Genomic DNA, 72,089 nt, shown 5'->3' on the forward strand with positions numbered 1-72,089 from the left:
TGGGGGCATAGAAAACTATTGAACTGTTAAACTAGGGTTTTAGTGCAAGGTTAGTGATCTAGTCCTAGACTTCAATGGGGATAAACTTGTTTGTTTAGTTTATTAATTTTTAACTATTTTTCTTTTGACTTTAAATTAATAACAATTCAAAAATCAAAGTAGGCACATAAATTAATACACTCATTATGATTGTAAAGCATATAAAAATATGTCAAGTAATTACACGATGAACGCGTATCTAATTTACCAAACTCTAGAAAACTCTTAAGACAAACAACGCCGAACTCTTTACTTTAGACCCTTATACCCCTCATTCTTTTATTATTATTTTTTTTAAATTTGAAAAAAAAGGATGTGTTATTCACACTTCATTGAATTTTTTATATAAAATATATTATGTAATTGCCCGTAAAAAATAAAGTATAAAAGTGTTTTTTAGAGACAATTGGGGGGTGTGAGTGTTTTTAAATAGAGCAATGGCAGCTATGAAGTTAACGATCGCATCATTGATAAGATGAGATTGAGACAATTTTCGAGATTGTGAAAATTTAAATATTTTTAATATATATTTTTTCAATTCAACTGTTAATGAGGAAGCTCAACGCTCATCTCTGGTGTCATAAAAGGGCTCCATTTTTTTTTTTTAAGGTAAAAATAAAAGGGCTCCATTTGATAACCTTACTTTTTCAAATAATGTTCGTGTCACAAGTGTAAGAATACTTTTATGCTAATAAAAATTTAACTTTTATCTTATCATTGAATAAATATAAGTGTAAGAATACTTTTATGCTAATAAAAATTTGACTTTTATCTTATCAATGAATAAATAACGGAGCAAAAATTATGAATGTTCAATAATGAATAAGTAACATCTTAAATCCACAAAATTAAGAAGAAAAAAATACAAAATTAAGAAAAAAAATAAAAAAATAGAGATCCTCTGCAGTACATGCATTTATAATGAAAAAATCATAATATAATAAAAAAAACTAATAGCAAAGGAAAACCTAATTTAATGATCAATAATGCAATATTGACATTCACAATGCCTTTTGATTTAGTGAGTTGGGAGTTCATTCTTAACACCCTTCCCTACTACAATTCCCTCCCCCTTTCAACATATGGGTCATATCTTGCCTTACCACCACCACCACCACCACCACCACCACCTCTTCCACCATAATAGTGGTTGGTGAATTTCATGGTCATTTTAGAGGAGTGAAGTGCTTGAGACAAGGGGATTCACTATCCATTTTTCTCTCTGTAGTAGTGATGGAAGTCTCCTTTTCCGTCACTCACAAGCTCACATCATCTAATCCTTCGTTTAAACATAATTGGAGATATAAAGAGAGGTCAATCACCCCCCTCGCATTTGCGGATGACCTCCTACTATTGTCTCACGGTAGTCTCAACTTTGTTTTGATGGCGGTCGCCTGAGTCTCAGTCAATAGGAAGGCTCCTAAAAATATTCTTTCCTTATTGTACTAGACTTTTTAAAATATTTATTTCCTTTATTAGTTAGGCCCTAAAATTATAATTTCAATTTCTAAACATTTTTATTTCCTTACATTATTAGATAGTCAAGCTAATAAGAAAACCCCTAAAATTATTATTTTCTTGCTTTATTAGACTTCTTAAAAATTTTATTTCCTTCTATTATTAAGCCCCTAAAATTATTATTTTATCTTTCTACATTCCTAACATCTTTCTTTCCTTATATTATTAATTCCAACTAACTGTAACTATTTCCATACTATAAGGCCCTAAAATTATGGAAAAAAAATCCTCTCCAGTTACGGTCTCACTGGATTGGGTAAAAAAGCTAATTTGGCAGTCATATTTACCATACTTCTAATATATATATATACAATATACATAGGGCTACAACTCGGACAGGTTTTAAAAGAAAATAAATAATAAATTACTAAAAAGATTGATACATAAGATGAATACAAGAAGAGATAAGAAGAAATGCGCTCCCCTCCTATTTATTTGATGCCTTCTTCTACAAAGAAACTCATAATACCAACCCCATTCGTAATTCCATCAATTATCCGTCTATCGAAAAAATGAATTAATTTAGCCAATCCTCTTATGGGTGGGTTTGAGATATTACTTAAGCCCACTAACATTATCTTCAACCTTAACTACTCAATCTAATCCCAACCCATCCTTTTACTTTTAAGTTCGGGCTTGCAACTCGGTCTTAGATTCCTGATAAAAATTTCGGGTTATTTCGGGTTACTCATATGACTAATTCTTGCACCAAAAATTTAGTATGATCTTGAATTAATTTTAGATTAAATTACTCTTAAACAAAAAAAAAAGTTTATAGATTTTTAATAAATTACAAACAAATTTTTAGAAAATTAATTCTCTTAAATGTTAACATACAATAAGTTAAAATTTAACAAAAAAAGTTGAAAAGAAAAAAAGTAATGATAGTTTAAATACTATATATAATGTATTTAAAAGTAAAAATATATATGAAAATAATATTAGAATTCGGATTCGGGTTAGCTAGGTTGATAGCACTTCAACCCAAGCCCAACCATAATTAAATTTGGGTTGAGATTTTTCAACCCAAGCCCAACCCTAATTGTAAAAATGATTACCCAAATCCGTGAAAAATTGGACTGGGCTCGGGTTAGTTTTGGGTTACCCAACCCAAGTTGCACCCCTAAATATACATCATACGTAATGTCTATTATTTAATGAATGGTCCTACTTGATTGAAATTTGAACATCCTCAAAAGAAAGAAAGAATGAAAATCCTAAAAAAGAATAAGAACCCAGAAAACACCCAAAACAGAGAAAAGATGTATATATATATATTTAGAGAGAGAGAGAGAGAGAGAGAGAGATAGAAATATACATATACATATATTATACATATATAATATATTTGCTAATTTTGTTTTGATTGCCTTGATTTCCTTAGCACATGTTTGTGTATATATATAAGGGGAGAGAGGTGGAAAAGTGAAAAAAAATACAAAAAAAAAAGGAATAAAAAATTGGAAGAATATGGAATCATATTAGCAAGGAAAAAAAAGAAAAAAAAACCTAAGTCATTTTTTTTTTTTTGGGTTCAATCTTTTTCTTTAGAATTTAAGGTTAGAGAAGTAAGATTTAGTTTGTGTTGTAATAATTAAAGTTGTTTAATTCGACTGAATCCTACGCAATTAGGGTTCCAAATTTTCGATTTAGAGAAGACGTATAGAGTAGCATTCCTACATATGGTAAAACAAAAGTAATTTTTTTCTTGACTTGCTTATTTGGCGCTGACTTGGTGATGAAAATGTTATGTTGGGGAGGTGGCGTTAAACCAAAATTTCGATTTAGAGAAGACGTATAGAGTAGTATTCCTACATATGGTAAAACAAAAGTAATTTTTTTCTTGACTTGCTTATTTGGCGCTGACTTGGTGATGACAAGGTTATTGGTAAGCTATTGCCTCACCAACTAGCTAATCAGACGCGAGCCCCTCCTCGGGCGGATTCCTCCTTTTGCTCCTCAGCCTACGGGGTATTAGCAGCCGTTTCCAGCTGTTGTTCCCCTCCCACCGCAAGGAGGGGGATGCCGAAGGCAGGGCTAGTGACTGGAGTGAAGTCGTAACAAGGTAGCCGTACCGGAAGGTGCGACTGGATCACCTCCTTTTCAGGGAGAGCTAATGCTTGTTGGGTATTTTGGTTTGACACTGCTTCACACCCCAAAAGAAGGGAGCTACGTCTGAGTCAATGTTGGGGAAGTGGCATTAATCACCACCGTTAAATGCTCACCAGACGTCTGAGAGAGAATTTTTTTCCTAAATTTATTATTTCCTTATTGTACATTATTATTGTTATTATTATTATTATTATTTACAATATATATCGGGTTAACAATATATTATAGACTTCTTTATTTTATTATATTATACTCCTCGTAGCTAAAGAATTTGATTAATTTTAAAATTTTCATTTAACTTTCTATCAAAATTCACAATTCTATCCTAATCTAATTTTTTTTTCCTCCTCTCCTTCTTCCACATTTATATTGAATATACATATAAGGAGATTAGGTTATATTTTGGCTATGTCATTTACCCAGTTTTTGGTTTCGCTCAAGTGATCATGATCGCACAAATAATGCAGTAAGAACCTTCCACCATGACTCACTCTATTTTCAGCAGCCTACTCACTCTATTTTCAGTCATTATATTTCATTTCCCAGCTTTACTCTCTTCCCTCTCCCTTGGATCAGCTGGACAGTACTGTTTGGATGCCTAGTCCTACAGGTATCTTCTCATTTTCCCACACCGTAGCTTACTTTTCACCTCCTTCACCAATTTTCAATTGGAACAAGCTTATTTGGTTTAAGCATCATATTCCAAAGCACAGTTGTATTGCTTGGTTAGCAGTTAGAGGTAGACTTTTTACACTTGACTCCAAACCAATGCTCCACAAGCATTATGTTAATAGGTGCTACCTATGTCATACGGAGTGTGAATCTATGGATCACTTGTTCTTCAAATGTTGTTTCAGCTCACAGATATGGAGGTTCATACAAGAGGTTGTAGGATTTTACATTCTTCCTTGTGGTTGGACTGACTTGATTCAGTGGTGTTCAATTCATTGGACTGCTCCAGAAAACCTATCACATAAGCTCTTACTGTCAGCAGCCATCTATTTCATTTCGATTGAGAGAAATGGAAGAGCCTTCAGGAATGTCTCTTATTCACCTCGCCACATTATTGCTCAAATCAAGACACGCATCAGATCAAGACTTGCAGCAATCAAGCTTACAAGAAGTGCTGATTTGAAGCTTATCTCAACTGAGAGTGATCTTCTTGACTTGTTTATACAGGCCTGTTCCATTTCAAGTATTCAATCTTGGCTAGTCTCGTAGGGCATTGCTTTCCAGTTTAGTGTTGGGTTAGCCTGTTGCTTCAGTGCTGCAGATGTGCATTTTGGATTTTTCATCTGTTTGTTTTGTTTTCTTGGCTGCCTTGATGTGCAGTGTATTGTTGTCTTCCCTCTATCGGGCTCCTTGTACTTTCTCTTTTCTTATATACAAGCTTACCATTAACCCAAAAAAAAAAAAAAAAAACGAAAAACCTTCCACCATGAAAAAACAAAAAAAAATAAAATTCACTTACATGGCTAAGACATCACACTTAAATGCTTTTCATAGACCTGGTTCGTAAATTGTTCTAAATTGAATCCATATTATCTCTTTTGAATTAAGAGAAAATAAAATACAATTTCATGGAAGCAAATACAATTTCCCTGACATGCATACCCCTAAATTATAGCAACAACCTCCTAAATTACCATTCTGGCAGCTTTAATTGATTGATGATGATTAAAGAAAGAAAGTGAAAAATTTGGGAATATTTATTGAATGATGATTGAAAGTCCCTTTCTAAAAATTAAACCCTAAATGGGTAGCTTTAATTGATTGATGATGTCCCATGAAAGTGAGAAGAAGAAGAGTGGAGAGAGAAGAGGGTGTGGGTTTGGGAAGCGATGAAAAAAAGAAATAATAGAGAAAGGGTGAAGAAGAAGAATAGGGGAGAGAGGAAAACGAGAGTTGGGAATCGATGAAAGAGAGAGAAAAGAGAAAGGGTGATTATCCAATTAAAACGGGTCGATCCAACTTTCTTTCTTCTTTTTTTATTTTTATTTTTATTTTTATTTTTATTGTTTTAATGATTTTGTTATTAAAGCTGATGCATGTGTTATTTTGTTATTGAAATACCTAAGGGGTGAGTAGGGTGAAGCTACTCACCGGTGACTATCTAAGCATTGTCCTATAACTAATAGTCAAACTAAAACAATTAACTAATAATTGTGAAAATTATTTTTTAAATAAATTTAAAATAACACAATAGTGAAAAAAAAAATATTATCCTCTTAGAGTTGTGTTACTCTATTCTCAAATAGTTTCATTTAAATAATATTATTAATATATTAAGAGATCACTTTTATTATTTTTGCTGCCTAAAGTCTCAAATTATATTGAGCTGTCCTTGAAGCTAAATTATATTGAGCTGTCCTTGAAGCTAAAGTACCGTATTTTTCAACGTAATTGATGTTCCCATTTAACAATTTTAAACTAATCACTTAGGATGCTACAGAGGTAGATTATAAAAGCATTACATTCAAATGGATCTCTGAACCATCTTTTCTTTCAATCTCAATTCATAGCTCCTATTTGGTCTTATATCCAATTTCAATGGTTTCCATATATCACTTTCTTTTTGGAATGATCTTATCACTGGCCACTAAATGGCTTACCCTACTTGTGGGCCTGTAATATATTACAAAATACATACGGAGTACTTTGCTTCAAATTTCGATAAAAGTGTCCAACTTCAGTCCTCATCACTTCAAAAAAAAATCGTCTTCGAGTTGGGTTGTGAATAAAGTGACTAGCATGAACAAGAGATTATTCATTCTGCAATGTAAAAGTATAAGTGAGTAAGAGTACTCATAATGCTTTAATCTTACTTACCCTATTCAGTTCTCACGCCAGCTTTAGTTGAGTCTATAATGCATCCCGCGAAAACATCCAAAAGCTTAACGAGTTAATTTCTTGGTATTTTTACTGAAGTCATATATCTTGTGCCTGACAGGTAAGTCACTGGATTTAACTACATCATCCAGTGAAACTCTGATTTTTGCTGCAAATCCTTTAAATCCTCCAAGAAATTCGAAAAAGAAAGTGGCTTCGTACAACAACAAATGCAAGCTCGCCTAGATGAATTCTATAGCCCGCTTCTCGAGCCTCCTGCGACACAGCTTGTATTCACCTCGGCCAGTAGCATCAATAAACTTGAATGTCACCCTTTGAAAATATAGTCACTTATAATTAATTGTTCATGATGTTTGAACTCTTCCATACAATCTTGGACATGAAATTTAGAAATCAACTAATCCATATTGCTTGCTTTTTTTTTTTTTTTTTTATATCCTTAACTTCATCATCTTCAACTAAAAGAGGGAAAGCAACAATAAAACTTGGCTGCCGATCTTCCACATTAAAATTGGTGTCTACTTCTAAAAAATTATTATTATCCTCAATACTATTTTCTTTACTGTAAAATTCCTCCATATACTTGTTGTCAGAACAACTCTCTTTCCTTTAATTCTGATATTGGGGTACAACATCTTCATCTGGCGGAAGGAATCTCTCTTTTAGCGGACGCTTAATTTTCAACCAAGATTGTTCTGGCGCCTTCTTATGTAGTGCACCAGAAACCCGCAACTACTGTTCCCACCATGCAGAAACTACTTTCTTCAGTTTGTATGTCACCGGATTCACCTTAGTGTCTTCTTGAATCCTAATACGAGCCCTTGAAGCCATGACATCAAAGGCTTGGAATTTGTTGGAGGAGTTAAAGGACTGGCAGCAAAAATCAATGTCTCGCTGGATGAAGGAATTAAATCCAGTGACTTACCGGTCAGGCAAAAGATACATGACTTCAGTATATATATATATATATATGCTAAGAAACCTTCTAGAAGTTTTTGTATGTTTTTGTGGGATACACTGCAGGACTTGACTACAGCTGGCGTGAGAACTGAATGGGGGGTAAGTTGATGGAGCTTGGAATTGGTGCTAAGTATACATAAGCAAGTTCAAATCATTATAACTGTTATTCACTTGTTACAAGATTTGAATTGAATTGGTCCAACCTACTTGTACTTTTACATTGCAGAGTGAATAATCTCTTATTGATATTCATATACGGTAAATCATTTTATTCATAGTCCAACTCGAGGATGAGCTTTTTTTTTTTTTTTTGAAGTGGAGGGGATGATATATGATATATAGCTTTATAGACCTTTTCCTGGTTACAATTTCGGCCTACCGAGTTTGGGCATCCTTTTGTGGACCACTTGGCCGGGTCCACTCTCAACCATTTCTAGACTCATCTCCTGACTCATTTGAGATTAATTGAATCCGAAAGATGTTTTGTTGTGATGACCGTCGATCCTTTTTTATATTTAGCTTTTGCAATTTGGGACTTGGATTAGAGTTTGATTTTTTTTGATTTCTCATGAACCGTATCCTTAGAATTTGGGACACCACAATGTGATTTTTGCCCAATTACAGTTCGATGGACTTGGGGAGACCTATTCTTAATTGAAAACGACCTAATAAGAAAAACCCAACCGTCAAGTATCGTTTAAGGCCGTAAAATAATTTTATTTTTATTTTTTATTATTTATTTATTTACGTAAGGAGATTGTCAAATACTTAAAAATTTTGGTTGGACATGGAAATAAAGTCGAATTGTTTTAATTTTTGGTATTTAGTAGTTCTTAGTAATTAAGTTTAATATTCTATTTGTTTTTATAAATTTTAGAGTTTGAGCCGTTTTTTTATAATAGATTTTTTTTTATGTTGTTAGTTTCCTTATAATGTTAGGGTTTATTTATTATAAATATATGTACTGAGACTAAACTAATTCAATTATCAATAAATAATGATAGATTTCTCTGCAATTTTCTCTTAACTCTGGATTTAAATATGTTTTTATTTTATTTTATTTTTTATTATTAGATGTTCATAGCTTCTATTCTGGCACGAAATTCAAAAAATTTCTTTTTATTTTGACATTATCTAAATTCGACCCCAAGAATATTCTTGAGTTGTTATTGTAAAGGGTGCATGCTCACTAGCTTAGTGAGAGCATCATCCCGATAGCATTTAAAAAATATTCATAAAAAATATTTTTTGGAAAAATAAATATGTTTAAAAAAAGAAAGGAGAGCTATACAGTAATCATTAGGCATACCCATGGGCTTACAAAAAAAGAAAAAGAAAAAAAGACTTGGAGTCCGAAGGCTTTGTTTGGTTAGGTGAAAACAGTTAGAAAAGAAATGAAAGAGAAAAATTTTAATTTTTTTTAGAATTTGGATATATAGAAAGAGAAAACTAATGAAAAATTTAGTTTCCCTTATTGAGTATTTTCCCTCAAAAATTTTCTCCCAAAAAACAAGCGAAAATTTTATTTTCACGTGAAAGAAGCGCCTATTTATTTGCAGTTCCTATTTTACCTAGTAATTTACTCGTGCAAATTTTTCCCAAAGCAACTTCTATCGTGAAGTAAACTTCTATTATGAGGTAATACATGCGTGAAAAAGCAAAGGTTAATAGAAGCAAGTTCGCAAGGCAAATTATACAATTATATATACAAAATATCAATGAGAATTTGGGTAAAATTGCTCAAAATAGATCCTGCTTTTAAATAGAATTTTTTTTTTTTTTTTAATCCTATGTTCTATGTTGCAATTCTAGCCATTCATAATTCGGTATATATATATATATATATATATATATATATATATATATATATATATTATATGATGAAATATTTGATTTTTCTCCCAAACAATAGTATTGACTCTTCATTTCTAATTTATTATTATTATTTAATTTGTTTATCTTAAACTAATAATTAGTTTTACCGAAGGAAATATTATGAAGCCTTATTCTAAATATAAATAATAAAAATGAATATAAACAATTATTTTTGAATTTAATAATTCATCATTTTACTTCATAAGGGTAGTTTTGGTATGCATAATCACTTTCATGCTATTCACACTAACAAACTAATATTTTTCTTTAATTTTCTTTAATAAATTTTCATACTACCCAAATACATGTTAGAAAATCTCTTTTCTTTTCATTCACTTCACTTTTCATTCATTTTCTATTTCTTTTCTTTTTTAGCTTATATCCATCTAACCAAACGAAACCGACGGTAAAACATAAAAAGCAAGATACTAGTCCCATACTGTTACTGTTACGTCCAAGGTCTTAACACAAACCAACTAATGTATATGAAACTCAAACACGGCTAGTCATTCATCAACAGAAAAACAAAACTAAGTTTGGTTGAAGGAGAAAAAGAGATTATACTCTAAGTGATCAAAGAAAGATTTTGGCAAGTTCCAAGTATTCGAAATGAATTCGACAAAGGGACATTTGGGTCTTCAGTTTTGTTTCGATAACCAACATTTAGTTCTTCTCACAAAGAAGAGTCGGAATTGGATGGTATCAATGATGGAGTTCAAGACTTTCGAAGGAAGAGATACTATGTTTTTAAAGTGTATCCACTTACCCTTTTAAACTATTGCACTCATCAAACAATCAACAAGGAGAAAGCTCGAGGGCTACAAAGCAATGACTTTAAAGCGACAACACCCTGATCAGATCATTACACCTTTCACCTTCCCGGCCTCTACTCTAGCTCCTTTCGAGCATGACAGAAGATTTTTATTCTACAGCCTATTTGATCGAGAAATAAGCCATGTGAAAGTTTTAATACCTAAGTGTTTGTGTCTGAAGGGACTAGAGGCTCTCATTTCTGCTATTATACACCAACATAAATCACTTGCCAACTCCTCGAGCTACAATGAATATCCCTTTCATTACACCCATTTATGATCACACCCCACACTGGGGTGGATTTTAGCGGCGATATCACTTGTTTAAGACAATCTTGTGCTAGGCTAGTGAAAGTTTTGATGACTAAACAATCAAAATTAAGATGAAGCTCCTACTAAATGTGATAAACAAAACTTACAAGAGTAAGTTTTCAAATCAAAATTTTGCTATTTTTGGATTTTTGTTTCCAATTGGAAGATGCTCAAATTAGGAAAGCATGCCAATTGTTAGATTCAAATAAAAGCCACATTTATTTTGTAATGCATTCCATATAAACATTGAGTAAGGGCATTTGTGAAAATATTAATTAAGAATGGTATGCTAATCAAAATTCTTATATAACACAATTATCCCCACTCACATAAAACAGTTGGATATATCCGACTTTTGAACTACTTATATCATTATTCATTTTATAATATTTTGAATTTCAATTCATAATATTATTAATTTGATAGGAAAACTAAACTTAAGACCTTGTGTATATTGGAAGATAACATTAAGGATATGTTACACACCCATATCTATGGTAACAAGTATAATTTTAGGTGTGAGAAACTTAGTTTTTGTGTAGGCAAATTTTGTATCAAAACATATTTTTTTGAGTTTGAATTTTATATTTTTACTTCGAGTCTCGATTTTAGAAGTTGAACTGACAAGTGATAACACAAGCTCAGTGCATATTAATTGGATTGTAACATCACTTAGAAGAGGTAAGTGAGTATGTGAGTGCATATAACGACCCACTCTACCACATAGTATGATATTGTCCACTTTGGACCTGAGCTTGCACGATTTTGCTATTGGATTTTTCCCAAAAGGTCTCATATCAATTGGGCATAACACAACTACATATAAGCGCTTCACCTTTCCCTTACCCAGGCGATTGGGATTATACACCCATAACTCGCCCAGTGTGGTAGTCTGCCAGTGCCTTTTGCACCCGTCCATAAGTTCGTCACAATCACCCCCCTTGGGGCCCAACGTCCCCGTTGGCCATACTTTCGGCTAGTCAGGTTCTGATACTATTTGTAATGACCCACTCCATCACATGGTATAATATTGTCCACTTTGGGTTTAGACCCGCGATATTTTGCTCTTGGATTTTATCCCAAAAGGCCTCATACCAATTGGAGATAACACCACCACATATAAGTACTTCACCCCTTCCTTATCCAGGCAATATGGGATTGTACACCCGTAGCTCGCCCAGTGTGGCAGTCTGCCAGTGCCTCTTGCATACACCCATAGCACACCCACCCATAAAGTCGTCACAAATGGACGAGCTACAGGTACACAATCCCACATCGCCTGGGTAAAGAAAATATGAAGTGTTTATATGTGGTGGTATTATCTTCAATTGGTATGAGGTCTTTGGGGTAAAATCCAAGAGTAAAATCGTGCGGGCTCAGGCTTAAAGCAGATAATATCATATCATGTAGTGGAGTGGGTTGTTCCAAATGGTATCAGAGCTTGACCCAGCTAGAAGTATGGCCAACGAGGATGTTGGGCCTCGAAAAGAGGGTGATTGTGGCGATCTTGTCGGTGGGTGTGTGTGAGCGTGTGCAGGTGACTCCAGTAGGCTACCACACTGGGTGAGCTATAGGTGAACAATCCCACATCGCCTGGGTGTGGATGGGGCAAGTGCATATGTATATTTAATATCCTTTTATGACATAACGTGTTTTAAAGTCGTTCGGGGAGTCAAAAGAGGATAATATTATGCCTGACTAGGGTAAGGAGTCAAAAACGAACAATATTATACCTGACTAGGGTGACGGTTGTTACAGCACACTTGTTTTTTATTTTATTTTATTTTATTATTTTTTAAATTGAATGTTGTCAAGAATCAAACATGAATTTAGCAGACCTTAAAAAAAAAAAAATTAAATACCAACATGGGTTTTGTGTTGAGTCAATTTCTGACATGTTTGTAGTATTTTGACAATATCTTAGTTCATACTTAGAGTTTTGAGATGATCTTTATATGGTCAAAAATTAGATTCAATAAGCTTTTCAACACAATATTTGCTAAGTTTTGAGTTTGTTTGACCCCTAAAAAAAAGTCCAAAAGTTGAGTCTTTTGTAGAGTTACGAGAATTTTCCAACCAGTTGGTATTTTTTCAACCTATCCAACTACTCTCGGTAGTGATTGGTTATCTTTCCAACTGATCCAATTACTCTCGATAGTTTGCACTTGCAGATTCCAACCAATTGCACTTTTCGTGGATGGTTTGGGATACCATGTTTTTGGTTAGGATTCAGCTCTTTTTTGACCAAACTATTAGGAACGCCCGATAAGATTTTGATAATGATTGTCCTACTTCTATTTATTTAGACTCTTATTTTATCCCGCACAACACATGTTAGAGAGACACAAATTCTTTTTGCATTGACACAACTTTCGAGTGAGTTTTTGAGAGAAAAATCCTTCTTAATTTATTTTTCTAAATATATATATATACTGTTTGAAAGAACACACTTATACACGAGAAGGTGAATCAATTCCCATGAGGGGATAGATTGTTCACAGGCATTCGTGTTCTTCCAACAATCCATCTGCGAGAATTGAGGAGTAAGACTAAAGTTCGCAGTAACGGCACGTTGAGTCACAAGAGTCAACCCGGATGTTTAGTTACTACTTCTTGGTAGCGTGGAGCAGAGGTAGATCCAGGATTGCAAAGTGGGGGGCTAAAGATAAGAAAATTTGAAGATAAATACAATAAAAGTTGTGAAAAATTAGACAATTTTCTTGTAGAAGTGAGATATGGTAAGGATACACTGTACGTGTTCAACATGGTCTTAGTTACATGTCCAAATAACTAGATCATGAAATGGATTATTTTTTACCTAAGATTCGATCCGAGAAGACCTAGAGACCTAATTTACCAAATTTAGATCTTAAATTAAAATCAGGTATAAGAACATGTTTGTTATCCACCATCAAAGTATCCATTGGGATTCGTTTTCTGGGTAAAAATAAAATTAAAAATTATCCAATTGATTCTTTAACATCCATTAAACTATTAACTGATAAAGGTGCTCAGATTTTGAAATAAGACTGCCCATGTCCTAGGTAATATAGGTTTATGGCCTAATTTGAATGAAAAGTTGGATATTTCCTTACTTTCTAACAGTTGTAAACCTCTTGAATTATGATTTCTAATGAACATAATTTATGCTCTTGCTTAAAGGGGGAAAAATTCAAAGATATATACAGGAATAGTTTGAGGAAGAAGGATAGTAGTAGCATATAGCCCAGATTAATACAGGAACATTTGGGCGGATATGAAGAGGAAGAGTATTACTACAAATTAATTACATTTAGACTATGCTTATAGGAACAGTAGTACTATTTTTAGTTTATTTTTAATTGAACCTGGTTAGCCCATTAATAATTCCACCCCTGGCGTGGAATGGGTGGGAGACTGAGGCAACGTTCGTGGAATGAGTGTGAGACTGAGACAAAGTTTGTATAATAGTGCTTTGAGACAGTGGATTGATCTCCCATAGACACTAGTCTTTGTATTATTTTTTTTTCCTCTTTGAGATTTTTACACATAAAAAATCGAAGTGGATGCTCTAACTTTATTTATTTACTTTAATGCATTATATTTATTGCTTTTTGTTTGGTGGTGGTTGTTATTTTTTTTTTATTATTATTTTTTAGATTTTATAAAATTAAACTAGTCTAGAATTGAATCAGAAGAATAAGGTAAGTACACCTATTCACCCTCTCTAGGATGAGATCAAATCGATCTATCATTAAGCACAAGGTAAACCTCCTCATGCATCATCAAGCATGTGTTTATGTCAAGTGAATCGGCTCATTTACAAGAACTTACCTTAATTTCCTAAAATCATATTTGGTGATGAAAATAGGATCATTCTAAATCATCATCATTCTTATCTTTGTTTTTTATTTTATGAAACGAGACCATTCATATGAATTCTTCTTTTTCATTCTTTTATATTATATACTGCGTCTTCTTTTAAATTAATTGAAGTCTTTGAAAAATTGTTTTTAATTACTTACTTCCAGATAAACTTTGGTATGCCTTTCTGTCCCTTACCTTCCTAGAGGAACATCTCTGAGTCCAAAATATTCCCTTGCAAATCGCTTACTACTGATAAAGGTTCTTAATTGGATTCTTCTTCTTCTTTAATATTAGCATGCTTGTCCTTCTATATAAAACTAATACGCATCTTCCTAATCCAGGTGAATCTGTTTTGAGGAATATATAAAATATATTGCACATCTTCTGCCACTTGCAATATATACATGGATGTACGAAATTGAATCTTTCATTTCCTAGCTGGCCATTTTGTCATAATTTGCATCATACGCTCTTAAAACCCAAGAATGTTTGGAAATTTTGTCATGGATCTATTTACTTTTAATTCGTTATATGTATAAGTAAATACTTTGGAAGTGGCCGGGAGAAGTCTAAAGCAAATTTACGACATTTTATAGTACTTTTTTGGATTAATTCTCAAGTACAGCTTCAAGGCAAAGCAAATAAAATCTTATTTCAACTTGATTCTATAGAAGTTTAACAAGTATAGATTTTTCGATCCTCAAATAGGCACAATGCATTGCGGCAATTATTCTTTGCATGGGAAAATGCATGGGAACTAACTGTACAATTGAGAGACCATTCTATCTTGTAGGTATATATGCAAGTAATACATATCACACATCATATATATACACAATGTCAACCAAACCCTATATAGTGTTATTGTGTATAGATCAAACATGAAGTTAACTAAAGATATATCCATTTAATAATACTTTGAACATATATGAAACTGTGAAACAATATCCATTTAAAAAGCTAGATTGATGTCTCAACTTTCAATATCAAAGACAATATACATTTAGATTAATGCATGATTAAAAGACCTCAATGTTCTCAGACTTTCAAGGAGTTGTACCATGGGTCACAACATAAAATGTATACAGTTGTAATAAAAATAAAGGGGTATATATTAAAACTTAGGTTATTCAACTATAAAGCTATATATTTTTGAAGTAACTAAAATATAATTACCAAAAACATATAAATAATTGGATTATAGGTAAATATCAATTGACATAGAATACAAACATGCTATGTATAGCTTTAACTTCAATCCATCACATATGAGAGAGATCTAGCTAGAGAGAGAGAGAGTAAGAGATGATTGGGAATTTATAACTATATATATATCTGACCTGGTGCTTGCAAAATCATAGAGCTTGCTTGTGCTGGAAAAGATTATTAGTCCAACCTCAGCATCACAAAGGATCGATAACTCCTTAGCCTTCTTAAGCAACCCGTTTCTTCTCTTTGAGAAAGTGACTTGCCTGCTCGTCGAATTATCGATCTTACGGATCACAATCTTTCCTCTACCCATCTCAGGATTCTTCTTCCACGTACACTGCAACCTAGCTAGGGTTTACTAATTTCCTCAGCTAGATCGGCCAACAAAGATCACAAAATAAGCTCAATGAATTAAACAAACAAGATCATATATATACACACATGTTTCTTTTGTACCCTAAGTAATGATCATATACATGAATTATACAAATAGTAGAACATATACATAATTAATCAGCTAAAAATAGAAAGTTTGTGTGTACTCTAAAAAGATCAAACATGAAGTAAATTTCAAGCTTGTAAATAACAAAAATGAAAAAAAAAGACAATAACAGATCGAAGAGAGAGAAGTAAAGGAAGCTTACTTATTTTAGAGAGAGAGAGAGAGAGAGGGGGGGAAAGAGAGAGAGGTTTCTTCTGAGGAAAACTTTTGAAGCATCTGATTGGTATATATTGAAAGCCGAAAGTGGTTTTAGGGGAAATGATACCTCTGTCTATAGAAAACATGGAGTGTTATGTGCAACCAAAGCCACTTTAGAGGTTTATTTAAGAGAGAAATGTTATCCATACTCGCGAGAGTAGGGAGGGAGTTAGATAAACGCTACTCATTGGAGAGAATTTTCAAAGCAAATCAAGCCAAGGGCTATTGACTGATGTGAGAATCATTACGGACACGTTGCAACCTCATAAGGAGAGTGTGGAAAGTTCGTACACGAGCAATTTGGGGTCAAGGCTTTCCTCGGACTCTCAAAATGTCACAGTGGGTGGTGAGTGAACGTAGATAACAATATTTTTGGGAAGTGGATCCCCTCCTGTTTGGCGGGGTTCATGTCTAACTTTCCGCATGCCAAACGATGTCGTTTTTATGTATAGCCCGGAGTTCAACACGGGCTTGTGATAAGGCTTTTTGTGGCTGACTTTGGACGGATGTTGTGCATCGGTGGAGTTTTGGTGCACATACTATTTGTGGTCTGATTCCATCTAAACTCTTTAAATAAAAAAGATATAAAATGGACTCGTAATAATATGATTTTGTTATATTCTTTAAAAAAAATTTGTATTTGTTATTTGCAGAGAACAATAAAAAACAGGCTTATATAACCTTGTTGTTTGTTATTTTTGTTTGATGTCCATTTTGGATGATGATAGATTATGATCATATTGGTTCTGTAATAAGCCATCATTTACCCCTACAAAAAGACAAATAAATATATTTGGAAAGATATATTGTAAATCTTTGCTTGATCATTACACCGCTATACCTTGAGGATATTAAGAAATGAAAACCTAACTATAATCTTAATTCTTTCATGGATATCCAATCCAATCATCAACTAGTTCCCCATTATTCTTCATTTCTCGTAGTTGCAGATGCTCTTTTAAACGTTTTTTTGCATAGGAAATAAAAGTAATAATTTAATTAAGTTATCAATATGGAGCAGCCATGTCATTGTACAAATGAAAATAATAATTTAATTAAATTATCAATATACATAGAGCAGCTAAGTCCTCCTATACATGTGTCGTGATCATTTTTTTTAATATGTTAAATGGTTTTCAAATTTTTGATTGAACCAAATCACTGTGTAAGTATATAGCATAATATAATATTTAATAAAGCACAAAGTCCAAAAACTCCTTTTATCCTTTTCCACTAAATTTTCCTTGATTATTTTTATTTCAAAAAACCCTCTCAATTATCAGAGGGGCTAACAGATTCATAAGTACGTTAACTAAGGATACTAAGGATGCAAAATGACTAAAATATTCCTTATACCTATGTAGTATCCCATTAAATTTCCTGTGCTGTATCTTCCCAAAAAAAAAAAAAAATCCTGTTGCTGTCAAAGTATATAAACACACAAAATAACATAAAAGCACCAGAAGTCCATCACCATAATCACAATAGAAATTTTTTGTACCTTCAAACAAATAAACAAACAAATAAAATAAAAATGGTTGTTGGTAAAAGAAAAACCCATCATAATAAAATATTTGATCTAATACTAACACCTTCCAGCTGCTAAGTTTCAAGTTGATAGTCTCCAAGCTTTTGCAACAAATCAGAAACACCCAACACAATTTAGTACATGAAAAAAAAGAGAAGTAAAAGCACAACTTAGTACACAAAAATCAAAACCCATTACGAGGAAGGCCAATTGGTGGTGTTTGAAGCAATTAAGTATAACAAAACAACAGTTCTAATACAATGCATTTAACAAGCTTATATAGATTCATATTGAATACAAAATTAAAAAATAGTTATATGGGTGTGATATATCCACATTGGTTTGTTTTTACAATAATGTATGGCTGAAAGATGCTTATCACAAAGCATCTTCAAATATCAGTCTACAATATTAGATTTGGGATTCAAAAATTAATTTAAACATCAATATAAACATAAAATAAAATAAAAAAAGAGTTTTATATCTCTCTCCCGAAAATAACTACCGATGAGTAAATAGGTATTCATTCGCAAAAGGATAATTACTGCTATTTGCCTGATGATGAAATGAAGGAATAACAAAAAAATAACTCACAAAAAAATTAGAAAATTACGTTAGACTCAGTTAGTGATTATTATTATTATTTTTTCTTGGGGTCCTATATAGGAGAAAAATCAATTCATTATTGTGAATTCTAGCATCTCCGTTGAATCTTCGCAAAGTAGATGATGGTAATTCACAAATTTTGCCTAAGGGATACTTTAGTAATTTTATATTCTTAGTTAACAATGTTTATAAATCTGTTACTCCCTCTCATAGTTGACAGAGTGTTTTGGAATAAAAATAGTCCAAGGGGTTTGGTGAAAAAGGGTAAAAGTCCGATGGGGTTTTTTGAACTTTGTTCATTTAAAGAATATGAGAAAATCCTAGTTATTGACACGTGGAGAAAATACATAGACCTCTTCCATTCTTGGAAGGGCTAACTTTGGGGAGGTGATAGGAAGGAGAAATACCGAAAAAGTGTCCTCGTAGCCAAATATTGGTCAACAAAAAAAGGCAATGAGTGGTGACCCTACGACATTGGTGGGTGATAAAAAATTTACTATAACTAAAATCATGATGTCACAACCCAGTGTACAACTTTAATGAATTGGGTTCCTCTCCGACAAACACAATGCCACAATCATGTGCACCGATAAGAATGGAGTGCAGTGGATTTTTGTTAGAGATATTTTTTGTTCTACGTCAAGTCAGGATGATGAAGGTTTTGTACTTACAAGGGTGAGTATGTAATATTATTTAATATTTTAAATGTTTGAATCAAATGATAAATACTTACAATATAGAAATTATTATTATTATTATTTTTTAAAATTTTTAAATGGTATGTTAGTACTCCACCACTTAGCAACACTGTCTTTAGCATGCTTTTACCGAGCTAAGCCAAATAGTATATTAACTTTGTCCCAAAATAAATGTCTATTTTGAAATATTTAAACTTATAAATTATAAATTAAAATTTCTCAAAAGAGGCATTTTTTTTTAGACAGAAGAAATGCAATTATACATTTATAACCATAAACATATAATCAGATATATTATCATTTTTCATCATTTGTCTCGAAAATTAGTGGAGAAATTACCATTATATTCTCAATATATATATATATATATATATTTCTTTTGCATCTAATTCTCTTGTGCCTTTTGAATCGACTGAACTCTTTTTCATATAATATTATTTGGTAAGTTGCACTTTGAAACTCCTTTGTTACTTTCTCGTTACGATTTAAAAGAAATATTAGGATGTAATTATCATTATTATTTTTTCCCCATCTTTTAGTTATCCAAATGATGCCTTAGGAACATTAAATTTGGTTTTACAGAGTGTATGTATGATGTGCTTGACGACCGAAGCTACACATGCGCAAAAGTAATAATGTGATTAGAGTATCAGAGATTTGTCGGCGAACCAAACTGTTAAACGGGTACAATCCACGTGGCCTTGGTTTCCCCTACTGCAATGACATTTGATGTTGGCTTTAATTTAATTATAGTCCTAGGATTAAGGATACCTATAAAGTTTGGCTACAAATTAATTAATATATCTTTCATGCCTCCAACCAACAACTTTGGCCAAGTGTCAGCGATCAAGATCCACATTTAGCAATTGACCCAAAAGAAAAGTGATCATGCCAATATTATATCTTACCTCGTATTCCCAACTTTAGAAATGTATGCCCATTTGCTGAAACATTTTTTTTTAATTAGTTCTTGCATATGAGAGATTCCAAAGGTAACCCAACCAAGGGGCTCTAGCTTACCTTTTAATCAAAAAAAAAAAAAAAAAAAAAAAAAAAAAAAAAAAAAAAAATGGCCAAGGGGCTCTCCCTCTTGGGAGTCGATAGGTTCCCAAACCAAAGCACCCTGTGATAGTTTTTTTTTTTTTTTTTTTTTTTAATTATATATATATATATATATATATATATATATAACTAAGGAATGACAACTGAGCTTGTTTGGAATGGAGTTGTCTAAACCCTGTTCCGTCACGTTAAAAAATCATTCATACCAATTCTGCTCCTATTTCAGAACGAATTTGTAATTCGAATACAATCTCTGTCTCCACGGAACAGACGGAATACCGACTCTACCCCACTTCCTTTATTTAATTTAGTACAATAAATTAAATTATGATAAATAAATGGAGATGGGTGACTTGTTAATAAAATCAATAGTGAAATTTACAATAGAAAATAAAAATCAATACCTTATACAAAAATATAAAACAATGAACAAATAAACGATTACAACATAAAAATGAAAAATAAAAATAAAAAAACACACGCACACATATAATGGGCTCTGGGTGGGGCGGGTTAAACACTAAATCCATCCCCACCCCAAGCCCGAGGTGAAATTTAATTTTTATTATCATATCTATCCCTACTCCATTTAGGGGCCTATCAAATTCATCCTATTAGAAGCGGGGTGGGGTGGACCTCGTTGGGATTGAGGAAATTGCTACCCATATATATTTATTTAAGTCTTTACAAAATTGAGTCATAAAAAGTAAAAAATAAACTAAGTTATACTTCATATTGTTGTGTAAGTTGGGATCCTCTCAGGGTGGCACACGTGATGTACCACTACATCCAATGAATCAACTCACAAGCGTAAAGGTTAGGAGCCGTTGAATGTGACACAACACATTCAGTTCTATAATAAATAAATAAATAAAAACCTTTGTACGGTTCTTAAATATGAATATTTGATGTCATGACTAATAGATGATGATGTTATACTGAGATAGAATCGATTTCCCTCCTATATAAGGAATCTTGTGCACTCATTCTAGGTATTAGTATAATACACTTGCATCACAAAATGCAACACTCACGCGACAACTTTAAAAAAAATTATGCAACACTACATTGAAGATACATCCATGCATCATATTACATTGTTGAAATATTATAATACCAATAAATTAAGAATTTAACACATTTATATAATTGTTGTATTTATTACATTAGGCCCGGACAAAAATGAAACAAAAGAGAATCCTGGTCTGTCAAGATAAGTGCTTCATAATCCTGGTTCTAGCATTATATATTCTCTCACTGGCTGTGCTATAATACATGATATAAATGACCTAAGTAATTCTTACGTCACCTTACTCATTTTAATATGTTATATCCAGTGCTATCAAATTGGAGGTTGGGACTGAGACAGGTTTGGAGGGTAACAATATATTATTTCGGAAAAGTTAACAATATAAATTAAAAGGCTTATGGTGTACTTTTAGTTTGTGTTCACACATGAGAGTCGTTATTTAAATCAAAGGGTTAATGTTGATAATTATAATTAAAAGTATTATGAGGTACTTTTAGTTTGTGTTCACACATGCGACTCGTTATTTAAATCAAAGGGTCACTGTTGATATTCGAGATTGAATTGTTAATTGCTTATTCAGACGAGGATTATCATCAGAGTATTATTATATAGAATTTGCAAGCTGTAAAGGCTTATGGTTAGCTCTATATATTCTATTGGATCTGAACAGTATTGTTTAGTGCATATCGAACAAAGCTTGTTTCAATTTTTAAAACCTGACCCTACAAACTGTCATAATTTTTGAATTGTTGAAGTTATAATATATTCTTACCATGTATTGTTAGAATATATTCTATAATATATCATTGTCGTATATTGTATTACCTTATATGATAGGTGGATAGAAACTCTGTATATTGATCTTTGAGATGTATACCAGAGGAGTTTATATAGGAGGGATTGTATGTGATGAACAACTAAATCTATCATAAATCTATGATAACTATATATAATGTAAACCCTATATGTATATGGTAACTATATATATAGTAATCCTATACAAGTTAAACTAATATATGGTAATATTATATAAGGCTAATGTGTAATAAGATTTATACAAAAGGGGTTTATATAGGTGGGTTATGTGTGATGAATAAGTAAACAATATGATAGCCGTATATATGACAATCCTATATAAGGTAAACCTATATATGATAATTCTAAGGTTACCATATATAAGTTTACCTTGTATATGATTGCCAAATATATAATTACCAAGAACAAAAGAGAGAACTATGTATTATATATTAATGTGTAATAAGATGTATATAAGAGGGGTTTATGTATAAGATATATTATACCATATAAGGTAATGATATATTATACAATATATTCTAACTATAATACATCGACATAAGCTTCTATTGTTCTTGTATATGTACTGTGTACTGAGAACAAGTATATATATATGCTATAATAAGCAAAATGGAGTAAACTAGATGATCTTCATTTCATAAACTAGACGATCTTCATTTTCATCTTGTACATAGCATTATAATGTCTAAATATAAAATTTAACCAAACATTATTAGTTTCAATTTAAAAGCTTGTATGCTATTTCAATATTTTAATACATTATTAACTCACAAAAATAATACTAGTATTAATTTGTATTTATATAATTATTGGTAATAACAAGACCAGATCCCCCGACAGAAGCGAATCCTGGTCCATCCATCAAAGAGATCTGTTTTCTGATGGGAGGAACTCGATCATGTACAACCTAAATGTATTGTAAAGTATTATATATACTTGTAACTTAAACCCTTTTTGGAAGTGAAATGATTCCAATCTCATGCATGATGCATGAAAGTACAAGCAGATGGAAATGGGAAGCAGATTTACCAAGAATCAAGATATTCTCTTGCCTCATTTTTGTTATGTGCCTACTCGGCGCCTAATATAACAATTAACTTTTAAAAGTTGAATATGTAGCAAATTTAAAATGATATATAATATATATAAGAGCCACGTAAATGCATAGTTGAAAAAATACGGGTTCAGAAACGTAGGAGTATAATTCGATATATTTTTTTTAAAATACGTTTAAAAAATTCGGCAAAAAAATACCGAGACGTAAAAATACGAATACGGATAAGTACGTATATAATACGTTATATACGCTAAAAATTTGGGATCAAAAATTCGGCTATACACATCTTATTATTTTCTTATATATATATATATATATATATATTTGTAAGGATAATAAAGAATATATAACAAATAATAAAATAAATATATTACAACTGACACTATCACAATAATCATAAAAAAAAAAATTCATATGTATATAATGTGATATTCTACTAAAACATCTAGAAAGTGTGGTGATCTACAAACTTCCAAAATAATAATAATAATAAATATATTAACAAAATTTAAAAGATCTCATAACAAAACAAAAAATCTATAATATTACAAACATCAATAAAAACTTATGATTATTTAAGATTATAGTGTTCCACAAATATATATATATATTTCATTGCTTTGATTAAAGATCATAATTGGAGTGACAACAATAAGAGATTACACAACAAATAACATTATTTTGATGGCTTGAAAGATAATGAATAGACTAAGCAAAAGAGGGTAGAAAAGATAATAGTTTGCACAACAAATAACATTATTTTGATGGTTTAAAAAATAATGGTTATACCAAACAAAAGAGGGTAGAAAAGACAATAGTTTGTGTTTCAGAAAAAAACGCTATTAGAAACGTGAAGTTTGTAAACGAAAAAAAAGAATAATTAGGTTACGAATTAAACGGAGCAATCAAAACGAATAAACAAATAAACACGTTAGATACTGGGTGATGGACAGAATACGCATATTTCAACTTTGATCGGCAAATGAAAGTATTTTCCCAAAATTCGTACGTACGCGTTTAATTGGCGTATCATATGTGAATTAACTAACTAGGCGTAAATGTGCTAATTTTTTTTATTTAATGATGTTATAACATTGCAACACAATGTAATAGGGTAGGAAAGGGCACTGATACCATGATGTGGTTAGATTATCGGCTTCCAAATGGGCCTTTGCTCAATCAGATCAACTTTAATGATGGGGAAATTCTTCAACTGGACTTGAGAGTCAAAATTGATAGGCTAATTTCTTTGAATCATTGGGTTGTACCTGACTCACTTGCTCGCATTCCCTTCTTTCAATCACTGAACTTTCACACTAAACTAAATGAACTGCCTAACCCTTCCACTAATGCTGATACAGTTTTATGGTTACCTTCACCTAGCTGCAATTTCTCCCTTGCTCATACAATCAAATACCTCCTCCTTCCCACTTTCATTTTCCCATGGCACAAGACCATTTGGTTTAAACATCATATTCCCAAGCATAGCTTTATTGCTTGGTTAACAACAAAAGGAAGACTTTATACTCTTGACAGAAAACCTATGAAGCACAAACATCACGCCAATGCTTGCTTTCTTAGCCTAGCCAACAATGAATCCTTGGACCATCTATTCTTCCGGTGTGAGTTCTCAAAGGTGGTGTGGTCATTCATTCAACACACAATTGGGTTGTACATTCAGCCATCTAGTTGGAAAGAACTGATCTTATGGTGTTTTGCTCATTGGAGTGCTAATGATTTTCTGGTGCATAAGCTACTACTCTCTGCTGCTTTCTACTTTCTATGGATGGAAAGAAATAATAGGGCCTTCAGGAAAACATCCTCATCCCCAACCTCAGTCATTTCTCAGATTAAGAAATGTTTAAAAGGAAGACTAGCCTTAATTAAGCTAAAGAATGCTTCTAATATGAGGAATGTTAGGAGACTTAAAGACTTGCAGAAACTGTTCTTGGATGGATGCAGCTATGCCTGTGCTCAGGCTCTAACTGTCCCTTAAATTTGGTTGCCTTCAATGGAAGTGTTTACTGGAAAATGATTGCTTGGATGGTTGCTTTTTATGTTTGTATTGCATTAGGTTTACTTGAACTTGCGGAAGTTAGTTCTGTAACCTTTTATGTATTTTGCTTGCTAGGACTGGTTCTTAGCATTTGTATTTTGTTGGGATTCTGCTGCTGCCTTGTGCAACTTGTTGTTCCTATCTTATAGGACTCTCTTGTACATTATTTTACATTTACACAAGCTTACCCTTTAATTAATTAAAAAAAAAAAAAAACCTACTCTCTTTTAAAGTTGTTACATAAGTATTAGTATTGCATTTTGCAGTGTGTTACACCCGTGCATGGGATCTGAGTTATGTGACTAAGCCCTTTTTGGAAGAAGAGCAATACGCAATGAACGGCTTATTTTGAATCTACAAAGTCGAATATTTAAATTCACAAAACAAGAGATAAATTCAAAAAAATGTGATATATTATTGATATTATTGATAATTGAATGAATGATTCTGATATTTGCCATGGTTATCAAAATCGCGATCCTGAGTCGTAGAATCGCACGATTCTATGACTCAGAACTCAAAATCGAGTCAAATCGTAGCAGAATCGCTCAATTGGTAGAATCGGGGATAGAATCGATAGAATCGGGGATAGAATCGATAGAATCAGGAGTAGAATCGTAGAATCGGAGGTAGAATCCGATTCTACAAAATTGGTTGTTTGGGCCTTTATTTTTGGGTTTTTTTTTATTTTTTATTTTTTGGTTGGTTTGTTCTAGGCTACAAAATAAAAGAGGCTTGGCCCAAGTATAGTATACAAAGTTAAATATTTATTCTATAAAATATAAATTATTTTTCATTACCGGCAGAAAAAGAAATATATATATGTATATATATCAATTATTTTTACCATGCATGTCGATGTTCCATAATATATTTTTGTGTTTAATTATAAAAAATTAAAATGATCAATTATATCTCAAAGATGCATACTCGTGACTAACACATTTAGGCAAATTTTGGTTTCATGATTAATATTTTCATTTGACTATTTTTTTTTTTTTTTTTTGAAGGCTTATCATATATATTAAAAATTAAAAATAATTTAAAAGCTTAAAAGACTTGCCAAATATGCCAGCCAAGGTATAATATTGTAGTCTAAACTGATAATATAATGAGATCGAGTTAACACGTGGTTCATTAATTTTGTTGTGCTAACTCTTGATTAATTTTATACTTGTGACTAATAAGGTCACATACACCGTAACACTTGGATTGGTGGACAAAAAGGTCTTTTTATTTCTTCAGTTTTCGAAAAGAAAAAAAAAAAAAAAAAAAAGAAAAAAAAAGAAGAAGGAAATTGCATAGAGTTTAAAAAAAAAAAAAAAATTCCTTTTGATATGTAATTTTAGTTTCTAACTTTGGAGATGGATGAGTTAAGATTTGAGATTTGTAAACTCATGTTATTTTAAGCTACATTCTTTTTTATTTATATTCAGACTTTGAAATATTGTTAGAATTTGAGATTTGTGAACTCATAGATATGTAATATTGTGTGTTTTGGCCTCATTTTTATTATATTTTACAGATCTTATTCTTTAAGAAGTTAGTTTCAATTGGTTTTTCACATTTTGGTAGAATCTTACGATTCACGATCCGATTCTACGATTCCGTTCTACGGAGCCCAAAATGATTCTGCGTAGAATTCCGATTTAAGCAACATTGATATTTGCATTACACATATTTATAAGGAAAGAAACCCTAATCCATAAGGAAACTAACTGCAACTTGAATTCTTATAACATAAGGAAACCTAATTCTGAAAGGATACTAATACCAAAAATAAGTCTAAAAATGAAGTTACAGAAAACCCGATTTTGATGCCCTAAACGATGGTATCCCGCCAAAAAACACATTAGTAGCTAGTCTTGTTTGTTGGGCTGTTTCTAGTAAAAAGACTCTCCTATTGGGTAAAAAACCACACTTCGGGATTTGTCCAGAAAATCTATTAGTATGCTCGTTTGGTCTCTGGCGATCCAAACGGGACATAAAGGCTTCAGCAATCAGTTCTAGGAACTAAGCCACAAATAGACAGAACCAACAAGAAATCCTATTCCCCTAAACCAGTCACAGAGGAACCATGCTCTAATGCAAAGTCCAGAGCATTGATCATATGCGAAGGAGGAGAAGAAACATCATTCCTAATGAACGCTGTGGGGAGGTCCCAGTCCTGCACCAATAGGTTGTTTCAAGGAAAGGTTACTTCAGCTAATCAAATTTTGATCCAGCAGTTAATTAAGTAAGAATAAGTTTTATTGTAGGAAAATAAATAAAGAGGATATAGAACAAGAACCTTAAAAAAATGCAACCAAAACTTTTCAACAATGTATATCAGGAAGCAAACAATGACCTACTGCAGACCATAATTTACGTTCTGTCCATTTTGTGCATGATAACCATCACTAGTCAAGCATTCACCAGCACCGGGGTTTAGCACGTAGTAGTGTGTGTCGTTGATAATGACCAATTTTGGCGGGTAATACAAAGCTATTTTGCATGCATGCATGTGAGTTGGGACCGTGTTGAAATGATCCAATTACAACACAACAATTGCTATGGAGCATGACATTAATTCTCCTCAACTTCAGTAGTTTAAGGAAAATTGAAAACTTGTAGCTAGACATCCAACCTAATCACTGTGCCAAGTCCAACTCAAGTCGTGCTGTCCATAATTTTTTTTTTTTTTTTTTGAATAACTCGGGATTCGAAGCTTCGCCTGACTAATCACCGAGGACCAGGAAGGGTGCCTCCTCAACCCGGGCCGGGATCTCAAGTTATCGTAAACTCCTAATGGGAATCGAATCCCAAACCTTGGTGCTAATAAACACCCAAAGCCCCTGACGTTGGTGCTAATAAGCATCCAAGCCTCCATATACAACTTGCTAGCAACAAAAGTAAATGTATTTTCTATATTTTTCAGGAGATTTTTTTTTTTCTTTTCAAGAAACTAACACATTTGTTTGTTCTATTGAAACTGGAAGCCTCATTTTATATATACAATTATAATTTAAACATCAAATTATCCTTTCAAAAAAAAAAATTAAAACTTCACCTTAAGTAAAGTTTTTGAAAGTACAAATCCCTTAACTTACCGATTTGTTGCAGAGGGGTTATGCCCCTGAGCTAGCCATTAACGGCCATTATAAATGAATGCTTTGTACCCCAAAAATTCAAATGGATGAATCTGCAAAAAGTCGATGGTCAATGAGAGTTTAGTGCAATTCCCCCTTTTTATAAATTTTAAAAGATCACACCTTATTTTGTTACATAATTGGTACCTAAAATGAGGACTTAAGCTACACAATTTTTTAAAGCTATTGCGGCTCTCACACTCCCTTGCCTCTTTCTTTCACTATGTTTGATATTTAAATATTGCGCCTGTCCACAGTGACGGACCCAGAAAATTTTGTGAGGGGAACGTTTTTTAATTTGTGGGGGCAAACTTTTATAGTAGGTCTATCTTTGTAATTTCAATGGGTTTTATTTATAAATTTTCAAAAATTAAAGTATAAAATGCAAAAAAATTAATTCAGTGGGGCGAATTATAATTTTAGTGAGAGCATCCGCATAAATTCGCAAAAATTTGAAGTTTAAAATGCAAAAAAAAAAAAAAAAAAAAAAAAAAAAAAAAAAAAATTCAGTAGGGGTGAATTGTAATTTTAGTAGGGACATTTTCATAAATTTAAAAAAAAAAAAAGAAATATAATGAAAATATAAAAAATTCAATACCCCCAGGTTCTATGTTGGGCCCATGCCTGCCTGTCCACTTAAGCATACAGAGCATTACAAGTTATGTGCCAATTTATTAAGATTGATAAAGCTTGTTGGTTTCTATTATTAGTGTTGGGCTAACTTCTCTTTTGAACTAGTTTAAATCACCAACCATGGTCTTCATGCTTAGCAAGTACTATTCTTGTAATTACACCCTTGTAAAATTTCTTGAGCTTCTCTCTATATATATTTTCTTCTTGATCACCTTTTTCTTTTTTTCTCATCATCCCTCGTGCAACTCCACTACACTTCAACATCCCTGAAATCACCACCACTGAAACGTCAAAATAAAAAGTCCACCAGGACGTTTATGTCACAGCACAAGTCCTCCAAGTCACCCAAGACCAGCAAGGCTAAGTGCGAACAAAGAAAGCTGGTCGAACCACATATATCGAACCTCTGCACCTTTGGGACAAGGCTTCTCAAAACCTGGCAGAATTTGTAACCCATTTCTCCTTTGTCATTTATTTAGAAGGAAATTCATCTCATGCCTTTCGACTTGAATTCTTCTTTATGTAGGTAGTAACTTTGGAAAAAATATTACATGGTCCGGGACTATATAGCCTTGACTAATCATAACTCGACATGCAATAAAAGTGTTACTTTTATTTAAATTTTTACTTGAATATGGACTATGGAGTTGTGATTGACGAGACAATGTAAAAATTTCTCGTGCCTTCGGCCTTCCACACGACAATGGTTTATTCAGATTTTAACAATGTCTTGATGAAAAAAGGAAAGGGCTGGACCATACCAAACCAATCAAAAGCAAAGAACCCAATTAAAGATGAGGGCTTCAACCCAAAAAGAACAAAAAAGGCCCACTGGACCATACATTAGATGGAAATCTAGCCTTAATTTCAAAATAATAGAGCCGTTAGATAACTCGTAACTGGTCAACCAAACCACCTGGTGGTGGTAGCTCCGGATTTGCTTCCTCTCATTCTCAGTACCTCAGACAGGCACTGCGAGAGATTGTGGCCGGATGATCAGGTGGACTGCGAGGAGGGACGAAGGAAGATCCCAATGATACAGAACTCTTCTCGCTTCTGGTGAGTCTTTCCAAGATGAGATGAGTTAGTCTTCCTTCGATTGAGTATGTTAACATTTCTTTTTAGTGTTCCACTGTTAACATTTCTTTTTAGTGTTCCACTCTGAGAGTTGATTTCAAGCTCTTGGAAATTCTTGTTTTTTCTCTCAGACCAAATGCTATACACTATAGCTAAGAGAGCCATTTTGTTGGTGGAATTTGTAGGACCCTTCCCGCCAATATGAAACCCACAACGTGTTTGAATAAATTTCCACGTGGGGGACACCTCTATAAGGTTTGAACAGAGGCTACAGGACCTAGGTATGCTCACCTACTTCATTGATTTCCTGTCTAGAGTTGGTAGTTTGTTAAAAAAAGGCTAGTATGGTAATTAATAGTTACCCAAATTACACTCATGTTGGTACCAATATCAACTAAATGATATTGAATTCAATAAGATTTTAGTCTCCCTGTCCACCTAACCGTGCTTCACGTCGCATTAAAAGTTTTTTAAATTCATAAAGCCTGTTGGTTTCTATTACTCAATTTAGGTTTTGAACTATCAGAGTCTTGTTTCTTCACTGAGCGACAGGCACACCTACACAAATCTCTTTTTCTCAGTACGTAACCCCTAGCTCAACCATGGAGATTCTGAAATTCAAGAAGACTAACCATCATTTCCTTCCAAATATTCTGTTTCGTGGTATGTTCAAGATCTATGTTTTTCTCTTCCTACTTATCTCCCCCTTTGCAAAACCACTAACCTACGAAAACACCACCTTCAAATTCAGTAGGTTTGATCCAAAAATGGATGATATCATATATGAAGGAGATGCAAAAGCGTCAAACCAAGTTATCCAACTCGCAATTGAGAAGGAAGGTTCGGGTGGGAGCTTTGGTCGAGCCATCTATAGAAAACCCATAAAACTTTGGGACAATGCCTCTGGAAATCTTGCAGACTTCAACACCTACTTTTCCTTCCTAGTAGACTCGCGAAATATCTTGAAAGAATTTGATGGTTTTGCCTTTTTTCTCACCCCCACCGATTCCCAACTCCTTTCTACCTCAGGAGCTGGCAATCTTGGTCTGGTTACTTCCAACCCAGCATTTGTTGCTGTTGAGTTCGATTCATATGCGAATGAATTGGACATGAATGGCGGCATGTTGTCTGATCATGTGGGTATTGATGTCAACAGCATGAGATCCGTAAATGCCGTGGAATGGTCTTGGAGTGATGTTACAAATGGGCAAAGAGCTAAAGCTTGGATTAGCTCTAATTCTACTTCAAAAAATCTAAGTGTTATTGTGACTGATGATAGTAATAGTGGTACTTCAAATTTCAATAGCCTTTCCTACATAGTTGATTTGAAGGAACATTTGCCAGAGTTGGTGAATATTGGCTTTTCTGGTGCCACTGGATATGTTATGTATGAGATCTACAACATTATCTCATGGGATTTCAGCTCTACTCTGCAAATTGCTGAAAATGTTACAAATTTTGCGGTCTCTGGAAGAAAGAAAAACAAGACCTGGCTGTGGGTTGTGCTTGGTGTTGGTGCTTGTTCCGTGGTTCCTGCTCTGATATGGTTTGGTTATTGGATGTCAAAGAATAGAATGAAAACTGAAAACAATCCTATTTCTGCAGACAATGAGTTGGCCAGGGTGGAAGTACCTAGGATGTTCTCATACAAGGAATTGGTTGTTGCGACCAATAATTTTTCAGATGAAGGGCTGCTTGGAGAGGGTGGGTTTGGACAGGTTTACAAAGGCTTCTTAAATGATACCAACTCCAATGTTGCTGTAAAAAAGATAATTCCAGAGTCAAGGCAAGGTATGAAGGAGTATGTCTCGGAAGTTAAAAGCACAACCGGACTGAGGCACAGGAACTTAGTGAAACTCATTGGTTGGTGTCATGATAAAGAAAAAGAACTTCTCATTGTCTATGATTTCATGCCAAATAAGAGCTTGGATTTCCATATTTTCAAAGAGGAACGCTTGTTGACATGGGAGGAGAGGCACAGGATCGTGTTAGGCCTAGCATCGGCCATGATTTATATGCAAGAGGAATGTGAACACTGTGTGATGCACCGCGACATCAAATCGAGCAACGTTTTGTTAGATATGAATTTTAATGCTTGGCTTGGGGATTTTGGGCTAGCTAGACTCATAGAACACGGACAAGTGTCTCAAACAACAGATTTGTTGGGGACACCAGGTTACATGGCTCCTGAGTACTTCCAGAATAGCAAAGCCACAAAGGAATCAGATATCTACAGTTTTGGGATTGTTGCTCTGGAGATAGCCTGTGGAAAGCGTGCTACCGAACAAGGTGGATTGGTGAAGATGGTATGGGGGCATTATGGAAGTAGAAATGTTCTTGAGGTGGCCGATCCAAGATTAGGCGGAGAATATGATGCGGACCAGATGGAGCGTTTGATCATTGTGGGGCTTTGGTGTTCTCATCTAGATTATAATAGCTGCCCTTCGATGAGGGATGTCATGGATGTGCTCAATTCTAAAGCTCCATTGCCAGTTCTGCCACCAATCATGCCGGTATCCACATTTATACCTCCTCCACTTCTATCCTCATCAAGTGGTGCTAGTGGTTCCGAAAGAGGTCAAACCCAATATTCAGGCAATAGCTGCAACACTGATTCCTCAAAGTTCTCATCTTCTACTGCTTCTGGTGGTACATAATTCTCGCACATTTAGATGTGTAATATATTATTAAGCTCGAAATTTGTATATGATGTGTGTGTGTGTGTGTGTTTTTTTTTTTTTTTTTTTTCTTTTTCTTTTTAAGTCTGCTTTACAACGAGCATTGTTATTGTTATTGTTATTGTAACTTCCACTTCTTGTTCTGAATCTGTATAATTTGCCGTACGTATTGTTGTTGCAAGTGTGTAGCGAAGAGTTTGGTAATGAATGTCGTGCCTTCAATTTCTATGTTTACCTATTTTCGATTTTAGATGTGTAGGGTAACAATCTGTTACACATCCTAATTCTTCAATGCAATCTGTGAAAATTTTGATAACCATAAAAAGAGGCGATTAGCTCTTTATAAAACTTATATCTCATTCATGCCTTTTCTTCCATTCAATTGCCGAAAGCCCAGTTCAATGGCAGAAAAGCCAGAGCGGAAAACATAATAAACTTTGGAATTTTACAACCCCGTGACGTACCTTTAGCTCTGATACCTTTATTAAAGTGATTTCATTGTAAAAAAATATTTTCAAAATATCATAAAATAAATTATGCAAGACATAGTTTAATTTGATCCAATGTACTCAAAAGAAAGATAATGTAATATTTTGACTGATTCGTGTAACCTAGTGTAAATAGACTCTAGTATGAAATTTTGAATATATAATTTTTATACAATCATTTTTCAATTGGTTAGATATGTTGCTGTGCACCTCAATATTTATATATATGATCACGATAAAAAGATGGAGAACTTATCTTAGATGACCATTAACATCATTAGTAAAATACAACAAAAAAATATGTATGTAAACGTACAAATATAATTCACTTTTCTTGTTTAAAAAATGTTAAAAAATTCGACATAAGAAAAAAAAAATAAAATAATACGAATATGTAAATGTTAGGATACAATACTTTTTCTTTTGGGTTTAAAATTTTGACCACACATATACTAATTTTCTTTTTTTATTCCTTATAAATTTGTATTTCTATAGAATAAAAGACTAAAAATAATAAGAAAGCATGGAGTGTTGCATAGAGGTGAAGGATTGTATAACATTGATGAGTTTGTAAAAATCGACAGATTAGAGAAAATTTTAGAATTGTAAAGAATTTGTAAATATACATATATTTTGGTAAAAAAAATTAAATTTTAAACATGAATTGGAATGTATCTTAGCATCGAATAACTATATAGGAATGAGTCACGTTCATAATAACAAGTTCCAAACTCTAAAAGTGAGAGTGAGAAGTTTTAGGAGTTTTTTTTTTTTTTTTTCGTGTGTGGAAGTTTTAGGAGTTGTGGGTGGAACAAGCAGTGTATAAAAATGTACGTGGTTAGAGTATTAGATAGAGACAAATTTACTGTGCAAGTATTAAATCAATAAAAAAAATAGTTGAAGTCAATGCCATTTCTTTGTTTTCAATAAGCACAAAATTTAGTTTTTAATATGTCAAGTGGGGTCAGTTCATAAACTTACTCAGCAAATAAACAGTTTATAAATGCCTCCTCTAGTGATTGTTTACATTCTATATAGGGTTGAGTTTGTAAGGCTTGAATTCATCCATAGCAAACTGATTCCAAACATTGAATTCATCCATAGCAAACTGATTCCAAACATTCATTTGGGAAACTTGGTTAACTTGATGTGTGATTGAGTTTGTTGATTTGAGAAATTCATCCAATGAGGATTGACTTACATTATTTCTTGTTGCCAATATTTCTAATTCCGATAATTTCCTTTCACTCACACCATGAACATTGTTCTTGAATAAATTAAAATTAATTCATAATGTCAATTTTATTAGATTTTTACTTATGTGCAATTGTAAATTTGTGTTAGGATTAAAATAACAAAACTCTCGTATTTTAATTTAAAAATCTCCTGAACTAAAAAAAGTTATCAAGTTGCCCTCGTATATGTGACCGGCCTTGTTCACGTGCCGGCTAGCGGTGAAAGAAGCAGAGGAAGCTATGGAACAGGTTTGTCAAGTAAAATTACAAGTTTCGATAGACCCCACTAGTAAGGGGCAAGCCAACATAGTGATCCAGTTGGGGAGCAGAAGTGGGGCATAGATTATCAGTATTTTAACTTAATACTACCTCTGTCCCTTTATAATTGTCCAAATCCATATTGCACAGTTTTTTAGGCAACAATTTTTGTCATAGTTTATTACATTGGTAAATGATGCATTTCCAAATTTGTACTTCCCTAAAAATTTGTAAAAGTAGTATGAAAAAGTTATTTTTAATGAGGTCCACTTATTACATTGGTAAAAGTAGTATGAAAAAATTATTTTTATGGGGTCCACTTATTTTGGAATTTTAATTAGTTTAATCTTTTAGGGGTAAATTGGGAATGTAATAAAAAGTAGTGTATTGATTTTTGAAATGTGACAACTAAAATGAGACAGCAAAAAATGAGATAATAGACTATTAATATGTGACGGAGGGAATATTAAATAGTAAGGTCAATTTTGTAATTTTACAATCTTTTCTTTTTCTTTTTTTTTTTTTTTTTTTTTTTCTGTTACTCGAGGTATTGAAAGTACAAAAATGTTATATTCTGTTATTACTTACAATGTCCTTATGAAAAAACAAAAGGGCTGGACGTCCCAAACCAAATCAAATGCAAAGAATTCAATTAAAGGTGTTGTCCAATTAATAAAGGGCCATCACCTTATAAATTCAGAGTTGGATTTCCCTCACCCTCACTATACTAACCATTGTCAAAAAAAAATAAATAATTCAGAGTTGGATTCCCCTCACCCTCACTATACTAACCATTGTCAAAAATAAATAAATAATAAACTAAAGATGATTAGATGAGGGCTTCTACCCAAGAGGGAACCAACAAAAAAAAAAAAAAAAATGAAAAAAAAAAAAAAAATATAGACACCCCAATGGACCCATAACGTTAGATGGAAATCTAGCCTCAATTTCAAATTAACAGAGCCGTTAGATAACTGCTCAACCAAACGACCTGGGGTAGCTCCGGATTCGATTTCTCTCATTCTCAGTACCTTATAACAGTTTACAGTCATATTAAATAACAAGAAATATATTTCACCATTCGTTTTCTCGCTGATCACTCTCTCTGAAGCTCCGAACACGTTCATCCATCTCTTCTATTCAAATCTTACGAAAGTTTCAAGATTGAAGGATCTATTTCGAACTTCAATGGAGGTCGCCTCAAAGTCACAGTAAGTTCACTCTTTTTCTCTCTTCACAAACCCTAAATTTTTCTCTATACTCACGAATGAATTTTCAATAGGGTTTTGGCATGTATTTTTGGGCAGAGTCCACGCTGTTTGTATCATTATTTTGCGTTTTGTAGTCAATTTAATTGCTTCAAAGTTCGATCTTGTTGGGACTTTCATTAAAATTGTGTTTTTTTGGTGATAAATGCCTGGTTCTGACCAGGGTTTATTCTATATGAACATTTACCTATATATACTGTATATGTATTGTTTTGGTGACTTGGGGTTGTTTGATATTTGGAGTAAATTGACTTCGATCTGGTGGCATTGGTAGGTCTTATGCGTGTGCATTCAAGAACAAGGTTGCATTTCATAATTACCGGATTGTGGCGTTCTTGTTTCTTTGTTTGTTTATTTCTTTTCTTAATGTGGGTTTATCATTTGTATTTTGACATTTATTTGTGCTTTCTTGAGGGGTCATTGCCTAGTGCAATGGTAAAAGCTCAATTGACAAGCTTAAAAATTATGAGTTTGAGTATGAAAGCATTTTGTTTACGTCTAGTCCTCTTCTCCGAGCACCCTGTGTAGGTAGGTTGGGTAATGCACTTTTAGTTATTGTGCTTTCTTAATGGTTACAGTTGAAATTGATTTGTTGAACTATGTCTAATAATGTTAGTCAATCTTCTTTGACTTCTTGATTTCATGCTTCTCACGAGTCTCCTTTTTATCTAGTAAATGCGAGAGCCGTGAAACTATTATCGCATTTCACATGAGAACGGAGAATCTATGTCGAAATCACGGTGAATTAAGAAAGTAACTTATGAAACGTGTCAAGTATAAAGATAGTTTAGCACCATCTGTTGAAATGAGTTTTAGCACTATTTGGTCATAAACAGATGAGATGAAGTCAGAAGGGGGAATAAGTAGTAGTGGCACTATTAAATTCATCAGTGTATACGTGAGACTGTCAAATAAATAGGTTGTGTTATAGCGAACAAAATAAATTTCAAGATGAAATGAGCGATGATCAGGTTGACGGGGAGGAGGGCAAAGCACTGAGGAAGGAAGATCCCAAAGACGCAGAACTCTTCTCGCTTCTGGTGAGTCTTTCCAAGATGAAATGAGCAGTCTACCTTTGATTTCTGAGATGATTTCAAGCTCTTGAAAATTCTTGAATTTCTCTCAGACCAAATGTGATACACTACAATCTTTCCAATGATGCGCAGCCCAGTTGAAAATTGAGACCAGCATGATGGGCCAATATAAAAGCCACAATGTCTTTGAATAAATTCCCAGATGGGAGACACATATGAACATTCAAAGAACAGGTGGGATGCTGTCTCTATAAGGTTTGAACAGAGGCTACAGGACCTAGGTATGTTCATGTGCTTCTTTGATTTCCTGTCTAGAGTTGGAAGTTTGCTTAAAAGGCTAGCCAAAGTATGTTAATTTTCACCCCTATTCCATTTGTTGATGTGGAGTTTGATTCTTGGGGTTATAGTAATTGGGACCCAAATTATACTCATGTTGGTATCAGTATCAACTCAATGAAATCTGTTACCACATCGATATAGAAGGGTAATATCACTAAAGGGGTAGAAAATGAAGCTCGCGCGGATTAGTTATTTTGATCATACCATAGTTCAACGAGGTAACCTTATTCACAAAGTTGATCTGCGTAAGTACTAACCAGAATGGGTTGATTTAGGGGGACCTTTATGAGAAGGATACTGTCAAATCATGGAATTTCAGTTCTAAAGATCCAGCCGCAGTGACACCAAGCCCCAGTCCAGGCACCAAACCCAAAGGAAAGAAGGAAAACAAGACAACACTAGTGGTGGGATTAAGTGTTGGCTCATGTGTACTTTTGGTTGGTGGATTGGTTGCCATTTGCTTGTGGAATAAAAGGAGTAGAGGAAAAGAAGAAGATGCGGCATTTGTCTTTGAACTGTCCACGGATGATGAATTCGATATGAGTGTTGGACCAAAGAAGTTTTCCTATGGTGAGTTGGCTTATTCGACAATTTACTTTGCTGAAGAAGAAAAGCTTGGAGGGGGAGGGTTTGATGGGGGGTTTATAGAGGTTTCTTGAGGGATATGTCCTCTTATGTTGCTGTGAAAAGGGTGTCAAGAGGTTCTATGCAAGGGCTTAAAGAGTATGGATCAGAAGTTAAGATTATTAGTAGATTAAGGAACAAGAATCTGGGAGCTTTGATTCCCATATTTTCAAAGGAAAAAGCTTATTGACATGGGTGATGAGGTATCAAATTGTCCATGCCTTAGCCTCTGCTTTGCTCTATCCACACAAAGAGTAGGAACAATGCATGCTGTGTAGAGATATTAAATCAAGCAGCATTATGTTGGATTCAAATTTCAATGCCAAACTTGGGGACTTGGGATAGCTAGGCTTGTTGACGATGGAAAAAGATCACAAACAACACTTTTGGCAGGGACAATGGGGTACATGGCTCCTGAATGTATCATTACGAGCAAGTCTAGTAAGGAATCAGATGTCTACAGCTTTGGAATCGTTGCGCTGGAAATAGCATGTGGAAGAAAACCCATTGATGTCAAGGCAAAAAAAATTCAAGCAAGAGTAGTGGAGTGGGTTTGGGACCTCTACGGAACAGGAAAGCTTTTTGAAGCAGCAGACCCCAAATTATGTGCTGATTTTGATGAGCAAGAGATGAAATGTTTGATGATTGTCGGGCTTTGGTGTGCTCATCCTGATGAGAATCTGAGGCCTTCAATAAGACAGGCAATTCATGTGCTTAATTTTGAAGCTCCACTTCCCATTCTCCCATCAAAGAGGCCTGTACCAACATATTTTGCTCCTGATCCATTGCCAGTCCTGCCACCAACCATTCCAGTATCCACTTTTATTGCTCCTTCCTCGTTTTATGTGCTAGTGGTTCTGAAGGAGGCCAAGCCCAATATTCAAGCAATAGCTGCAACACTGATTCCTCAAAGTTTATCTCATCTTCTACAGCTTCTGGTGGTATATAATTCTCTCACACTTAGATGAGTAGATATATCCTAAATATAGCAATATCTGTATGTGACGTGTGTGTGTGTTTGTGTGTGTGTGCGCTTTATTTATTTTTTCTTCTTAGCTCTGCTTTACAATTAGCATTGTTATTGCCACTTCTTGTTCTTAATCTGTATAATTAGTATCATTTTTATTATTATTATTGTATGTGTGAAGTACAATAACTTCAGCAGAGAGTTTGGTAATGAATGCTTGCTAATGAATTCTGTGACTTTAATTTCTATGTTTCACTATTTGCAATTGTAGGTGTTTTTTAGACAACAATCTATTACACAACTCATTTTGTATTCCAATATTTGAAAATTTTGATAGCCATATAGTGGGTGATTATCTCTTTATAAAACTTATACCTTTTTTTCTTCTTTTTCTTTCATTTGATTGCTGAAAATCCAGTTCAATAGCCAAAAGACAGAGCGAAAAACATAAACTTTTGGAATTTTACAACCACCATTGCAACTAATAAAAAAATGTTGTATTATTATTATTATTACCTTGGTAAGAAACTCATTCACACACCCACATTGCCCCCTAAGGGGATTTAGTTTGTGTTTGCACTTCAGAGTTGTTATTTAAATCAAAGGGTTAATGTTGATATTCGAGCTTGAATTGTTAATTGCTTTTTGAGACGAGGATTATCAGAGGATTATTATAAAGAATTTGCAAGCTGTAAAGGTTCATGGTTAGCTAGCTATTCCATTGGATATAACTAGTACGCTAGCTCATGATCTCAGCAGAGAGGGTGACTATGAAAGCGACTAAAGTACACGAGCGCGACTATGCGGGAGTGTCAGAATGTGTTAGGAACTCTATTAATAGAGGTAGGAGGAGATGTGGGAGGCTACAATCCCCAAGGAAGCGCCCATTCTCCTGTATGCATTCTTGGCGCTCTTGTCCAAGTTCTCTCTCCCATCTCACATTTTTTTTTTTCCTCATTTGGCTACTTCATCTTGTCACTCTTGACCCACTTAAAATCCTTAAACCTATTCTCTGCCATCTTTCAATAATTATGGTAAGGTAATTTCCAAGAATCATCACATTCTCCTCAACTTTAATAGTTAAATATCTCCAACCCAATCACTGTACCAAGTCTAAGCCAAGTCGTTCTGTCCATATTCACCTTCCTATCAACTCACACACCTATTTGTTTTTACCTATTTGTTTTTACGGAGACTCATCTCCTACTTTGAGAGAGATCAGGTTTTTGTTGAAAGTAAATGTTGTTTGTGAGAGTAGTTGTATGCTTAATTGTATGCTTTAATAATTGTACCAATAATTGTATGCCTTAAATCCAATAATTGTATGCCTTAAATCCGCACTAATAAAAAGAACTTTAATACACTGTTTTCTGAAAGTAAATGTCTTTTCTATCCTTTTGGAAAAGGAAAGAATGACATTTTGACTTGCACATAGATAAAGCGAGCAGGCTCGCCAACTTATAGTCAGCTGCTAATAGAGTTGATTGTATTATAAGTTATGTGCCAATTTATGAAGATTCATAAAGCTTTCTTGTTGGCTTCTATTAGTAGTGTTGTGCCAATTTTAGTTTTGTACTACCAGAGACTAGCTTGTTTCTGTTGGAATTTTTAAAAATAAAAATTACCTTTATTGTCATATACAAGGGTTTCATAGCCGTTTTCAACCCCATCGGAGGACACTATAACAAACTCCTACCAAATTCTTAAGTAATCAAATGTTTAATCCTAAATTAATGCTTTATTCTTGATTTTACTACAAGTTTATTATTGATTTACACCCAACAGTTTCTTCACTTAGCAACAGGGACACCTACACAAATCTGTTTCTCTCAATACATAACCCCTAGCTCAACCATGGAAATTCTCAAATACGAGAACACTAACCATCATTTCCCTCCAAATTTTCTGTTTTGTGCTGTGTTCAAGATCTATGTTTTCTCTTCCTTCTTATCCCCTTTGCAAAACCACTATCCTTCAAAAACACTTACTTCAAATTCAACAGTTTCAATTCAAAAATGGATGATATCATATATGAAGGAGATGCAAATGTGTCAAACCAAATCATCCAACTTGCAATTAAGAAGGAAGGTGAGGGAGTCAGTGGGAACTTTGGTCAAGTCATCTATAAAAAAAATTCCATAAAACTTTGGGACAGCGCCTTTGTATATCTTGCAGATTTCAACACCCAATTTTCCTTTCTAATAGACTCGCGAAATATCTTGGATGATTTTGATGGTTTTGCCTTCTTTCTTGCCCCCACCGACTCCCAACTCCTTAATACCTCAGGAGATGGCAATCTTGGTCTGGTTAGTTCCAATCCAGCATTTGTTGCTGTAGAATTCGATACATATGCGAATGAATGGGACAAAAATGACAACATGTTCTCTGATCATATGGGTATTGATGTCAACAGCATGAGATCCGTAAATGCCGTGGAATGGTCTTGGAGTGACATTACAAATGGGCAAAGAGCTAAAGCTTGGATTAGCTATAATTCTAGTTCAAAAAATCTAAGTGTTCTTGTGACTGGTGATCGGAGTAGTGGTACTTCAAATTTCATTAGCCTTTCCTACATAGTTGATTTGAAGCAGCATTTACCAGAGTTGGTGACTATTGGCTTTTTTGGTGCCACTGGATATGTTATGTATGAGATCTGCAACATTAGCTCATGGCATTTCAGCTCTACTCTGCAAATTGCTGAAAATGTAATATATATTACAAGCCAGGTCCCAAGTCCAGCACCAAGTACTTTGAAGGCACCAAATTCTTTTATGGTCTCTGGAAGAAAGAAAAACAAGACCTGGTTGTGGATTGTGCTAGGTATTGGTGCTTGTTTTGTGGTTCCTGCTGTGGTATGGTTTGGCTATTGGAAGGCAAAGAATAGAAGGAAAACTGAAACAGACCTATGTCTGCAGACTATGAGTTGGGAAGGTTGGAAGTACCTAGGAAGTTCTCATACAAGGAATTGGTTGTCGCAACCAATTATTTTGAAGATGAAGGGCTGCTTGGAGAGGGTGGGTTTGGACAGGTTTACAAAGGGCTCTTCAGTGATACCAACTCCAGTGTTCTTGTTAAAAAGATAATCCCAGAGTCAAGGCAAGGCATGGAGTATGCCTTGGAAGTTAAAAGCGTTAGCGGACTGAGGCACAAGAATTTAGTGAAACTCATCGGTTGGTGTCATGATCAAAAGCAGGAACTTCTCATTGTTTATGATTTCATGCCAAATAAGAGCTTGGATTATCATCTTTTCCAAGAAAAACGCTTGTTGACAGGGTAGGCGAGGTACAGGATTGTGTTAGGCCTAGCATCAGCATTGGTTTATATGCAAGAGGACTGTGAACAATGCGTGCTTCACCGGGACATTAAATCGAGCAATTTTTTTTTTTTTAAATTCGAATTTTAATGCTAGACTTGGAGATTTTGGGCTAGCTAGACTCATAGAACACGGACAAGCGTCTCAAAATAACGGATTTGATTGGGACACCAGGTTACATGGCTCCTGAGTACCTTTAGAATAGCAAAGCTACCAAGGAATCAGATATCTACAGTTTTGGGATTCTTGCTTTGGAGTTAGTATATGGAAAACGTGCTATCGAACAAGGTGAAGCCAATGGAGAGAAATTTCTAATTGAATTGGTGAAGGTGGTATGGGGGCATTATGGGTGTAGAAATGTTCTTGTGGCAGCCGATCCAAGATTAGGCGGAGAATATAATGTGGAACAAATGGAGCGTTTGATCATTGTAGGGTTTTGGTGCGCTCATCCAGATTATAATAGCAGCCCTTCCATGAGGCGTCATGAATGTGCTCAATTCTAAAGCTCCATTGCCAGTCCTGCCAGCGACCAGGCCAGTTTCCAAATTTTTTCCTCCTCCAGCTCTTTCCTCATTACATGGTGCTACTGGTTCTGAAAGTGGCTAAATCTATTGTGATGTCTGTGTATTTATTGTGTGTGTGTAGTGTAATATAAAAGTAAAAGAAAAATAATTTAATGGTGGGGCCCACAAGGCACTTTAGAAAAGGTCAAGACCATAAAGTTGGTCTCATTTTCCTGATTCCCTTTCTCTCTCTCAACCCGTAAGCTCATTTTTTCTCTTATTTTTGGTTTCAACTTTGAGGTTAGATTTCTCACTCATTTCTTGTTGGAATTAGGTTCCGTTTGAGGCAAAACGAAGCTCGTGTCAAGCTCTATACATCCATACAAGCAATTTTAGATTTTGTGCCCTTTGGATTTCGAATCTTGAGACCCATTTTCTAGGGTTTTGGTGCAATCTTGAGGTAGGGGCCCTTAATTCATGAAATCTTGTACCTTAGTGAGTTAATTGCCTCTAATTGTTGTTTAATTTGATTAGTTGTTTAAAATCTAGAGAATTGTTGATATGTATGCATATATGTTAGTTGTGTGACTATATTTGTTGATTGTTCTATGTGAAGCATGTTTAAGACTTGATTATATATGTTCATTGTGCTAGAACTTGTTATGTATAAGCATGTTATGACTTTTTTTTATTATTCTTGTGAATTATGCCATGTTGCTTAAATTGGATAAAGTATGGAATGATGAACTTGTGTATGTCATTGAGGTATTCATGCATTAACATTGGGCAGGAAAAGGGAAAGAATTGATTTACTTCAAAAAGGGGAAATTTCGGGAAAGTGTTTTTGATGAAAGGGTTTTATGCGAAACCCGGTCGCTGCGGGGTTACCAACGGGCCGGAGGTTAATATAGCCTAGAGGGGACTAAGGAGTCGCCCTAGTGTGGTTGAGCTAGCTGGGCCCCATAATGACGCCGCGGGGTTACTAAGGGTCAGGGACACTAGCTAATCCTCCTCTTGTGTCACGGCGGGGTTACCAAAGGACGGGCTGTATTAACGTTTGAAAGTGATGATTTTGAGAATGAGAATGGGGAGTGTCATTGACATGCATTGCATTTCATTTCATTGCATTGCATTGTTTATGCCGAATTTTTTTTTAAGAAAAAAAAATTCCTGGCATTAGTTTTGGGATCGTTACAAATTTGGTATTAGAGCGACGGTTCGAAAACCTTTAGGACGACGGGTAGAGGCCTACATAGAGTCGCATGGGATGTTGTTTGTATTGTTTACTTGACTACTTGCTACGTGGTATCTTATTTAAATGAGCATGCTTAACTGCCTATGTGCTTACTTGCTTACTTGTTTATGTTAAAATGTTTCTTGCATAGTCTTGCATGCTAAGTATTGTACGGTATCAATTCTTGTTGAGTCGTCCACAGTTTTAGTGTCATGTTTTTGAATCGTTTTCTCGTTTTATAGCACGATGTCACGACGTGAGGAACCTAGAGAAGTTGGCCCTAGGCCAACAAAGGGCGATGTTGGTGAGAGCTCTAGCTCCAATCCGGCGGAGCCAGTTGATGAGAACATGCTTCTTACGGACTTGATTCCCCCAAGAGCTGTTCCCCCAAGAAGAGAGAATGTTGAAGCACCCGTACCCGTAGAAGTGGGTGAAGGTTCTGTGGCACTAGAGTTGAATCGATTGTTGCAAAATGCCGTGAGAGCAACTGTTGTTGCTCAGCCGCAGTTGGTACCACAACCTACAGTTCGAGTTGAGGAGACTCCAGCTCAGAAGCGTCTCAAGATCATTAAGGGGTTTTCTCAGCTGATGCCGGTTATGTTTGAGGGCGGTACGGACCCAATGGTAGCCGACAACTACATGGATCAAGTCGAAACTCAGTTGACCTCAATGGATGTGACAGATGATCACTTGAAGATCATCCTAGCGACTTACAAGTTTGCTATGGATGCCAAGGTTTGGTGGAAGTCGATCACTAACCAGTACAAGATTGAAGAGATGAGTTGGGACAGGTTCAAGGAACTGTTTTATGAGAAGTATTTTCCGCTTTCCAAAAGATGGGAGTTACAAGACCAGTTTCATAACCTTATTCAAGGGAGCATGTCAGTGGCGGAATACGAGAACAAGTTCACCTCACTCTCCCGTTTTGCTCTAGAAGTGGTGAGAGATGAAGCTAACAAGACTCGAAAGTTTGTCTCGGGTCTTAATGATCGAATGAGGTCGTTGATCACGGCACAGTTTATTAAGGTTTACTCTGAAGCAGTGGAAAATGGCTTTGATGCTGGAGGCTGACAATAGAGAGAAGGATGCAAGAAGAGAGCAATTGAAGCAAAAGAGGGGTGCAGGGCCATCCTCAGAAGGATCTTCTTGGAAAAGGAACAGGGGCAGTCCATCTCAGTTTCAGGGGCAGCAAACCGCACGATCCGCTCCTACTACTCCTATGCCAGCTGGGTCAGATAAGAGTGCAGTTGTTTGTTATCAGTGTCAGCAGCCTGGACATTACAAGTCCAGTTGCCTTATGAGATCGTCTTCAGTTTCGTCAGTTCCGAAGGCTTGTTATGGGTGTGGCCAGCAGGGTCACTTGATTCGTGATTGTCCAGGCCAGGGAGTAGGCACAGGTAGTGGCAGGGGGTCACGGCAGAGGCCGTCTCAGTCGGCTACAGTTCAGTCAGGTTTCAGACCGCCACCACCACAGCCTGCCATGTCTTCACAGGGTTCACGGTTAGTTAGGAGGGATACTCCTACTATGTCAGTGCAGCAGTCAGGTGTTCAGGTTGGCAGTCCTCAGACACAGGTACCACAGGGACGTGTTTTTGCACTGGCACTGGCACAGACCGATGCATCTTCTGGACCGTCAGTTCTTCGAGGTATATTTCCAGTGTTTAGTTGTTGGGCCCGTGTTTTGTTTGACTCTGGTGCATCTCATTCTTTCATTTCATCATCATTTGCACTTGCATCGGGGTTAAAGGTTAGTTTCATGGATCGGGCGTTATGTGTTGATACGCCAGTTGGGGTTTCAGTGTCATTGAGCTGAGTTGTGCGGGATTGCTCCATTGTGATAGCCGGGCGGACTTTTGTGTTTGACCTTATCCTCCTGGAGATAACTAGCTTTGATGTCATTCTCGGGATGGATTGGTTGGCTTCATTTCATGCCACGATCGACTGTTACAGAGGAAGGGTTACAGTTTGCACTCCCGAGGGAGACTGTTTCTTTTTCGTGGGAGATCGGAGTGATTCCCACATTTCATCGTTTTATGGAGTTCGTGGACGAAGTCATGGTGATTACTTTTTGGCTAGCCTTATAGCCGAAGAAGATGATGCTGGGAAAGAGGATTATCCTGCGGTTGTTTGTGATTTTCTGGACGTGTTTCTGGAGGATTTGACAGAGTTGCCTCCACACCGAGGAGTGGAGTTCTCTATTGATTTGATGCCAGGTACCGCGCCGATTTCTATGGCACCATATCGAATGGCCCCAGTTGAATTGGAAGAATTGAAGAGGCAGCTTGATGATTTGAGGATGAAAGGTTTCATCCGACCGAGTGTGTCACCGTGGGGCGCACCGGTCTTATTTGCTAAGAAGAAAGATGGATCTTTGAGGTTGTGCATTGATTATCGGAAGTTGAATCATACCACCATCAAGAACAAGTATCCTTTGCCAAGGATAGATGATTTGTTTGATTAGTTGAGGGGAGCCAGTTGTTTCTCGAAGATTGACTTGAGGTCTGGCTATTATCAGTTGCGGGTTAGGGATGAGGATATCCCAAAGACAGCATTCCGTACACGGTATGGACACTATGAGTTCCTTGTTATGCCTTTTGGCTTGACTAATGCGCCAGCAGCATTCATGGACTTGATGAATCGCGTCTTTCACGATTACTTGGACCAGTTTGTGGTAGTTTTCGTGGATGACATTCTTGTGTACTCACGGACTCGGGAAGATCACGAAGTCCATTTGAGTATTGTTTTGCAGATTTTGTGGGAGCACCGATTGTATGCCAAATACGAGAAATGTGAGTTTTGGCTACAGGAGGTGAAGTTTTTGGGGCATGTTGTTTCAAAAGGTGGAGTATCAGTTGATCCATCAAAGGTTGAAGCAGTTTTGACTTTGGAGCGACCCAAGAATGTGTTTGAGATCCGCAGTTTCCTTGGTTTAGCGGGTTACTATCGGAGATTTGTGAAGGATTTCTCCCGTTTGGCAGCTCCTATGACCCGTTTGACACGGAAAGGGGTCAAGTTTGTCTGGAATGAGGCCTGTGATTCATCTTTTCAGGAGTTGAAGACGAGATTGACTACAGCTCCAGTGTTGGTGATACCTGAGCGTGGCTTGGGTTATGTGATCTATTGTGATGTTTCACGTGACGGGTTGGGATGTGTGTTGATGCAGGATGGTAGAGTAGTGGCTTATGGGTCTCGACAGTTGAAGACTCACGAGTTTAACTACCCTACTCATGATCTGGAGTTAGCGGCAGTTGTGTTTGCCTTGAAGTGTTGGAGACACTATTTGTATGGTAAGAGATTCGAGGTATTTTCAGATCACAAAAGTCTCAAGTACCTTTTTTCCCAAAAGGACTTGAACAACAGACAGAGACGATGGGTTGAGTACTTGGAAGATTACAACTTTGATTTGCAGTATCATCCGGGCAAGGCAAATGTTGTAGCTGATGCCTTAAGCCGAAAATCTCATGGAACTTTGGCCAGTTTAGCTATTCGGAAGTGGAAGATGCTTGAAGACCTGACAGAGATGGGATTATAGTGTTTTGATGATGATGGTTACAGTGAGTCGGCATTCTTATTTAGTCTTGTGGCTCAGCCTACTCTTGTTGTACGAGTGATTGAGTCACAGAGACAAGACCCGGACTTAGATGCCATCCACGCTTTGATCTCTAGTGGTGAGACAGTGAAAGATTGGGCCTTGCATGCAGATGGGGGTCTACGGTTCAGGGGTTTGTTGGTGGTTCCCACATGTTGTCGTGAGGACGTCCTACGGGAGTTTCACACTTCCCACTTTGCAGTTCATCCAGGTGGTACTAAAATGTATCACAATTTGAGACGTCAGTATTGGTGGAGCGGGATGAAGAATGATGTTGCACAGTTTGTGGCTAGATGCCTTACCTGTCAGCTGGTGAAGGCCGAGCATCAGAGGCCAGCAGGTTTGTTGCAACCATTACTTGTAGCGCAATGGAAATGGGAGCATATTGCTATGGATTTTGTGACAGGTTTTCCAAGGTCACGGAGGGGCAATGAGGCCGTATGGGTCATCATTGACAGATTGACCAAGACGGCTCACTTTTTGCCTATTAAGGCAACAGACGATGCAGAGAAACTTGGTGTACTTTATGTGAAAGAGATTGTAAGGTTGCATGGAGTTCCAGTAACCATTGTCTCAGATAGGGATGCTAAGTTCACTTCGAAGTTCTGGAAAGGACTTCAAGCAGCGTTTGGTTCAGCGTTGCATCTTAGTACGGCATTCCATCCACAGACAGACGGTCAGTCAGAGCGTGCTATCCAGATTTTGGAGGATATGCTTCGGGCATGTGTACTTGATTTGGGAGGTAGTTGGGAGGATCACCTTCCACTTATTGAGTTTGCCGACAACAACAGTTATCAGGCGAGCATCCAGATGGCTCCATTTGAGGCGTTGTATGGTAGACCTTGTAGGTCTCCTGTTTGTTGGACTGAGGTAGGCGAGACAGCCGCCTTAGGACCCGACATTGTACTCGAGACTACTGAGAAGATTAAGTTGATAAGACAGAGGTTACTTACAGCTCAGAGCCGACAGAAGAACTATGCGGATAAGCGAAGACGACCGTTATCCTTTGAGGTGGGAGACCACGTTTTTCTACGGGTTTCTCCACGGAAGGGATTGATGAGATTCGGGAAAAGTGGCAAGTTGTCACCACGATTTATTGGACCGTTTGAGATTTTGGACCGAGTAGGAGAGGTTGCCTACAGGCTTGCTTTGCCACCACAGTTGGATAGGGTCCACAATGTTTTTCATGTATTGATGTTACGGAAGTACGAACTGGATCTATCTCACATTTTGAGTTGGGTAGATGTGGACATTGATGAGGATGTTTCCTACGAGGAAGGACCAGTTCAGATTCTTGACACACAACAGAAGGTGTTGAGGAACAAGACGATACCAATGGTGAAAGTCCTTTGGAGACACCACGGAGTCGAGGAAGTTACTTGGGAGCTCGAACAGGAGGTTCCGTCCAAGTACCCAGCGTTGTTTTCTTCCTCAGGTATGTCTTGATTTCGGGGACGAAATCCTTATAAGTTGGGGAGAATGTGATGTCTGTGTATTTATTGTGTGTGTGTAGTGTAATATAAAAGTAAAACAAAAATAATTTAATGGTGGGGCCCACAAGGCACTTTAGAAAAGGGTCAAGACCATAAAGTTGGTCTCATTTTCCTGATTCCCTTTCTCTCTCTCAACCCGTAAGCTCATTTTTTCTCTTATTTTTGGTTTCAACTTTGAGGTTAGATTTCTCACTCATTTCTTGTTGGAATTAGGTTCCGTTTGAGGCAAAACGAAGCTCGTGTCAAGCTCTATACATCTATACAAGCAATTTTAGATTTTGTGCCCCTTTGGATTTCGAATCTTGAGACCCATTTTCTAGGGTTTTGGTGCAATCTTGAGGTAGGGGCCCTTAATTCATGAAATCTTGTACCTTAGTGAGTTAATTGCCTCTAATTATTGTTTAATTTGATTAGTTGTTTAAAATCTAGAGAATTGTTGATATGTATGCATATATGTTAGTTGTGTGACTATTTTTGTTGATTGTTCTATGTGAAGCATGTTTAAGACTTGATTATATATGTTCATTGTGCTAAAACTTGTTATGTATAAGCATGTTATGACTTTTTTTATTATTCTTGCGAATTATGCCATGTTGCTTAAATTGGATAAAGTATGGAATGATGAACTTGTGTATGTCATTGAGGTATTCATGCATTAACATTGGGCAGGAAAAGGGAAAGAATTGATTTACTTCAAAAAGGGGAAATTTCGGGAAAGTGTTTTTGATGAAATGGTTTTATGCGAAACCCGGTCGCTGCGGGGTTACCAACGGGCCGAAGGTTAATATAGCCTAGAGGGGACTAAGGAGTCGCCCTAGTATGGTTGAGCTAGCTGGGCCCCATAATGACGCCGCGGGGTTACCAAGGGTCAGGGACACTAGCCAATCCTCCTCTCGTGTCGCGGCGGGGTTACCAAAGGGCGGGCTGTATTAACGTTTGAAAGTGATGATTTTGAGAATGAGAATGGGGAGTGTCATTGACATGCATTGCATTTCATTTCATTGCATTGCATTGTTTATACTTGGAATTGACTTGTATGTTGTATTTGATCCCCTACGTTGTATGATCCCTATCTCCCATTGGCCTATGCTTTGCTTGAATTCACAAGGACACAAGAATTGTGTCTTAAGTGTCTCTGCTGAGCTATATGCTCACCCCTATATCTATATTTTTTTTTTCAGGTCTTGGCAAAGAACCGGTGGACGACAATCCACCCCAATTTTGAAAGTTGTAGAAGAGCATTTTCCTTGTTATTTTGTAATAGACTACTCCTTTGTTCATCCCTCATTTTTGTAAAATTCCAAAGGTGTAATGATGTAAATTTCTTTTGAAGAACCATGATCATGTAATACACTTATGATACTTGATGACATATGGGATGCGAACTTGATGATATGTAACTTGTTGATGAATGGAAGGATAATCCTAGCTTGAAGCATTGTCTAGATTAGTAGGTTATATCATTATCTTTTATTGCCGTGAATTCGAAAATTAGTTGCATGACAGGTTAAATATGCATTTAAACAGGTTGCGGTAGGTCCATTTTTAGAGAAGGTTATGCCGAATTTTTTTTTAAGAAAAAAAAATTCTTGGCATTAGTTTTGGGATCGTTACATCTATTACTCAAGTAATACCTGGAACACTGATTCCTCAAAGTTGACCTCATCTTCTACACACATGCATATTTTGAGCTTAATAATATATTTAGGATATATTACACATCTAAATGTGCAAGAATTATGTATCACCAGAAGCAGTACAGATGAGAACTTTGAGGAATCAGTGTTGCAGCTATTGCCTGAATATTGGGTTTGACCTCTTTCAGAACCACTAGCACCACCATTTGATGAGAAAAGAAGTGGAGGAGGTATAAATGTGGATACTGGCATGGTTGGTGGCAGGAATGGCGATGGAACTTTAGAATTGAGCACATCCATGACTTCCCTCATCGAAGGGCGGCTATTATAATCTGGATGAGAACACCAAAGCCCCACAATGATCAAACACTCCATCTGTTTCGCATCATATTTTTCGCCTAATCTTGGATCAGCCACCTCAAGAACATTTCTACTTCCTTAATGCCCCCATACCGCCTTCACCAATCCACCTTGTTAGGTAGTACGCTTTCCACAGGCTATTTCCAAAGCAACAATCCTAAAACTGTAGATATTTGATTCCTTTGTAGCTTTGCTATTCTAGAAGTACTCAGGAGTCATATAACCTGTTGTTCCCATCAAATCTGTTGTTTAGACACTTTTCCGTGTTCTATTAGTCTAGCTATGTGACAACCCAAATTTTTAAGAGATGAATTTTTATTTATGTCATTTGTCATCATTAAATTTTGTTTTAATTGAAGACTTGCCAATTAGAGATTTGGGTTATTGATTATTAAATTGGAGACTATGATTTATATTTAGTCTATTTTAGAGATTTTACCCACATGAGATTTTATTGGTTTGATTTTCTCCCGAAGCATGATTATATATGTTATATATATTTAGTGTATCAGTTGAAGCAATGGGATGCACCTGCTGAATTCAAAGAGATAAAGTTATGGGTTTTTTTTAGTTTGGTTGCATTTTGTATATATATATATATACATGTGATTCAATCTTATAGAAGAGTGTGGTGCTGGTAGCGAGATTGAGAGAAAGAGAATTGAATGGAAAATGGTTATTTCGCGGGGCCCACAGGGAATGATGTTTAAGGAATTATTGTTTTGTTTCATTTTATAGGATATATTTACATATATAGATTGTCTGATGGAGCTAGGAGGAGGGAGCAGCGAAATTGGAAATGGAAAAGGTAGTGTAATGATATTTTTATGGGACCCACAAGATTTATATTTAAAGGGATAATGGGATTTGGTTTTGTATACATTGTATATGTATATATTTATGTTTCTTGTCTGATAGAGGAATCTAGCAGCTGTCGACAGAAATTGTGGCTTTTATTTGCGGGTCCCACTAGGATTTTATTTGGGCAACCTTTTTGACCTTGCTTTGTTCACGTGGGGCTGTTGGAGTGTGTGTTGTCTGTATATCGCAAATCAAAGAGCAGAAGATAATATGAGATCAGGAAAATTAAAGTGGAGAGCAGAAAGTGGTTGGCAGTACATTGTCCTTTCATATTGATATCTTTTTTTTGTAGGTGAGGCTATTATAAATTGAAGGGTTGTGCACTATGAAAACACAGTGACCGAAAGAAAGAGAGTGAGAAAGCCTAAATAGAGACAGAGTGAGTTTAAGGAAAAACAGAGAGGGCCGAGAGTTGCAGAGGGAGGCCGGAAACTTGGTGGCTTGATGATCCAGTCCAGGAATTCTTTTTCAGTGTAAGGTTCTCTATACCTTGAATGGCATGGGGAGGTTTTGCTTTAATGTTTTTATTAAATGTTTTTAATTAAATGCATATGTATTAAATGTATATGTTTATGTTATGAAGCTGTTTTATTAAACCTCCATGAGATTCTTGTTATGGTTTTTCCTACTGGGACTTTTTGTCTCACCACCCTCCAGTTTCAGGTACCAAGGACGAACGGGAATTGCTAGATTCGGGCTTAGGTTGAAGAGTTGGCGTTGCAGGAATTTATTTTTTTTATTTGGAGATTTTTTTGTGTATTTGAGGAAATTAACTTTGTATAAAAGAGGGGGTAATTTTTATGATTCTGGGTATATTTTGATGTATTTAAATTGAATAAATCGAGGATTTTATTGGAATTATCGGGGCGTGACAAGCTAGCCCAAAATCCCCAAGCCTAGCTTTAAAATTCATATCTAACAAAACGTTGCTCGATTTGACGTCTCGGTGCATCACACAGTGTTCACATTCCTCTTACGTATAAACCATGGCCGATTCTAGGCCTAACGCGACCCTGGACCTCTCCTCCCATGTCAACAAGCGTTCTTCTTTGAAAAGATGAAATCCAATCTCTTATTTGGCATGAAATCATAACCAATGATAACTTCTTTTTCTTTATCATGACCCCAACCAATGAGTTTCACTAAGATCCTGTGCCTCAATTCGCTAATGCTTTTAACTTCCGAGACATACTCCTTCATAACTTGCCTTGACTCTGGAATTATCTTTTTTACAGTAAAATTGGAGTTGGTATCATTGAAGAAGCCTTTGTAAACCTGTCTGAACCCACCCTCTCCAAGCAGCACTCATCTGCAAAATTATTGGTCATGACAACCAATTCCTTTTATGAGAACATCCTAGGTACTTCCACCCTGGCCAACTCATTGTATTGCACTCTTGGGATATGTACACGATCAAGCCCCTTATGCGCAACTCGCAACTATATGAGTTAGCTATCCATCAGGATGGGAAACTTGACATAGGATTGTTTTCAGTTTTCATTCTATTCTTTGACATCCAATAACCAAACCATACCAGAGCAGGAACCACGGAATTTGTTATTTCCGCTTGTTCTCAATCTGTATAATTAGCATCATTTTTAGTATTGTTATTGCAAGTGTGAAGAACCATAACTTGAGCAAAGAGTTTGGTAATGAATGCTGTAGCTTTAATTTCTATACTTGCATATTTGCCATTTTAGGTGTTTTTTAGGACAACAAACTATTACACAACTCATTCTGCATTCCAATCTCTGAAAATTTTGACAGCCATACAATGGGGTGCTTAGCTCTTTGTAAAACTTTTATCCTATTCATGCTTTGCATTCCATTCAATTGCTGAATATCCAGTTCAATGGCGAAAAAGCCAGAGCGGAAAACATAAACTTCGGAATTTTACAACCACCATTTCAACCAATCAAAAAATATTGTAATATTCGAACATACCTTTAGTTCCCTTAAAATCAGGCTATTACTTTTCTATTCTTATCACTAGTCTTATGCTTCCTCTGTTAGAGGATATGTTCAGAGAACATGTATGCTATGATAAACCTTTTTTTTTTTTTTGTAATCTTGGGAAGTCAATTTTCAGATTACAAGGTGATCTTCCACTTCATTTTCATCTTGTCCAGTTGTTCATACTTTTAGTTTGTGTTCACATATCCAGAGTCGTTATTTAAATCAAAGGGTTAATGTGGATATTAGACCTTGAATTGTTAATTGCTTATTGAGATAAGGATTATCAGAGGATTATTTTATAGAATTTGCAATTTGTTAAGGCTCATGGTTGGTCATTCTATGCTTCAACCAGAAGTGACTAAAGTACATGAGCGCGACTATGCGGGAGGGTCAGAACTAGCAGAGACTAGCTTGTTTTGAACTAACAGAGACTGCTTGTTTCTGTTGGAATTTTTTTTAAAAATAAAAAATTCCCTTATTATCATATACAAGGGTTTCATAGCCCTTTTCAACCCAATGGCGGACGCTATAAGAAACTCCTACGGAATTCTTGAAGTAATCAATTGTTTAATCCTAAATTAATGCTTTACTCCGGATTTCTTATTTTCTATAAGTTTTTTTTATATTTTATTTTATTTTATTATTATTATTTTTTTTATTGATTTACACCCTACAGTTTCTTCGCTGAGCAACAGGGACAACTACACAAACCTGTCTCTCTCAGTACGTACCCTCTAGCTCAACCATGGAAATTCTCAAATACGAGAACAGAACTAAATATCATTTCCCTCCAAATATTCTGGTTCGTGCTGTGTTCAAGATCTATGTTTTTCTCTTCCTACTTGTCATCCCCTTTGCAAAACCACTAAATTACGAAAACACCACCTTCATATTCAACAATTTCGATGAAAAAATGGATGATATTATATACCAAGGAGATGCAAACACGTCAAACCAAGTCATCCAACTTGCAATTAAGAAGGAAGGTGAGGGTCACAGAGGGAGCTTTGGTCGAGCCATCTATAAAAAACCAATAAAGCTTTGGGACAATGCCTCTGGAAATCTTGCAGACTTCAACACCCACTTTTCCTTTCTAATAGACTCGCGAGATATCTCGAATGATTTTGATGGTTTTGCCTTCTTTCTTGCCCCCACCAACTCCCAACTCCTTCCTACCTCAGGAGCTGGCAATCTTGGCCTGGTTACTTCCAACCCATCATTTGTTGCTGTTGAATTCGATACGTATGCGAATGAATGGGACATAAATGACCATTTGCTCTCTGATCATGTGGGTATTGATGTCAGCAATATGAGATCCGTAAATGCCGTGGAATGGTCTTGGAGTGATGTTCAAAATGGGCAAAGAGCTAAAGCTTGGATTAGCTATAATTCTAGTTCAAAAAATTTTAGTGTTCTTGTGACTGATGATAGTAGTGCTACTTCAAATTTCCTTAGTGTTTCCTACACCATTGATTTGAAGCAACATTTGCCAGAGTGGGTGACTATTGGATTTTCTGGTGCCACTGGATATGTTATGTATGAGCTGTACAACATCATCTCATGGGATTTCAGCTCTACTCTGCAAATTGCTGAGAAGGTCTCTGGAAGAAAGAAAAACAAGAACTGGCTGTGGATTGTGCTCGGTGTTGGTGTTTGTTCTGTGGTTCCTGCTCTCGTATGGTTTGGCTATTGGATGTCAGAGAAGAGAAGGAAAACTGAAAACAATCCTATATCCGTGGACTATGAGCTGGGAAGAGTGGAAGTACCGAGGAAGTTCACATACAAGGAATTGGTTGCTGCGACCAATAGTTTTGCAGATGAAGGGCTGCTTGGAGAGGGTGGGTTTGGACAAGTTTACAAAGGATTCTTCAGTGATACCAACTCCATTGTTGCTGTTAAAAAGATAATTCCAGAGTCAAGGCAAGGCATGAAGGAGTATGTTTCGGAAGTTAAAAGCATTAGCACACTGAGGCACAAGAACTTAGTGAAACTCATCGGTTGGTGTCATGATCAAGGAAAAGAACTTCTCATTGTTTACGATTTCATGCCAAATAAGAGCTTGGATTTCCATCTTTTCAAAGAACAATGCTTGTTGACATGGGAGGAGAGGTACAGGATTGCGTTAGGCCTAGCATCGGCATTGGTTTATATGCAAGAAGAATGTGACCAATGTGTGCTGCACCGGGACATCAAATCGAGCAATGTTTTGTTAGATGTGAATTTTAATGCTAGGCTTGGGGATTTTGGGCTTGCTAGACTCATAGAACACGGACAAGTGTCTAAAACAACGGATTTGATTGGGACACCAGGTTACATGGCTCCTGAGTACCTTCAGAATAGCAAAGCTACCAAGGAATCTGATATCTACAGTTTTGGGATTGTTGCTTTGGAGATAGCATGTGGAAAGCACGCTATCAAACAAGGTGAAGCCAATGGAGAGAAATTTCTAATTGAATTGGTGAAGGTGGTATGGGGGCATTATGGATGCAGAAATGTTCTTGAGGCAGCTGATCCAAGATTAGACGGAGAATATAATGCGGAACAGATGAAGCGTTTGATGATTGTAGGGCTTTGGTGCGCTCATCCAGATTATAATAGCCGCCCATCCATGGGGCAAGTCATGGATGTGCTCAATGCTAAAGCTCCATTGCCAGTCCCGCCACCAATCATGCCAGTGTCCACTTTTGTTCCTCCTCCAGCTCTTTCCTCGTCACAGGGTACATCTGGTTCTGAAAGAGGCCAAACCCATTGCTCCGGCAAAAGCTGCACGACTGATTCCTCAGACTTGATCTCATTTTCTTCAGTTTCTGGTGTAGACATATACTAAATATATTAAGCTCGAAATATGTATGTGATTTTTTTTTAGCTCTACTTTAATTTCTATGTTCACCTATTTTCAATTGTAGGTGTTGTTTGGAACACAACATTTTGTTACGTAAGCCTCATTTTGCATTTCAATCTGTGAAAATTTTGACAGCCATACAGTTCAATCTCTATTCGTGTCTTTTCTTCCATTCGATTGCTGAGATCCAGTTACATGGACAAAAAAATAAAAGGGGGAAATAAAAAAGTGTTGTAACATTCTAAATTTCTAACATACCTTTAATTCTCATAATTAAAATCAGTCTATTACTTTTCTATTCTTATCACTAATCTTATGCTTCCTCTGTTCTTGGATACAGAGAACAGATATACTATAATCAGCAAATTTTATTCAACTAATTTTGGGAAGTCATTTTTCAGAGTACAAGGCGATCGTCTTGTTCAGTTGTTCATAGCATTATGGCGATTGATGAACTACTTGTCATTCAGAGAATAAAAGTTGGGAGTTCACTTTCATTTGATAATGTGGAATGCAAAGTCTAGTTCACACAACTTGTAAGTGGAACAAAAACTTTAGGACCCGTGTCCTAATATATCAAACACACACAAGAAGATAGATTTTATGAGGTTTATCCAAAGAATTAGGATTACGTGCATGAATTTTATTATGTTTAGAAAATGACACAATATAGAGAATTATAAGTACCATACTCACTAGGGGCAATACAATAAGTGCGAAATATACCAAAATGTCTTCCCAAAAAATTTGGTTGGACAAGTCTTGAACCACCACGGTTCACAAATTTAGAATTGTTCTTTTAGGGTTATGGGTGTACTTTTTATATATTCTTTTTAATGAAAATTATGGATGGATTTTGAAACAGTACAAAATCTGCTCCTACCTGTTAATAATAAATAAAGAAAAATATTTTTTATTGGCTAATTTTGTTTTTCTTTTTTTCTTTTCATTCCTTTCATGATAATTTTAAGACTACAATTTTCATAAAAAAATTATCTTGTAACATTGATTTTATTTATTTATTTAAAGAATATATAATATATCATAACACCTTGAACTATCCCCGACTTTGATGCAGGACAAAGTGTGCCGGATTGGGAAGTAAATATTTATTTGTGGAACAAGTTTGGAATAGGAATATCCTAAACCTCTTATAAAGTAACAAAGGCTAGAAATGTCTGGAGCCCTTCATTCCTTTCTTGAACCTTGTTGTGCCGGACGAGAATTACATAGTTTGACTGTCATGTGTCAATTTCTTCAGATGTTGTCACTTGTCAATAAAGGTGAAATATATAATATATATATATATATATATATATATATATATATAATAAAATAAATTATGGAATCAAATATCTTGCATTGGCCGGTTATATATGCTTAAGCAGATCCATCAAATGGGCATAATGTTTGTAGATTTTAAATTACAATTATTGCACAGGAAGTGCCCGAATGAGGACATGTTTGTCATGTTTTATGTATTTAGTTCAATCGTCCAAGATTAGACGGAGAATATGATGTGCAATAGATGGAGCGTATGGTCATTTTAGGGCTTTGGTGTGCTCATACAGAATAATTCTCACGCATTCAGATATGTAGATATATCCTAAATATACTACTAAGCTCGAAATATGAATGTGGTGTGTGTGTGTGTGTTTTTTTTCTTTCTTCTTATTGTTATTACGTATTGTTATTGTAAGCGTGCAATATAGAGTTTGGTAATGAAGGCTGTGACTTAAATTTCTATTTACCGCGATTGTAGATGTTGATTAGGACAACAATCTGTTACACATCTAATTTTTACTCCAATTTGTGAAAATTTTGACAACCATAAAATGGGGTGATTAGCTTTTTATAATACTTATATCCTATTCATACCATTTCTTCCATTCGATTGCTGAAAATCCAGTTCAATGGCAGAAAAGGCCAGAGCTTAAAACATAAACTTTGGATTTTTACAACCACCATTCCAAGTAATAATAAAAATAAGTCTTCTAATGTTCTTCTAATATGCCTTATTAATTAAAGTGATCTCATGATAAGAAAAATCGTTTAAAATATTTGTTTACACAAAATTGGAACATTGGAAGTGCACAGACGTGCCAGAGTCTTGGAAGACTCAGAAATAATTGAATAAAAAGAACCATTTTGAAACGATAAAGTGATGGAATGGTTTTGATTTGCCTTGGATGAAAGGATTTTGATAAAACTACAATGCTAAACTAGAGAATTAAAGTGATGTAATCCTAAGTTGACTATTTAAAAACTTTACAAGAGAAGAATCTATGTTCTATGATAAACTAACTTTTAAATCCATGATTTGCATGCCTTCTTCTAGCTTTGGTCTCTGTTGACACCAAGCGTCTCGTAAATTAGGGCGGATCCAAGGGTGGGTGAAGTTGGACTTCAGCCCCTCCCAATTTTTTTTTTTTTTTTTAGTATACTACTTTAAGCCCAGCCCAATAATAATAATAATAATAATAATAATAATAGTAGCCCAATCTAAAATTTGCTCACTCCATTTAGAAAGGCTGAATTCGTCCTTGCCCATAATTCAGCCCATGTTCGGTCTGTTGTGCATCTTCCGGATTTTGATATGCAGATTTGTTCTTCACCTACCAAATGTCCTATGAATTGTGGCTTGTGAAACTATTGAGTATTTACCCATGGCCTTGTAACTTGCAAACCAACGTTCCCAAGCTTTCCTTTTTAATTTGCATGTGACATGTGTTAACATGTACTCCTATATTATATGAACTAATATTCACCTGGATGTCTTCCTTATTGCTGGACAAGTATCCATGAATCCATTAATGGACCATTAAATTAGCCAACATTCTGCTGTCAACCACGCGTCGGTCCACTTGCACACATTTCTAATGATTTTCGTAACTTGTTGATCCATCACTCTTAATTGTACGAACAAACTCAGCCCACTTATAGCACCCATTATCCTTAATTATAGAAAATACATAACTCCACATTTTAAATCTGATTTATGCTCCACATGTATAGTCCATAATTCCTCATTTTTAGGACTTGTTTGGGGGCTGATTATACATATTTTTGTGGCTGAATTATATAGCCAGCTGGTACTATATTATTTTGTCACATGTGAACTCATTTTTTTCGAGTGTGCACACTTATCATCTGACAGATTACACAAGTGTTGGGATTTCATTTATGGTGCCATGTGTCACCGCATTATTGAATCATAATTTGGTCCGTATGTGTCTTTCATTCATCTCAACCATATTATGAAATGTGGAGTTATGTATTTTCTATAATTAAGGATAATGGGTGCTATAAGTGGGCTGAGTTTGTTAGTACAATTAAGAGAGATGGATCAACAAGTTACTAAAACAAGTATTTTCCACCATATTAAGAGTGATGGATCCACATGTATATCCCCACATTTCATTATTTACCGAAAGATATGAGTTTTGATTTTTTGAACAATATGAAATAATAGGAAGTTCAGAGTTGAGAACGAGAATAGAGATGGAGGCGATTGGGGAGGCTGAAATGATTTGCCCAAAATATATTATTTTTTTCTGGTGGCCCATCATCCATGGGCCTATAAATTTCGAGACCCCATTAAATTTTGAGACCCTAGGCGACCGCCTTTGTCGCCTTGGGTCAGGGTGGTTCTGGACTTATTTAGTTTGGGTCTTTATTTTAGTACGGTGATTGAGTTGACTTGACTTTGATTAGGTGGACTAATTTTGGGGTGAGCTAATATTATTAATAATAATTTATTTATTTATTTTTTATTATTTTTTTTGGTGTTGGACTATTATTAATATAATAAAAAATTTCTTTAGTGGACTCAAGTCCACCAGAGCCCACTCTTACGCCCACCCTTGCATGACCCGATATGAAAAATAACATGGTCAAAGATCCAACCCAAGAGTGCAAACAAACACTATACCACCGTCTTGTGAGTGCAAACAAACACTATACGACCGTCTGGGTATAATCTTCAAGGTGGAGGCCAACAACATACCTTATCCAAACAAGGAACTGTTAAATTGATTGATCTTGAAAGCGCACAAGGAATTACTTCATCTCAAAAGAACTTGCAACTACTTATAACCATATCTCATAAAAATTTATATATAAAATCAAATAAATAAATCTAGTTTTGAAATATTGTTGGTTCATATATTGTCTTGCTCTCAAGATAATTAACAAGAGGAATAAAAAAAATCTAGTTTCCCGTTCCCTATTCTACTAACCATATTCATGTGGTAGATTTTTTTGGCCTCGTTGAAAGTAGAATATCTTGTTAAATTAAACTGAAAACGCAAAAAAAAAGATCAAACATACCCATAACAAGAACACACAATTTTACTTAATTCACTCAAAATTCAAGACTACACTCAAAAGTGGATACAAAGAGTTCAGAATGAATATATATACCTTCGCACTAGGGCAACATAATAAGTACAAAAATTATCAAAATATTTTCCAAAATACTTTATTACTAATAAAGTTCTAAATTTATAAATATCTATTAAAAATAGAATTTCATTGTCTTACTAATTTCCACCCCCCTTGCTGGTACTTGGTAGAGTAATTACCCTTTATTTTTCTTTTATTTTGAGGACAAACCATGTTAAGAAAATGAAAACCAAAGCCTCCAACATGGTTTGCATTCAATGCATTCAAAAATAAGAAAAATTCGGCTGGTCTTGTCCATTAGACTATTAAGTCTCAATAAAATTATCCTTTAAAAATAAAATAAGATGATTGCATCTGGATATTTCTAATATTTCATAATACTCGGTCATAAAGAATAATAATTATGGGTGACCAAAAACTATTTTGCACGTGGGTGCACCTTCCCTATGTTGGATCCTCTTCAGTTTTCTACCTCCTCTTCTTTCAAAAGTGAACGTAGGCGTACGGTTACCATTTTTTTTTTTTTTTAAAAAAAAACTTTAAATTATCGAAATTGGATTATGGTTCGGTAATTGCCAAGGACCGTGACATTAACTTTAAAAAATTTAATATCTCCAACCGAATAATTATATATATATATATATATATATATATATATATATATATATGTATATACTGCACGAAGAAAATGTGGGTTCGTCAACTTATAGTATTCTAATAAGTGGGGAACCAATAGAAAAAAAGAAAAGAAATGCAAAGTGCACTATACTCGCTTGACTATCAAGTTTGAATTTTTTTTTTTTTGGTACAAATTCATTGAACTTTTTAATTTGCTGTTAGCTAGCCATTAACAGCCATTAAAATTGACTAATATACGACGTAACAACAAATTGAATAGCGCTTTTATATGGTTCGCTTCAGAAAATCCCTTATTTACTAGGTCACCCATACGAGTTTCCAAATTAATTTGTTTCTTTGTGTGTTCAAGTTCTATGTTTTCCTCTTCCTACTTAACCCCGTTGCAAAACCACCTTCAAATTCAACTAACCAAAAGGCTTGATCTGCAGCAACCATATATATATATATATATATATATATATATATATATATATATATATATCATCCATGGTTCTCTATATTTTCTTCCTGATCAGCTTTTCATTTCTTCTCATCATCCCCCATGCAACTCCATTACACTTCAACATCCCGGAAATCACAAGCAATGATCTAAATGTCAAAATAAGAGTCCATGAAGACGCTTATGTCTCAGCACAAGGCCTCCAAGTCACCCCAGACGAGCGAGGCCTAGCGCGAACGCAGAAAGCTGGTCGAGCCACATATATCGAACCTCTGCACCTCTGGGACAAGGCTTCTGGAAACCTGGCGGACTTCGTCACCCATTTCTCCTTTGTCATTGATTCAGAAGGAAATTCAACCCATGCTGATGGACTAGCATTCTTCCTCGTTCCCAATGTTTCTCATATACTTGTTACACCAGGCAGTGGCCTTGGTCTTCCGGTCGACAATGTTACAATGAACTCCACCACTACTCCATTTGTTGCTGTGGAGTTTGATACTTGCAAGTGGCCTAAATTTAATTGGACCGACCCTAATTACGCTCATGTAGGTATCAATATCAACTCAATGATATCTGTTACCACATCCAAATGGAAGGCTAATATCACTCGAGGGGGAGAAAATGAAGCTCGGATTAGTTATAGTTCTGACTCAAAAATCCTCAGTGTTGACTTCACTAGTTATTTTGGTAGCACCATAGTTCAACAAGGTAACCTTAGTCACAAAATTGATCTGCGCAAGTACTTACCGGAATGGGTTGATTTTGGATTTTCAGCCTCAACTGGGGAACTTTATGAGAAGCATACTATCAAATCATGGAATTTCAGTTCTACAGATCTGGTGCCGACGCTGAGCCCCAAACCGAAAGGAAAGAAGGAGAACAAGACAGCCGTAGTGGTGGGTTCAAGTGTTGGCTCATGTGTTTTGGTTGGTGGATTGGGTTTGATTGCAATTTTCTTGTGGAAGAGAAGGAGTAGAGGAAAAGAAGAAGATGGGGCTTTTGTCTTTGATCTATCCATGGATGATGAATTCGAGAAGAGTGCTGGACCAAAGAAGTTCTCATACAATGAGTTGGCTCATTCGACAAATAACTTTGCTGAAGAAGAAAAGCTTGGAGAGGGAGGGTTTGGTGGGGTTTATCGAGGTTTCGTAAGGGAGTTGGCTTCTTATGTTGCTGTGAAGAGGGTGTCAAGAGGTTCTAAGCAAGGACTTAAAGAGTACGCATCAGAAGTTAAGATCATTAGCAGATTAAGGCATAAGAATCTGGTGCAGCTCATTGGTTGGTGCCATGAAAAACATGAGATGCTACTCGTTTATGAGTTCATGCCAAATGGGAGCTTAGATTCCCATCTTTTCAAAGCAAAAAGCTTATTGACATGGCCGATGAGGTACAAAATTGTCCGAGGCATGGCCTCTGCTTTGCTCTATCTACACGAAGAGTGGGAACAATGCGTGTTGCATAGAGATATTAAAGCAAGCAACATTATGTTGGATTCAAATTTCAATGCCAAACTTGGGGACTTTGGGCTAGCTAGGCTTGTTGATCATGAAAAAGGATCGCAAACAACACTTTTGGCAAGGACAATGGGATACATGGCTCCTGAATGTATCATTACGAGCAAGTCTAGTAAGGAATCAGATGTCTACAGCTTTGGAATCATTGCACTGGAAATAGCATGTGGAAGAAGACCCATTGATGTCAAGGAAAAAAAAATTCAAGCAAGACTAGTGGAGTGGGTTTGGGACCTCTACGGAACAAGAAAGCTCTTTGAGGCAGCAGACCCAAATTATATGCTGATTTTGATGAGCAAGAGATGAAATGTATGATGATTGTTGGGCTTTGGTGTGCTCATCCTGATGAGAATCTGAGGCCTTCAATAAGACAGGCAATTCATGTGCTTAATTTTGATGCTCCACTTCCCATTCTCCAATCAAAGATGCCTGTACCAACATATTTTGCTCCTGATCAATTGCAAGCCCTGCCAGCTGTTGGGAAACGGGCAAGTTTTAAAAACTTTTCGAGGGATTTTGATTCATAGATCTTGATTCATCACATAGAGACAAGTTTTACGCAAAAATAAAAATATGATGTATCATTCAATTAACAGATTGAATACTTACATCAAAGGTCTGAGTAAATCTTTAAAACTTTCCTCTAAAGTGAATGTTCTCACTTATTGTAGATCCCTTAGCAAGATGCCTTCTTCTTGGATCTCCATCTTCTTGGTAATTGTTTTGCCTTTAGGAATCACTCATAAGCCTCTATGAATGACCTTGGAAAACTAGGCTTGTGGGAGCCTCCATTAAATGAGAACATAAATCCTAATTTTCTAGAGAGAGAAAATAAATTCATTTTTCCTTCTCATTAAAAATCACACCTAAAATATACATAGACCATGTATATTTATAAGCAACATAAAGGTAAAGAAAAAGAAACAACTAATCCTTCTCAATCTCTAATTCACATGTCTCAAATCTAATATGATTCCAATATCAAGTTGGGCTATGAGTGAGAATCCATTGGGCCTATTATTTTATTGGCTACAATGAATTAATAATTGGCCCGGTCCATGGACCCAATTCAATTAATTCATAAATTAATTTCTACTCCACTAAAAGAAATTAATTGAACTCCAATTAAATAATAAATAAATTCTAAGTCAATATTGCACTTTGACCCCTCTATGCATAATTAGTTATCGGATAAATAAAGCCATCAATCCGACTACTTAATTAATATATTTATTTTGATACCTTTGATTATTTCTGGCTCGATCACAATAAAACATTTGTTTGACAAAAATAATAATTTAAATAAATAAATATATAATAAATCATTTTGTCTAAAAATACACGAAGGCCTTCGAATTTACTTTGTGATCAATCATAATCAATACAAAATAAATACAAGTAGCAATGATGCAAATATTGAAAATATAACCCTCTAACTATTAATTACATAACTACCCAAAGTGTCGGTCTAAGGATCCCGAAGAATCCGCCAAACAAATCAAAGTAATTATTAATTAATAAAAGAGTCTATACTTTTCTCATGCTTAAGAGTCAAATGCCATGACGGTGATAGGGAGTAATTGCATACGACGGCTCTCGCAATATATCTCAACCTAACGCAGATCCAGTTCAAGTCTTAATTAATTATGAGTCCATCCATAATTACCGACTATGAACAATTTATAATTACTATTTATATATCATGCATTGATTGCCATCACATACATATATATAAATATTTCTTGTAATTACATGGACACAATCAATTTCATAGTGAATCGAAACATAATACATTGAATTCACCAATTATATAAATCATAAATATTTCAGATATGTCAGGAACATATGTCACTATAATCCAGATAGGAATTTGCTATGCCAGGGCATATAAATCCCAACAGCTCCCACTTGCCCTCATAGCCAATTCAAATTGCACCTAACTCCAATGTTATCCAGATGATGATCAAAATTATTGATCAATGACACCTTTGATAATTGATCAACAAAGTTGTGTTCTAATGCAATGTTCTAACTACAAGTGCATTTTCTTGCCGGACAATATCATATAGAACATAATACTTCCTCTCAGTGTATCTTGTTCCTCTATGGAACCTTGGGTCATTGGTTTGGACTACTTCTGCACTATTGTCACAACATAGCTCAATAGGCAGGCTAGTATACTCCACAACCTCTAAATCAGTGAAATTAAACTAATAGGCTTCCTTTGCCGCCTTTAAGGCTGCAATATATTCCACCTACAGGTTTGAGTTAGCAGTTGAAATCTGCTTAACAATCTACCAACTGATCTCCCTTCCATTAAGTGAACATACACTAAGTCATGAACCTCATAGTATCTACTTCTGATTGAAAATCAGAACTAGCATACCTGACTAGGACCATATCATCACATCCATAAATGAATATGATATCATTGGTTCTCCTTAGGTACTTAATGATATTTTTCACAATAGACCAGTTGTCAAGTCCAGTATTAGACTGATCTCTATTGACTATCCCTACTATGTAGCGGATGTCCTGTTTGGTATAGACCATGGCATATATGAGACTCTCATATGCCGAAACATATTGTTCCAGTCTCATTTGCTTAATCTCCTTTGATAGTCTTGAAAAACTACTTACTAGAGAGAGCCATCCATATCAATAAAGCAAGAACTCATTTTTTTAGTTATGCATACCAAACCTGGTCAAAACTTTATCAATGTAGGATTATTAAGATAAGCCTATTTTCCTTTTAACTTGATCTTGCAAAAACTTGATCCTAGGAATCTAGCTTACATCCTGAAAATCCTTCATTTAAAAGTAATTGAACAACTACCTCTTTATCGATGACAAAACTTTCACATCATTCTAAATGTGTAGGATGTCATCAATATATATAGAATTAGAAAAATAATGACATTCCCTTATACACTCATGATTTATTCACTAAGAAATCTTCTGGTATCTTTTTGTAGATTAACTTGCCTTCCATAGGAATCACCCTACTAGAAAGTTCTACAAGATCCCAGAATTTATTAGAATATATAGATTCCAACTCTGATTTCATAGTAACTCACCAAAACGATCTGTATCCACATCGGTTCACGCTTCCGTGTAGCTTACTGGGTCCAACTCATGTTTAATAGGGATGTCCATAATGGTCTCACCTAAAAACATGATTCTGTCGAATTGGATGATAATCCTCCCACTACATCAATGTACCGATGCAAGAATCTATGTAGTAGATGATGCTAACGCATCAATAGGGAATTCATATATTATTCTCAATCTCTATAATAAGTGTGTTCACATGTGGTACATCTGGTACTCATACCAAATTCTCTAACATTATGCTACTAGGTATGTGATTCATAATATGATTCTCCTATAGATAAACAGTGAGTGAAAACAATCAACTTTTATCTTTGAGATCATAAAATAATCCATCCTAGTGACATTTAGAGTAGCTATCAAATCTAGCATGCCTATGATCTGCTTCCAACTTACTTGTCCATATCAAGCGCACATGTACAAGACTACCCCATATGTGCATATGATTCAAACTAATATTTAATAAAAAAACACAGCTCAACGGTATCCTTGAGACAGACTAAGATGGAATGCAGTTCATAATGCGCATCGATGTCATTAACGCTAAACTCTTAAATGAAAGAGATAATGTAGCATAGTTGATCATAGATCTAACCATGTTAAGTGGAATTCTGTTATTCCTATTTGACACCTAAATACATTTAGCGTCAATTGCGGAAAACTGGTACATAATACCCTCATTGACCATATAGTCTTTGCACTATCCCAAGAAATACTCATATCCTCGATCAGATCGAAGTGTCTTGACAAGTTTACCTAATATGTGTTCCACATCAGTCTTAACCTTCTCAGAAAATACCAAGAGTTTAAGACTTGTGTTGCATCAGATAAACTTATCCAAAACGTGAGTAATCTTGCTTGGATGTTCGTAAGACCACACGTGTCAGTGTGTACCGACTCCAATTGTCCTTTATGTCTATTTCATCTGGCTGATTAAGCCTTAAGAGTTATCTATCCTTCAAAACAGGGTTCACAAGTTTGGTTTAGGCTCCCCTGCCTCACTAGGTAATTAACCTTCTTTGACCAATCTTTGAATCTTATTTTGATTGATAACAACCCAAAAATAGACATTAAAAATACAATGAATCAGGAATAACAATTTTTCTCTTAACATTAAATCTAGAAGATGCAACATTAGTTTTTACATCCTGCAAATCTTAGGAGTTTGTGATTATAGTATATTAACCATCTTTCAATGCACCAGAAGCAATCGCATATCTATTCAATTTTATAAAACCAGTTTTACAAAATAACAACACAGTTTTTATAAACCATAAGTGAAACAAAAATTAGATTGCGTCTAACTTCTGTGCATAAAGATAGTTCTCTAATACTAATATCCTCATACTCTCTAATTTCAGATATAATACTCCCACTGACCTAACTACAACCTTGGCATCAGGTCAAAAGATAAATATATATCCATATCATCAAGGCTTCTGGATTCCCAAAATCCTTACGATGAATTGCAAACATGTTTAGTGGCTCCAGAATCTATCCATCAGGAATTAATAGATGCAACCACATAACATGGCTCAATGATTAAATATATATTTTCTTGTACCACGTCATTGCTTAGACAGTTCGTCCTTTAGTGTCTTCGTTAGCAGCAAAAGAAACAATTTAATTTGTCCTTAACATACATTGCCTTATTCCCTTTAACCTTTTGGATATCCATGTTTTGTGCTAGCCTAGTCCTATTATCATCATTCTTCTTTACTTTGCCCTTCCACTTGGGCCTAGAAGAAGATGGTATAGACTAAGTTAGATTGATAGGAACGCCTAAACTCTTGATTATCCCTTCATCTGTTACCAATTCTATAAGAATATCAGCGAGTGTGAACTCAAACTGATTCCTTATTTAGTTCACTCTAACAGAGTCGAACGAGTTTGGTAATAAGACAATAATCATGTCAACTTGAAACTTACCACCCAAGTCAGCCCTATTGATCTCCAGCTAATTTTAAATAATAAACAATCATTTTCCAAAATTCGATTTCATATTGGAGTTCCTTAGGCTATCTTGATGTTATTCAAGTCTGATATAGTACTTTAGCATACTCTCTATCTAATCTCACCAAAACATCTTATTGACATTTAACACGATGCTTGAAGAAAATAAAATAATGTAAATGTTAGCTTTGGAGCGTATTCGAGGTAAACTCTAGAATATTGCACCAATTCATCTCATTTGCCTTATTTCACTTATTCAATGCATTGGGTATCTTAAAGTAAAAGAATTAGGTTTTAGGAGTAGTAAATACATTTGTACCACCACATTGTGAATAAAATATCTAAATTCCTTTTCTAGTCATTATAAATGAAATCCACATATATTGAAATTAGTAAGCAGATAAAATGGATTAGACATAATTAGTCTGAATATAAATGCATTCATACAATATGCAAGGTGAATTATTAATACTGTCATGCATATTTAAAATTAAAATGGGTTTGTTTACCACATAATATAATAAATCTCAATTGAATAAGAGATCATTATCATTATTGGTGATCAATCCCTTTTAATTAATACGGGTCCCTCAACTCTTTAGCATAATAAATCAACCAATCAATATGTCAATAACTTATCATGTTAGAGGAGTTCATTATTACTAATGTTGAGATTCATTTACTATTAGGCGAGCACTTCCATTAAAATAATATGTGGGTCCCTTAACCACTGCATGAAAAATCGGATAACCAAGACATTAATAACTTATTCGGTTGGCGAAGTTCATTATTGCTATTAGCGGGCAAATCCCATCATCTCCATATCTCTTAAGACAATGCCTTGTCTATCTATATGAAATAATTCCCGATTATGTTTAGCCTTTCTAAAATCACCTAATGTAGACCACTCCGTTGGGGAGCTAACAATATTGATTTTAGATTGAGTGTATAACGTTATTAATGCTCTAATGAAAAATAAAACATTAAATATCTTGTCATTATAATCTAGGCTCTTTAAATCATGCGTAGGGCCTTATTTTTAAAGATCTAATTACAATGAACATTTAATATTATTATTTTCATGAGACAACCATTCTTGTAATATTAAGACTCTTCAAATCATGCGTGGGGCCTTATTTTTGAAGATCTAATTACAATGGTGTTAATAATGAAGGCCATGGGGCAATGTATAAAAATCCCCGCTCCCACTCAATTTTTAATCATTCATAATTAGGGTTTTCATTTTATTCATTTACATGATATAATGCATGCAAAACGTCTTGATTTTAATCCAATTAAATTTAGAAAATATTTGGACTTTAAATGATTCATTAATATTTAATTTGAGACACACTTTAAAAATAATTTACAAAAATAATTTTTCGTTTCCCAATAAGTGCTCTCAAATTAATTAGTAATCAAATCCAATTAATTTTCATAATTTAATTAATATAAATCAAGTCATTTAATTAAATATCATGGATCCAATGCATGAATAATAATAATAAACAATTAATTATTCCATGCATCAGTTAAATAAATAAATAACAGACAGAAGCAATTTAAATGGCCAATGGATTCAGCTTTTAACATTTATATGCTCTAAGTAATGCGCGAGGGTCTATCATTAGCCGCGTCACATGGGATTATTTCCCATCAATCCCTCTTGATCTCCGGCCAAAACCTTGTCGCCGACAACTCTCCGGTCGCCGGAAAATCGCCGAAAAATTCCAGAAATTAAATTAGGCCTTAAAAAAATTCCAGAAAAATTCTGAAAAATTTCTAAAAAATCCCAGAAAATTCCTGAAGCCTAATTTAACCCTCTTGGACCTTCTTGAAGCTTCATAGCATTCTTTGACGAAGATTACATGGCTTTAAAAATATTTACAATTTGAAATACAATGGAAAAAAAATTAAATTACATCATTGAACTTTCAAACGGCTAAATCAAAACCTTAATTACATTCATCCAAAGATAAAATTACATTAATTTAACCTATAAGCTTCATCCATTACCCAACCATACATCGTCATTCGTTCACAATTATTCATACATCATCATTTATCAATATATATCAACATATTAAATCATACATCAACATACATCAATAAAAATATATATGAATATAATTTTGGATCCATGAATGATGATTTTCATAAAATCATGATCTCTAGTAATGAATCAAACCATTCTCTGATACCACTGTTAGGAAACGGGCAAGTTTTAAAAACTTTTCGAGGGATTTTGATTCATAGATCTTGATTCATCACATAGAGACAAGTTTTACGCAAAAATAAAAATATGATGTATCATTCAATTAACAGATTAAATACTTACATCAAAGGTATGAGTAAACCTTTAAAACTTTCCTCTAAAGTGAATGTTCTCACTTATTGTAAATCCTTTAGCAAGATGCCTTCTTCTTGGATCTCCATCTTCTTGGTAATTGTTTTGCCTTTAGGAATCACTCATAAGCCTCCATGAATGACCTTGGAAAACTAGGCTTGTGGGAGCCTCCATTAGATGAGAACATAAACCCTAATTTTCTAGAGAGAGAAAATAAATTCCTTTTTCCTTCTCATTAAAAATCACACCTAAAATATACATAAACCATGTATATTTATAGGCAACATAAAGGTAAAGAAAAAGAAACAACTAATCCTTCTCAATCTCTAATTCACATGTCTCAAATCTAATATGATTCCAATATCAAATTGGGCTATGAGTGAGAATCCATTGGGCCTATTATTTTATTGGCTACAATGAATTAATAATTGGCCTGGTCCATGGACCCAATTCAATTAATTCATAAATTAATTTCTACTCCACTAAAAGAAATTAATTGAATTCCAATTAAATAATAAATAACCTCTAAGTCAATATTGCACTTTGACCCCTCTATGCATAATTAGTTATCGGATAAATAAAGCCATCAATCTGACTACTTAATTAATATATTTATTTTGGTACCTTTGATTATTTCTGACTCGATCACAATAAAACATTTGTTTGACAAAAATAATAATTTAAATAAATAAATATATAATAAATCATTTTGTCTAAAAATACACGAAGGCCTTCGAATTTACTTTGTGATCAACCATAATCAATACAAAATAAATACAAGTAGCAATGATGCAAATATTGAAAATATAACCCTCTAACTATTAATTACATAACTACCCAAAGTGTCGGTCTAAGGATCCCGAAGAATCCGCCGAACAAATCAAAGTAATTATTAATTAATAAAAGAGTCTATACTTTTCTCATACTTAAGAGTCAAATGCCATGACGGTGATAGGGAGTAATTGCATACGACGACTCTCGCAATATATCTCAACCTAACGCGGATCCAGTTCAAGTCTTAATTAATTATGAGTCCATCCATAATTACCGACTATGAACAATTTATAATTACTATTTATATA

At 35.1% G+C, this 72,089-nt stretch overlaps 2 protein-coding genes, 1 long non-coding RNA gene and 3 pseudogenes across 3 annotated transcripts; all 6 read left to right on the top strand.

The window, feature by feature from the left end:
- The first annotated feature begins 24,165 nt into the window (after window positions 1-24,165).
- LOC132295805 (uncharacterized) lies at window positions 24,166-25,026 on the top strand. Its single transcript, XM_059794085.1, has one exon. It carries the CDS (start codon window positions 24,166-24,168, stop codon window positions 25,024-25,026), a length of 861 nt encoding a protein of 286 aa, XP_059650068.1.
- A 4,720-nt stretch (window positions 25,027-29,746) lies between these two features.
- LOC132295806 (L-type lectin-domain containing receptor kinase IX.1-like) lies at window positions 29,747-39,057 on the top strand (annotated as a pseudogene).
- A 1,773-nt stretch (window positions 39,058-40,830) lies between these two features.
- On the top strand, window positions 40,831-42,631 carry LOC132295807 (L-type lectin-domain containing receptor kinase IX.1-like; annotated as a pseudogene).
- Window positions 42,632-52,095: 9,464 nt separating this feature from the next.
- LOC132286105 (uncharacterized) lies at window positions 52,096-52,699 on the top strand. Its single transcript, XR_009472683.1, has 2 exons — window positions 52,096-52,278; window positions 52,463-52,699. It is a non-coding gene; the product is annotated as an uncharacterized LOC132286105 (long non-coding RNA).
- Window positions 52,700-54,506: 1,807 nt separating this feature from the next.
- On the top strand, window positions 54,507-56,588 carry LOC132295808 (L-type lectin-domain containing receptor kinase IX.1-like). Its single transcript, XM_059794086.1, has one exon. The coding sequence runs from the start codon at window positions 54,507-54,509 to the stop codon at window positions 56,586-56,588; it is 2,082 nt and encodes a 693-aa protein (XP_059650069.1).
- Window positions 56,589-62,132: 5,544 nt separating this feature from the next.
- The window catches only part of LOC132295809 (L-type lectin-domain containing receptor kinase IX.1-like), a 10,148-nt pseudogene continuing 191 nt past the window's right edge, over window positions 62,133-72,089 (top strand).

This window comes from Cornus florida, unplaced genomic scaffold (genome assembly GCF_030987335.1).
Source record: "Cornus florida cultivar Cherokee Brave unplaced genomic scaffold, ASM3098733v1 CherokeeBrave_3.0.0_Hap2_Chr02, whole genome shotgun sequence".
NCBI lineage: Eukaryota > Viridiplantae > Streptophyta > Magnoliopsida > Cornales > Cornaceae > Cornus > Cornus florida.

What these genes read in the sequence shown, in the direction of transcription:
- LOC132295805 (XM_059794085.1), top strand. Translation starts at nt 24,166, where the DNA reads ATGATGTGGTTAGATTATCGGCTTCCAAATGGGCCTTTGCTCAATCAG.
- LOC132295808 (XM_059794086.1), top strand. Translation starts at nt 54,507, where the DNA reads ATGGAAATTCTCAAATACGAGAACAGAACTAAATATCATTTCCCTCCA.